General features: G+C 33.5%; 3 protein-coding genes and 1 long non-coding RNA gene across 5 annotated transcripts in view; 2 read left to right on the top strand and 2 right to left on the bottom strand.

Annotated features, from left to right (window-relative positions):
• Positions 1–16733: 16733 nt before the first annotated feature.
• On the bottom strand, positions 16734–17246 carry LOC120129299 (putative receptor-like protein kinase At3g47110). The gene has a single exon (XM_039146835.1). The coding sequence runs from the start codon at positions 17244–17246 to the stop codon at positions 16734–16736; it is 513 nt and encodes a 170-aa protein (XP_039002766.1).
• Positions 17247–19545: 2299 nt separating this feature from the next.
• LOC120129344 lies at positions 19546–24777 on the top strand. Of its 2 annotated transcripts, none has more exons than XR_005516725.1 (4): positions 19546–19799; positions 19876–20096; positions 20196–20274; positions 24533–24777. It is a non-coding gene; the product is annotated as an uncharacterized LOC120129344 (long non-coding RNA). The 2 variants fall into 2 exon arrangements; XR_005516726.1 differs by having other exon boundaries at positions 24500–24777.
• An 8484-nt stretch (positions 24778–33261) lies between these two features.
• LOC120129373 (light-mediated development protein DET1-like) lies at positions 33262–37195 on the bottom strand. The gene is made up of 11 exons (XM_039146892.1): positions 36866–37195; positions 36331–36761; positions 35966–36194; positions 35476–35622; positions 35206–35274; positions 35032–35088; positions 34547–34627; positions 34303–34467; positions 34013–34108; positions 33723–33822; positions 33262–33543 (listed from the first exon to the last, which is right to left on the bottom strand). Exons 1-11 carry the CDS (start codon positions 36971–36973, stop codon positions 33401–33403), a joined length of 1626 nt encoding a protein of 541 aa, XP_039002823.1. The 5' UTR covers positions 36974–37195; the 3' UTR covers positions 33262–33400.
• Positions 37196–69121: 31926 nt separating this feature from the next.
• LOC120129291 (pentatricopeptide repeat-containing protein At1g63330-like) overlaps positions 69122–72089 on the top strand; it is a 10475-nt gene continuing 7507 nt past the window's right edge. The window contains exon 1 of the mRNA XM_039146828.1: positions 69122–71697. Within this exon, the coding sequence (XP_039002759.1) occupies positions 69138–71678 (2541 nt within the window). The 5' untranslated portion in view covers positions 69122–69137 and the 3' untranslated portion in view covers positions 71679–71697. The remainder of the gene's footprint in view (positions 71698–72089) is intronic.

Raw genomic sequence — 72089 nt, 5'->3', positions numbered from 1 at the left:
TGGCATTCAAGCAATCTTAGAAACCAAAAACAAACAATACGAATCAGAAGTTTTCTTGGAGGCATTTTTTTAAAGGTTTCTAGCATATTTTTCCCAGGAGGTTCGAACTAAAAAAAATAAGAGAGAGATTTACCTTAGTGGTATGTCGCCGGAGTTGGTGTTCAAGTGTTGGTAGTCGGTCGGGAAACCTTGCATACGGGTTATAAAAAAGGGATCGTGGGTTTTTTAATAAAAAGGGTTAGAATAGCACCAAGTATTTAATTGTGTTTGAGCTAGGATTAGGGACTTACCTGGTCAAGGATGGCGGCGATGGAGGTTCTGGCTTAGGTCATATTCGATCGTGGAATAGAGGATGAAGGAGAGCGGCTGAAGTTTCTACGTGAAGTTAGATTAGGTTTGTATCTATTTAGTTTAGGTTATATATTACAACTTTAGGGTAAATTAAGTTTTAGTCCTCTAAATTTCAGCGCCTTAGATGAGTTATTTTCAGTGTAGACCCTGTAAAGGTTTTCGAATGCATTTTGGTCCCTGATTTGATATTGTTTTCATTTCTGATTTCGCCATCAAGTTCTATGCGACGCCCAACTGTATCTTCCTGCTTCATCAAAATCAATAAGATGACGCAACCACATACAATGCACCTGGTTGTGAGATTTGTCGGGCATCAATATTCCTCTAATAATTCGTAGTATATATGCCCGAGCACATGTGTAAGCACCATTTTTTTACCCTTTTCCCCCACGTGAAGTTGCCACTATCATCCTCCATTATCTTACCCCACCCATATCCATACTGCAACACCAATTCCATATTTCAATACAAATCCCCATCATCCCGTGGTTCTTGCAATAATAGGGGCACAACCACCCCACTTTGTAAAAGTTTGGTTATAAAGCAAAATCAAAATGTATTAAATCGGGGGCTCTTTCTATTAAGAGAAGGGAGAGAAAAATTTGTAAAAGGCTCGACCCCATTCAGAAAGCAATAAAAATCAAAAGCATTTGAAGGTATTCTGGTCTTATTTTTCCAGCAACTCATTTCTAATTTTTCAAAGCATACAAAAAAATAGAGAAAGAGAATGAGAATTTACTAACGTTACCATCGTTTCCAGTCTTGTAAATCGCCGTTGAGAAGGTAACTTCTCGCTTTTGGGCTTGCATATAGCTTGTTTTTCTTAAATATTCGTTTACGGTTCAAAAAAAGAGAGAATGATATGGGTTTTGGTTTGGGAAGAAGATGAAGGGGTTTAACTTTCTTATGGTTTTAATAAAAAATCAAATATTGAGGAGGGTAGTGTGATGAGAATAAAAAATGGAATCATTTTTTGGGTTTAGATCTGGAAATAGATTTTGCTTTAAAGATTGAAATGTAAGAGAAGAAAATGGAAAAGAAAGTGAGAGAAGAAAGGAGGAGCACGATTGAAAAAGAACACAAAAGGGGAGAATGAGATTTCACGCGTGAATAATAATATTTGTGCTTTGGGGGTTTTTTTTTGGTCAAATCAGCATATGCATCCTTGAAGTTTCATGTATTGTCTTCTATGATTTCCTGTTTGCTTTCTTCCAATTTGGTCATCCGATTTGTCTTTCTTTTAGCTTTAATTCAAAATTCATGTCTTTGTGTTGCTATTTTACATTTTTATTTTCATTAAGTAGTTAGGAATAAATTTATGAGTTATTTTAGTTTAGGCCCCCTATATTTGCCGTGTTTTTCCTATTTTGGTCATTGGACATTTCTTTTTTGTTTGTTTTTATTTTAATATGTTTTTTATGTTTACTCCATTTTAATCACTATTATTCTTTGTTTATTTTAACTTGAATATGTTTTTTATATTTCATAAATTAGACATTGTTTGTTTATTTTTATACTTTTTAATTTCTTGTAATTTATAATTTAGTGCTTTATTTCTTTAATTTAGTCCCTATTAAATATATTTAGATTTTAGGTTTAATCTTTAAACTTAGTTTTTTAGAGTTAGTCCTCAGATTTAGATCTTTTACATTTTAGTCCCGAATTTCTTTAATTTCAATTAGAGTTTTAATATTGACATAATTAAATAGGTTAAATAGAGCTTCCATTTTAGCTTGAATTTCAAACTAGTCTTTTAATCTAGGGGATAATTCAAGTTGGCCCTCGCGTAAGCACTCGAGGGACCAACTCGGTTATTCGATTCAATAAATTAAATAAAATTAAATAGGATTAATATTAGAACCTACGTTCTTAGGTTTGAGCCTATAAGTTCTTTAATTTTCATAATTTGACACCGTAGGTTATAAAAAACCTTAATTTATTTTTAGTATAATTAGGATTAAATAAAATTTTGTTTGATTGCATTGTTTTTTAAAACATAAGGCATTGTTCATTTATTAAGAAGTTAATAGTATACCCTCCGCGATCGCGCTCAGGGGGTGACTGCTGGTAATTCCCTTAATAAGTCGACATCCTTTTCAAAACCACATCATGTTTTTTCTAAAAACGAGGCAATGTTCGGTTATTAGACACAATAGTTGATCTCTCGCATTTATGCTCGGGGGCGAATGCTATCGGTCTCAATAAACGAATATCATTTTCAAACTTTGCATCCATAATGATTTTCAAATTAAATAAAGACCGAACTCAAAATTTCCAATTTTACATATAGGGTAATCAACTAGGTACCAATTTTTGGGCGCTTGTGGGGGTGCTAATCATTCCCCACGCGTAACTGACTCCCGAACCTGATTTCTGGATTTTTGCAGACCCCAAAACTCGATATTTTATTAAAATAAAATATTTTATTAAAATAAAATATTTTATTAAAATCACCCGATTTTTATGGTGTTCCAATCTCACCTTAAATGATTGGTGGCGACTCCTCACATTTCGAAATGATCTTCATAGAGAAAACCCCGAGTCGATATCGATTTTCCCTGCCTGGATGAAAAACAGTGTCGACAGCTTGGCGACTCCGCTGGGGAATTTTGTTTTTAAAACAAATTGAGAGTCGAGCCAGGAGTTGGTTACTATGTATTTACTGTTTTGGAAATTACGAGTTCGATCTTATTTAATTTACTGTTCATTATGTTATTTCAAAAAAGAAAAAAACTGATTTCAATCTGGTTAATGCTTACATTTTTGTGAATATTTATGATTGTTGCATATCATAGCTCTAAACCCGAGCTCAAACCTGGTTTACCTAAGTAGGGAGAAACATCACACCTCACGATGAGCATTGGGCATCCTTGTGTGGGTCTGATAAAGTATCTCTGGAAAGCACCCTAAGTTGCCTATCTGGATATTGGATCCGAGGTACGCTTTTAGTGGTGTGATCCCCTGAGTTGAACCTGATTCGCAAGTCTGTAACGGGCCAGAATCGGGGGGCAACCTTAGCAGGTTGTAAAGATGACTTGAGAATCTTTGCTAGAACCCAACCTCATATAGAGAATTTAGTAAGCCTACCCCGCTAGAGGCATGTGGATACCTAGGAGAACTAGAACGAATGCGATTAGGATTATTAATTTTCTTTGTATGTCTTTTTTTCAGTCTCAACTTTGAGTCACATTTATTTATTTTTGCTAAGATTACATTTCTGGACTAATCATTTCAACTAACTGGATTATTTCTTCTTTGTTTCTGCTAACATTGGTTTCTTTTTTGCTCTTACTGTATTTTTGCATGGACATGACATATCATTCAAAGGTATTGATCCCTAAATGACTGGTCATGTAGAAGGTTCTTGAAAAAAAATACCACAACAATGCCTTTCTCTGGGATCGACAGGATTTCGAAGACGCTCCACGTTAGATCGAGTAGCTAGAGGGAGTCTACCTACCAAGGAGATGGACCAGATTTTCACTTCCCCAGTGTACCGAGACATTGTCATTTTTTTAAGAATTATTCTAGGAACAGTTATTTAGGGATAAATGTCTTTTGCATATATTCATTTTGCATGACATTTGCATTCATCAATGCATTGTCGAACCATGCATTAAAGCGTTCATTCATTAAAATAATGTAATAAGATAAGGTTTTCGATCGTAGTGATATGGGTTTACACTAGTAGCGAGAACGCTTATCATCTGCATGCGAAAGAAAATGCTTGAAGAAATAGAGGATAAGTTAGCCAAAATTGAGAGAGAACAGAAAGAGATGCAAGAAGAAATGAGAAACAATTTGACATAAATGGAAGCTAGTATCACAAATTCTCATCTCGATCTACTGAATAAGGTGGAAGAAATGTTTAGAGGACATTTAACTGTTAGAAAGACCACTATGGAAGACCCCATACATCCTCCGGGTTTCACACATGTTCACATTCCATAGCACACCTCTGCGCGTCAAAAAATCAGATCACCAGTCTACTTCACAGTCGAGAACCCACAATATCAAGTCGGAGCTTCATTCCCCATTGATTTTCCTACTACGTCTGGGCTGAAGCCAGGGGAACGTTGTACTAATATGGAGGTCCCTAACCTAAATGAATTAGTTGAAAGGGAAAAGATTGTCCAAAGAGTGAAAAATATAGAAGAGATGGTAAATTCCAAGGAGATGGCCAATGAATTCTATGGGAGTGACACAAGGGATCTAAGCTTGGTTCCTGGCCTAATATTGCCCCCGATGTTCAAAGCACCAGACTTCGAAAAATACAACGGGACCACTTGCCCATCGGCCCACCTCACCATGTTCTGCAGGAGAATGACAGGTTATACTGAAAATGAGAAGCTTCTAATACATTGCTTCCAGGATAGTCTGACTGAATTAGCGGTCAAATGGTATAATCAATTGACCCGATCCCAGAATAAATCATGGAGGGACTTGGCACGAGCATTTTTGGAGCTGTATCGTCACGTCACTGACCTGGTACCTGATAGGTGGATGTTGCAAAACATGGAAAAGCGACACAGCAAAACCTTCAGGCAGTATGCCCAAAGATGGCGCGATGTGGCATCACAAGTACAACCCCCCATTACTGGAGAATGAGGCTACAATTATCTTTGTGAATACCTTGAAGGCTCCATATCTGGGGCATCTGGTAGGAAATGCTACCAAGAACTTTGCCGACCTAGTTATTTCCGGGGAATTAATCGAGAATGCCATTAGGAATGACAAGATAGGAGGCTCTGATAGCACCAACATTAAGAAAGGAGTCGATGTCAATACGATGAGTTCTTATTCAGCTAATCGTGGGGCCAAACCTTATAAAATGACCCGAGAGAAGACCCCTATTAGTGAAATTACGGTGACATATAAAGAGCTGTTCCCAGTACTAGTTGAGAAGAATATCGTGACTCCAGTTAGGTCTAAACCGAAAGAGCCTCCATTTCCTGAGGGGCATGATGCTAATGCAGTATGTAGCTACCACATAGGAAGCTCGGGGTATACTACTGAGAATTACAGGGCATTGAAGTGCAAGGTTCAACACTTAATCCATTCAGGGGCATAGACGTTCGAAGGATGATAGGGCATTCTGATGCAAACTGGAAAAAAATCATTACAGCCACTACGAACTTTTGATGCACTCCCATCTTGTCTTGTTTGAATTTATTTTCTTTATCTTTTCGTTAAAAAGTTTGTAAGTCACTTGACAATCGAACATTTTAAGTAAAATGCTACCTTCTGAGGTTATGAGCAAAGAATAATTTTCAAACTCAAAATTCTTTAATATCCACTGGATTAAAAGCTCTTTTAAGAATCAGAGTTATAGATCTTTGATAAATTGACAATGTTGAAAACTGATAAAACAAGGATCCTTGACCTTACCACAGATGATACACTTGAACCCCATACTCTTCTCTTACAGGGACCACTATAGCCTTCTCCTCTCATGAGGAAATGACTAAAGGCTTGACATTCAGATATGAATAGGAGCAGACAACATGGGGTATCTCTTGTGTGTGACATTGCAAAACTGCCTAGACTACACTTCTATTGAAGACGTTCAGTGATGATCATAATCTTCACAAATGGAATGGTGGAGTAGATGAATTTAGTTTAGGTCAGTTGTTTGGGAACTGATCTCTAAATATGGAATTTCCTGACTATCAAGGATACCTAGACTATAATAGGTTCTTCTCGACGAGCTTAAGAAATTCTAAATCTGAATGCTCGAAAGACTAATAAATTATTACTATAGATTATACAATAAAGCTGAGTTATTCCGCTAAAACAATTGGTTATAGAGGCAACTCAAAAGCCCTGGCTTTATGAATATATTGCATTCAAACCATGACATTGATCGGATACTTGGCAGTTCGGTGTTTGCTTCACTGTGATTGTCAGGTCAAAGACTTTGTGACGATATGAACCCTTCAACTAGCTCAATGAGGGCAATTATAAGGTATATACAATAAAGCTTAATTCAGCTAGCCAAACAATGACAAATTAAATCAAATTGATCTAATAATGAGTTTCGATGAAAATGGACTAAGGGAATTGGGGAACACTTATTATAGTCAACCTCACACAAGCACACATAAATTTTATGTTTAGACTAATGTCCATGCACTACCTTTGTTAAAGGAAGTCTATGAAGCTTGAACAAATGAAAGATTTCAGAGAATTGAAACAAAAGTGTTCAAGAAAGTCTAGTGATTGATTATGTTGGTTGTGTTATTTTGTCTGCATCTGATTAAAATGTCAAGCCAAAGAAGAGGGGCATGTCGTAAGGTTCACGGGGACCGAAAAAGAAATAACATTTCGATGACTGAAACCTTAGAAACTTTAAGGAGCTAACCTGAAACCAACCCATCAATTTTGACACTTGTCAAAGAGGTATAACTTTGAAAGATTAAAAGAGCTGTTGATTCTCTTGATATTTACCGAACTCATGTTCTGTGATTTGTTTCAATTGTGAGCCTAAAAGAATGACATTTTTCTTAAATGAACTTTCCATATTTTAAAAATAAAAAGAAAGAAAACATTTTCAAACAGAAGAATCTCTTTGGAGAGTTTAGCCTAGGAATTGACAGAGGTCCCTCAGACCTAGAAGCTCAGAATCAGAAATTAGGGCAAAGAATTTGAATGTTAGGAGGCCAGGAAAGCATATGTTTGCAAAAAAATACAATGGTACACCTTGGTGTGAGAGAAGAATGAAGACGAACAGATCAAGAAGAGAAGAACATTTTCACTGCTATTAATCAAGAAGAACATGCATTAGACATACATGAATTTGCATCTTTGCATCAAACATCCATCATCAGGATAATTACATCTAGATACATTTTACAGATCTTTCAAGAGAAGATGCGATTAAAAGACAACAAGACGTCCTCAACAAGATGGAACAATCATCTTCATATTCAATATTTTCAAATAAATTGTCTCGCTTGAGACAATGCCATTTAATACAGAGGATTTATCTCATTTGAGATTATTTTTCTTAAAACATATTTTGTCTCACTTGAGACAATTTTACCCGAAAGAATACATTTCATTTGACTCAAGATTGTTTTTCTTAAAACAATATTTATCTCGCTTGAGACAGTTTTTACTTGAAACAAGAAGATTTATTTCACTCAAGACCGTTTTTCTTAAAACAAGATTTATCTCACTTGAGACAGATTTTACTCAAAAAAGAAGAAGATTTATTTCACTCATGATTGTTTTTCTTAAAACAAGATTTGTCTTGCTTGAGACAGTTTTTACTAAAAAAAGACATTTCATTTCACTCAAGATTATTTTTAAATAAGATTTTATCTCGTATTGAGATAGTTTCCCCTGAAACAGAAGATTTTATCTCGCTTGAGATAGTTTCACTCGAAACATAAGATTTTGTCTCGCTTGTGATAGTTTCCCTCGAAACAGGAGATTTTGTCTCGCTTGAGATAGTTTCCCTCGAAACAAAAGATTTTATCTCGCTTGAGATAGTTTCTCTCGAAACATAAGATTTCATCTTGCTTGAGATAGTTTCCCTCGAAACATAAGATTTTGTCTCGCTTGAGATAGTTTCCCTCGAAATAGAAGATTTTATCTCGCTTGAGGTTGTTTCTCTCGAAACAAAAGATTTCATCTCGCTTGAGATAGTTTCCCTTGAAACATAATATTTTATCTCTCTTGAGATAGTTTCACTCGAAACAGAAGATTTTATCTCGCTTGAGATAGTTTCACTCAAAACAGAAGATTTTATCTCACTTGAGATAGTTTCTCTCAAAATAAAAGAATGCTTGAGATAGTTTCTCTCGAAACAAAAGATTTTATATCGCTTGAGATAGTTTCCCTCGAAACAAAAGATTTTATCTCGCTTGAGGTAGTTTCCCTTGAAACATAAGATTTTATCTCGCTTGAGATAGTTTAACTCAAAACAAAAGATTTTATCTCACTTGAGATAGTTTCCCTTGAAACAGAAGATTTTATCTCGCTTGAGGTAGTTTCCCTTGAAACAGAAGATTTTATATCACTTAAGATAGTTTAACTCGAAACAAAAGATTTTATCTCACTTGAGATAGTTTCCCTTGAAACAGAAGATTTTATCTCGCTTGAGATAGTTTCCCTCGAAACAAAAGATTTTATCTCATCTATAAGTCTTCCGAACAGGATGATAAGACCTTCTAGCAATCCATAAGACCTTCGGGCATGATGTTTTCAACATTTCCGATACTCAATTCATCACATATGAAGTTGAATCAGCAACACCTCACTCGAGGGACCAACATTGCCAGTAGAGAATTCATAATGAAGAGCTTGTTCAACCTTGTACTCGATTCACAACACTTTGAATCAGCAACTCCTCGCTAGAAGAATCATCATTTCCAGTGGAAAGACCACGATGAGAAGAACCCGCGACCTCAAGAACTGAAGATGAAGACTCAACCGAGAGAATGAAACAAGATGACATCATTTGCAGCAAAGACTCGACGACTTCATAGAAGGAGAAGAATTGACATTCCTAGTGAAGAGTTCGCAGTGTGACAAAAAGAGGCCAATATTAAAAATCGTGCTTTATTATCTTTGCTTCATTTTTGTTTCACAACAATGAGCAAAGAGGGGCAGCTGTAAGCACCATTTTTTACCCCTTTCCCCCACGTGAAGTTTCCATCATCCTCCACTATCTTACCCCACCTATATCCATACTGCAACACCAATTCCATATTTCAATACCAACCCCATCATCTCGTGGTTCCCGCAATAATAGGGGCACAACCACCCCACTTTGTAAAAGTTTGGTTATAAAGCAGAATCAAAATGTATTAAATCGGGGGGCTCTTCCTATTAAGAGAGGGGGAGAGAAAAATTTGTAAAGGGCTCGACCCCATTCAGAAAGTAATAGAAATCAAAAGCATTTGAAGGTATTATGGTCTTATTTTATTTCTAGCAACTCATTTCTAATTTTTCAAAGCATACAAAAAAATAGAGAATGAGAATTTACTAACGTTACCATCGTTTTCGGTCTTGTAAATCGCCGTTGAGAAGGTAACTTCTCACTTTTGGGCTTGCATGTAGCTTGTTTTTCTTAAATATTCGTTTACGGTTCAAAAAGAGAGAGAATGATATGGGTTTTGGTTTGGGAAGAAGATGAAGGGGTTTAACTTTGTTATGGTTTTAATAAAAAAATCAAATATTGAGGAGGGTAGTGTGATTAGAATAAAAAATGGATTCATTTTTTGGGTTTAAATCTGGAAATAGATTTTGCTTTAAAGATTGAAATGTAAGAGAAGAAAATGGAAAAGAAAGGGAGAGAAGAAATGAGGAGCACGATTGAAAAAGAACACAGAAGGGGAGATGAGATTTCACGCGTGAACAATTATATTTGTGCTTTGGGGATTTTTTGGTCAAATCAGCATATGCATGCTTGAAGTTTCATGTATTGTCTTCTATGATTCTCTGTTTTGCTTTCTTCCAATTTGGTCATCCGATTTGTCTTTCTGTTAGCTTTAATTCGAAATACATGTCTTTGTGTTGCTATTTTACATTTTTATTTTCATTAAGTAGTTGGGAATAAATTTATGAGTTATTTTAGTTTAGGCCCCCTATATTTGTCATGTTTTTCTGTTTTGGTCATTGAACCTTTCTTTTTTGTTTGTTTTTATTTTAATATGTTTTTTATGTTTACTACATTTTAATCACTATTATTCTTTGTTTATTTTAACTTGAATATGTTTTATTTATATTTCATAAATTAGACATTGTTTGTTTATTTTTATACTTTTTAATTTCTTGTAATTTATAATTTAGTGCTTTATTTCTTTAATTTAGTCCCTATTAAATATTAGATTTAGGTTAATCTTTAAACTTAGTTTTTTAGAGTTAGTCCTCAGATTTAGATCTTTTACATTTTAGTCCCGAATTTCTTTAATTTCAATTAGAGTTTTAATATTGACATAATTAAATAGGTTAAATAGAGCCTCCATTTTAGCTTGGATTTCAAACTAGTCTTTTAATCTAGGGGATAATTCGAGTTGGCCCTCGCGTAAGCGCTCGAGGGACCAACTCGGTTATTCGATTCAATAAATTAAATAAAATTAAATAAGATTAATATTAGAACCTACGTTCTTAGGTTTGAGCCCATAGGTTCTTTAATTTTCATAATTTGACACCGTAGGTTATAAAAAGCCTTAATTTATTTTTAGTATAATTAGGATTAAATGAAATTCTGTTTGATTACATTGTTTTTTAAAACTTAAGGCACTGTTCACTTATTAAGGAGTTAATAGTATATCATCCGCGATCGCGCTCAGGGGTGACTGTTGGTAATTCCCTAAATAAGTTGACATCCTTTTCAAAACCACATCATGTTTTTTCTAAAAACGAGGCAATGTTCGATTATTAAACACAATAGTTGATTTCCCGCATTTACGCTCGGGGTGAATGTTATCGGTCTCAATAAACGAATATCCTTTTCAAACTTTGCATCCATAATGATTTTCAAATTAAATAAAGACCGAACTCAAAATTTCCAATTTTACATATAGGGTAACAACTAGGTACCAATTTTTGGGCGCTTGTGGGGATGCTAATCCTTCCCCACGCGTAACTGACTCCCGAACCTGATTTCTGGATTTTTGCAGACCCGGTCAACAGAAACCCATATAAGGATCCCCTGAAACGCACCATTTGCCTTGTTAGCAAAAATCTCTTAGCTCCATATCAGCCGAATAGATGTTACTTTGAGAAATATTGAAAAACCTGTGTTACATCGAAAATATTAAAAAAATAGGGTGTTATTTAAGTCAAAAATCCCGATACATACCGGTCAACATTAAACAACCCAATTTGAAAGAAAGACTTGGCTAATGCTACCACCCGATCACTGACAAAGACTTGGATACCTCCACTTGACAAAATGGGTCCCCGTATACTTTTTCAAGGAAAGGGTTATATATTAAAAGTCTATTTAATTAGATTTTTTACAAATATTTTTATTAATTCTATTTGTTTATATCTGTTCAATATATTTATTTCTTCATTAAACAAAATTTTTACATATAATTCCAAGGCCAATCAATTTATGTAAACGTGGGTAGACTTAGAAGTCGGGTCTTCTTTGATGTGGCAAATCACTCTAATTATATCGTGCATAGGGGGGGGGGGGAGGTAGGCCTGGGACTATATAGGTCATGACCCGTTTCATATTATGAGAAAAAAATAATAATTTTATCAAATTTACTTTTAATTAAAATTAAATTAATTAAAGTTTTATTTAAGTTCAAATTTAACTATAATTTAATCTCTTCAAAATCTTAAATTAAGAGTTATTTTTATAACTTATATAATGTGATGTAATCTTTTTCTTATTTATTTATATTCATTATGTGCTTTTTCAAATTTAAATAATTCTTTTTAAAACTTGAAGGCAATTGAATAACTTAACTGAAATTTAAAATTTTTGATGTTCTTATGCAAGATTTTTTTTTTAATTTTCACTTTATTTTTATTTTGTTCTTTAGTTACTTATAAATTTGTAGTGTTATTAGTCGTTTGTTTAGTAAGATTATAATAAAAATATAAGAGGTACTCTTTGTATCTTATTTTATTGAATCAAAATTATTCGATATTTCTTTTGTCTCGATCATAGATAAATTTGGTTATGTGAATAAGAGACTTCATCTTAATCGATGGAAATATTATATTTCGAACTTTGTATTTTTTACATAAATCTTAAAGTACTTTCAGAACATGTAATTATACTTGTTTTAGTTAATAAATTTTTAAATTGAAAGATTATATATACAAGTAATAGTAGATGAATTTTTTATTATATTTTATTGTCACAATATTATATTTCGACTTTGTATTTTTTACATAAATCTTAAAGTACTTTCAGAACAGTAATTATACTTGTTTTAGTTAATAAATTTTTAAATTGAAAGATTATATATACAAGTAATAGTAGATGAATTTTTTATTATATTTTATTGTCACAATCAGTAGCATTTTTCTGAACTCGTCACTGGTTATTCACTTGTTTTCCACGATGACTTTAGATTTTTTTAGAAGGAAGAAATATGAATTTATCATAAATTGAATTTGAAATTATTATTTACATTTAAAACTGAATTTTTGTAGATAAAATTTAAGTTTATTTATATTAGTTTTTATTAATTTATTTTCCTATATCAATTTTTGAAGGTTTAAAATATCATTCAACTTTTTAATTTGTTACTTTTTTATTTTTATAAAAGGGGTACCTATTGTTTTTTTAACTAGTTTAATAAATATATTGATCAAATATTACACATTTAGCATCTGAATTTGTTATTATAAATTTGATCAATCAATTGAAAATCGTATGAGAAGAGTGAATTGATTTTTTTTTTTAAATTATTAAAACTCATTAAAAATAAAACTTAAAATGACGGAAAGAGTAATACTGATACAACCCATAATTATACAATTATACAGTGATTATTCAAACTTGTTTTAAATTAAAATATCTAAATAATATAAAATGATAATAAATTTTAAAAAATCGCATAAAGTAAAATTTAAATGATGTAAAATCTGGTACGGACTAAACAACCTCGGTCTTTATTATCTTTAGAGATTATGAGCTCAACCGTGTCATTTATAGGGATGTTTATTATTATTTTGATATGACATAATATTTTTTATTGTTTAATGTAAAATAATTTAAAATGTAAAATCAAACCTAGACGATAGTCGATAGTGATGAGAAGAGACGATAATTATTTTAAATAATTTTAAATTTAATAATTCTAAAATATTATTTTATTATTTATTTTAAATTATTTTTATATTTAATAATACATAAGAATACCATGTGAATAATAATAATAATAAAATAATTTATAGGGACCAAAACAGAAACAATAAAAATAGGTAACTTAATAAATTGATATTCTGACCTTTGCTGAAATTCCTCAAGAAATCGAAATTCATAAAACTAAAATCCAAGATATTTCTTTTGGTATGCATTAAAATCCTAACGTGTTTCGATCAAGAATTTAAATTACGGTTGTGATCACATTTTTAGATTGTGTTACGTTTTTCGCGATTGCGGCAATAGAAAATTGTATTGTGATCATTGTGAGTATCGTGGTTCTAAAATAACGATTCCGAACAATATCTTTACCACTATGTAACAACTGCAACGAAATAATGGACTGCTATTTATATCCCTAGTTCAAGCTAACAAACATCATGAAAAATATATACCTTGTAAGTTATTAGACCCTAAATATAATCCTTTGAGTGGCAAATTTTCAATGCTTCTCGAAATGATCCACTTAAATTTATTAATAAACAATATGTAGATGCTCGTTTTATCCGGAGCATCGTCAAGGATAAATCCCAACTAAACCATTACCTACCCAAATTCCCAACCGAATCCTCATAGGAAATTAACATGCAAGAAGACAGAAGGATTAGGTGAAGAAAAAAAGGGAAAAAAACAAAAGGATTAGGTGAAGAAAAAATAAATTGAAAATGGGGTCGGTTTTAATGGAATTAACCATTAGGTATTCATTCGGTTAAAACGGTGGTTGACCGAACCGAAATACCCTTAACTAAATTAATCGAATTTTTTTTAACCGTTAATCGAACCGAACTTTTTTTTGAAAGTATTAACCGAACCGAATAAATTTCGATTAATTTTCGAATTAACCAAAAAATTTTAAAATTTTAAAATTTACTATTTTTTAATTTAAAAAAAAACAAGTTGCAATTAATTTAAATAATATCTAATTAATTTGATTCAAACATTTTGCATTTAATTTTGAGATTATTTTAAATAATTAATATTGATTTGGGTTTTAAATGAGTTTTAAATAGATTGGGCATCTTAATATGATTATATTTAAAGGTTAATTCGATTAATTAACCGATTTTGAATCGAATTAACCGTTAACCGAATTTTAAAAAAATCATTAACTGTTAATTAATTCGGTGACCGACCGAATTAACCGAAATAATTCGGTTCGATCGGTTAATTCGATTAAAACTGAATTTTGAACACCCGATTAACCACTAGAGATTAGCACAAGGAGGAAACAGTTTTTAGGGGGTCCTCTGCTACTAGATGGAACGGAAATAATAGTGTAAAAAAGAAACCGCTCCTTCCATATTCGAAAGAAGGAATAAAAGTTATAAGAGGAGGCCTGATTCTGATTTTTCGGGAAAGCAATAGCAACCAAAGAACAATTCTTTTGGTATGTTCTGTCTTTCTTTCGATTTTTAGTATTCTCTATGGGTGTTCTTATTTCTAAACAAGTAAAAGATACAGAGAAGTTGAGCTGTAAAGTTTTTAATGGCTAGAAATCAAATGTTTGTTTTTAAGAATTCCATTTTTAATCCGAAGGGTTTTATAAAAACGCTTTCCAAACATTTTGAAAAGGGTTGGCATTCGAGCAATCTTAGAAACCAAAAACAAACAATACGAATCAGAAGTTTTCTTGGAGGCATTTTTTTAAAGGTTTCTAGCATATTTTTCCCAGGAGGTTCGAACTAAAAAAAATAAGAGAGAGATTTACCTTAGTGGTATGTCGCCGGAGTTGGTGTTCAAGTGTTGGTAGTCGGTCGGGAAACCTTGCATACGGGTTATAAAAAAGGGATCGTGGGTTTTTTAATAAAAAGGGTTAGAATAGCACCAAGTATTTAGTTGTGTTTGAGCTAGGATTAGGGACTTACCTGGTCAAGGATGGCGGCGATGGAGGTTCTGGCTTAGGTTATATTCGATCGTGGAATAGAGGATGAAGGAGAGCGGCTGAAGTTTCTACGTGAAGTTAGATTAGGTTTGTATCTATTTAGTTTAGGTTATATATTACAACTTTAGGGTAAATTAAGTTTTAGTCCTCTAAATTTCAGCACCTTAGATGAGTTATTTTCAGTGTAGACCCTGTAAAGGTTTTCGAATGCATTTTGGTCCCTGATTTGATATTGTTTTCATTTCTGATTTCGCCATCAAGTTCTATGCGTTTTACACTTCAGTCATTAGACTCATTTACTTCAAGTTTTATTTATTCGCACATTTGGCATCCCATTCTTGAAATTTGTATTTTAATCTCACGTGTGATTGGGGTTTACTCTGGTTCCAGTACTTGTCGTTTGGTTAAGTTGCATTTTAATCCCGCAAGTGTTTTTATTTCATTTGTTTGTCATTTGGCATGGTGGTCCATTTTAAATACGTGTATATACAAAAACATATATGCATGGGTTTGTTTGTGGCTAAATTATTTAAATACGTATTATATGTATGTATTAATGCATTTGTTTTCAAAATCCTATGAACAATGAATAGTGGGTATATATGAGCATTAGTATGTTAACATATATATTTTGTGCATAATTTTGGATGTATGTTTACATGTATATATGTACTATGTTTTTTTATTTACTTATTTAGTATTGGTAGTATGTATATAATGTATTCTTGTTTTTCAAATATCTTAATTATTTTAATTGGTATAAAACCATGTAGATTTATTGCTAACTTATAATTTTAATTGTATGTAGTTTTATCTTCTAAAATAGAATACCTTCATAAGCATGTCTAAAATAATAAGTAGGATTCATGTATACTGATTTATCGTATATGTATATGTATTCTTGCATGAGATGTATGACATAATAAATTACTTGGCATCATTGTTTGCATAATATGTATGCTACTCTCATGTGCATAACTCAACCTAATTACATAATCGGATTAAGGATAATACCCTTTTAATTTAAAATTGTTTTGAGTAGCTTGTCTTAACTTATTAGGGAGCTGCTTTCGATGATTTTAAATTAAAAGTGTATCCCATCAGTAACACCTAAAAAATTGTTTCCCCACTTAAAATTTGAGAACGAAAGAAAAAGAAATGTTCGGTTATTTAAATTTTTCGAGAAAATATTGTTATAACTTATCTAAGATCTGATCTCTATATTTTTAAATAATTGAATATCCTTCATCTTTCTAAAAAGGCTTGGTAATTTTAATTTAATAAAATTCACATTTTTATTGTTTTATGAGATCAAAAATCAAATTAAATTTGAATTTGTAAATTTCATTGCAAATACATTAATTAATCGACTAGGTACCGATTTAGGACGTTTTGGGGTGCTAATCCTTCCCCACATGTAATCGACTCTCGAACTCATTTTCTGGTAACACATACCTCAATTTGTTGTTTTAATTAAAATTAATTTTTATTTAAAATGACAATATTTTTGGGTGCCTAATCACTTCCTAATTAAATATTAGTGACGACTCTTCGAACCGTATTTTTCTATCGTAAAAAAAATTTCAAATTTTTCGAAACGATAGGTTTTTTTAAATTACATTCTCTTTTAATTAAAATTTAATCATATAGTGATAATTAAAAATGGTGACATAGATCATCGGGTAAACTTCCGAAAAGACTCTTGTCGTCAAGAGAAATCTCTTTCAAGGAGGAAATCTTGAAGATGAAAAATGGAATTCGACCAAACAGTTGATTTGATCCCAGATCCAAGATCTCCAGATCCGACATGTTGACAAGTGTTTGAAGGATTTCCCCGTTAAGATCGTTGTAGCTTAATCGAAGGAGCCTCAAACGATGCAACTGCCCCAATTCTATAGGTAGGTGGCCGTAGAAATTGTTGCTGCTCAAGTCGAGAGAGCGCAGAAATGAAAGATGCCCAAGGTGTGGAGGGATAGTACCCTTAAGATCCATGTTTGAAAGGTTCAAAGCAGTAACTCTTTCATGGATGACACCACAAGAAACACCGACCCATTTGCAAACCGAGCTGGACGACGTCCAATTATTTGTCAACGCATTTCGAGGATCCTCGATGCGATCTTTGAATTGCAGAAGTGCAAATCCGTCGGTGGTGAGATTCTTAGTGCTCATAGCTAAGCAAACTATGAAGCAATGCAACCACAAAACAAGAAGAAGATGAAAGCAAGTGGTGATGTTCATGATTTTGAGATGAAATAAGTCGATTGAAAAAAAGGCGAGTGGAATTTTTGAAAGTGTTGATGATGAAGAAAATCCCAGATAGCATGCTTAAATAGGTTTAAAAGTCTTTTCACAATTCTCTGATTTAGAATTTACTGCAATTACAACTTTAATGGACTTTTTATTTTCAGATTGACATTTATCGTTAATTTTCACCAATTTAACGATGCAAAATACATTTTAAACAAAATAATTTTATTATATTCTATTTTCCCATTATCATAATGTCCATAATTTTAATTTTGACTAATTTTAATTTAATTAATTAATTCCTTATGTTGTTTATGTTATTGATAAGATAATATCATATTAAGTAAATAATTAAAGGAAAAGAAGTTGCTTATATATAGGATATGAATGAGATTCTGGTGTTATTTGTCGACATGTCTATTGGAGTTACGACCGGTTGTCTCTTACCTTTCCAATGGTTCTTGAATCACATCAATTCGATATTGGGAACTCAATATATGTTCATTTTAGTGAAGACAACACATACATAATTTCCTGTACGAGATTAATACGAGTTTTTATAAATATTACAAATTTTTAATATTTTTATTGATTATTTATAATATAATTTAATATAGGATGATATATTATATTTTAGGGTTATATTTATTATTTTATTAAGAATTAAGGTAGAATTAAAACAATTATATTTAGTTTATTGTTATTAGGAATTAGGATAGTATTGTTATTTGTAACACTTAGGGGTTAAATTTTAGAATTTATAAAGTTTTGAATTATTGTGATATTTTGTAAAAAAAAATTGAAGAATTTTAATTGTAAATTGTCCTTCTTTAATGTTGGGACATTCTAGAGTTCACGTGAAAGTCCATTAATGATTTTTTAAGTTTATTTTATAATAATAATTAAGGTAAAGTATAATAATGGTCACTGAACTTTTCTAAAGTTTTCATTTAAGTCTCTCAACTTTTAAAACTTGCAATATAATCCCTTAATATTTAGTCTATTTTCAATATGGTCCCTCAACATTTAGGTCGTTTACAATATGGTCCCTGACGTAACTGTTGGGGGACCATATTACAAATAGACTAAATGTTGAGAGACTATATTACAAATTTTAAAAATTGAGAGACCTAAATGAAAGTTGTAGAAAAGTTCAGTGAACTTTTCTCCTGTATAAAGATTAAATCCAAATTAAACTTCCATGTCTATGCATGTCACCGAGTTGGATTTTTCTCCTGTATAAAGATTAAATCAAAGCTACCTCCACCACATAAATGATATAATATATCAATTCAAATCTCAATATTTATAAGAGTAAAGTATAGTAATGGTCATTGAACTTTTTTAAAGCTTTCATTTAGGTCCCCAACTTTTAAAACTTGACATACAATCCCCCAACATTTAGTCTGTTTGCAATATGGTCCCCCAACAGTTACGTCGGGGACCATATTGCAAACGGAATAAATGTTGAGGGGTCATATTGAAAATGAACTAAATATTAAGGGATTATATTGCAAGTTTTAAAAGTTAGGGGACCTAAATGAAAGTTTTAGAAAAGTTAAGTGACCATTACTATACTTTACCCTAATAATTATTATACTCAAAATAAAGGAAAACCACAAACATGAGATATTTTATGAGAAACCGTGTTTTAAAAATGATAATTTAAACAATGAGTATAGGAAGCTTAAATCAAGTCATTCATTATTTTTTTCTCTTAATTAAATAACCCCACCTACGAAACCACCACCACTACTCAGAAATCATGGAGAAGTTTGAAAACTCCATCTATCAGAGAAAGGTCTCTCTCTTAGTCTTCGTCTTCATAATTTTTTTTCTCTAGGCTCCATCAGAGAAGCAAAAGAGTTAAGCAAGAGCAAGCTGAGATTATTATATGTGTGCAAAGAAAGAGAAATAGGTAAAGATCTCTTTACTGATTAATTATACTAACAAAGCAGCTTTGAAGCAACATAATGAGGAAGTGGGCGATCCCTTCTTCTTTGATTCTTATTTGCCTTCTCAGTCTCATCTCAGATCAAGGTAGAAAAGTACAGGCAAATGCCGAGGAAGGAGTCGTAGATCCTCCAAAAGTCGAGGAAAAGATCGACGTTGTGCCTACCGGTTACAAACTGATTCTGATGTCGTTAAAAGGGAAACTGAGTCGATTTCTTCTAGATCGCTTCGCAATAATGCGGAGAAATTTGAGTTCCAAGCTGACATTATTATCAATTCTCTTTATAGCAACAAGGATATTTTCCTCCGGGAGTTGATCTCAAATGTTGTTGATGCGTTGGACAAGATTAGGTTCCTTTCACTCACAAACAAAGAAGTTATGGGTGAAGGTGACACTTCCAAGTTGGAGATCCAGATTAAGTTGGACAAAGAGAAGAAAATAAAAGAATGACAGGCGCACATGGTTTTGAGATTGTTAATAAAGTGAGAATGAGAAAATTTCAAGTAAGCCATCCAAGTTTGGTAAGAGCTTAAACTATTTTTCTAACTTCCAAATTATTATGATTATGTCATAATTGTTTCAAAATATATTTGGAAGGTCACGTGGTTTTGGATAGGAAGATGGTCAAATCACAATTTCAGTCCTCCATTTTTGGGAAATTATGTTGGGAATCGAGTTCGTATATGTGATGTTGCGGATATGTGAGAGAAAAATTGGAAGCTCGACCAAATACCTCTCGTTCCATCCGTATGCGTAAGTCGTAATAAGTCGTTCGCATGCATCCGAATCCGAAGTCTGTTTCGTCAAATACAAACCCGGTAGACTGGTTTTTTTCATTGATTTATCACTCGATTCGATCCGTTTTTCGGAATTAAGCTCTATTTTTTAATGAAATTTATATTGTTATGTATTTGAAGAATCATTGGAAGTTGAATTAAAGATCGAGGGCATTCGAATGGAATTTATATGGTCGATAAGTATGACACGGAAATCGATGTAATACGTTACTACCTCTTTATGCTTTATGGAACATGTTGATAATGGATAAATGCATGAATGTATATGATTGGATTATTATGCATGTTTGATTATGGATGGATTCGAACCGAATACGGTTTAAGTGATAAATTAGTTAAGACTCGATAGAATTACAAGTTCTATGATTGAGTGATAAAGGAATCAGTCCTTAACATGTGAATTATAATTTATCTTATTAAAGGTACTTGGATGATAAATTATATGAATACTTCGATTAGGTAAAATTACGAAAATACCCTGATGTTGTAAAAAAACAAGAATTGACCCTGGAAGTTGGATAAGAAGTTGTAAATACATATTGATCTAATGAAACTACTGATGTATATGGAAAATACTAGTTTTTCATAGGAAATCTGAATAATCGATTTCTAAACCCAAGATGGCTTGTACAAGATACTAGAAGTTTGATAAGGAATATTTTAAAGTTTAAAGATTATCCGAAAAAGAGATAAACCCTAAAATCTCTTAATTATAATTATCTTTGTTAAGAATTTTAATACCGAAATTAAATGGTTAAGAAATTACCCTTGAGAGGAAAAAATAGCCCGAATTGACCCTAAATGGAAAAGTACTCAAGAAGTCATGCTTAATCGATGAATTGCTAGTTTCATCGTTAAGATATACGTTTATACAGAAAATTTCTGATAATCCGAAAATCTCCTAGTTATGAGTAAACACTTGAAGAATAAATTATCGAGGGTGCTCTTTTTTCAGAATTGTTTGAAAGGACTGAAATAGATTATAAGTTCGAATTAAGTGATAAGATCGGACGGAATGAAAAGATTGAAATATCATGGATCTGTAAAATAACCAAAATACCCCTGGAATGGAGATGACTCTAGAATATCATCAAGCCCAAGAATGAATGGATATCCTCAAGCTCTGAAATAAATGGAAAAAAAACATTGAGTACCAAAATGACCAAAATGCCCTTATGGTCTAGACTAAATAAATGTATTGGGTTAATTAAGGAATTCAAATAAACATAGGGTTGTATTACTCTTAAAAGTAATGGAACTCAATTTAAGTGAGTAGATCAACTCTAATGTTATGTCAGTACCTGAATGGCATTGATATCACTTGAATGCGTGTTCGTTTTCTCAAGTTTGGATCGATGATAATTCTGGAAGTACTTGGCTCAGCTCAACTCTAGAGCATCTTCGGTACTAAGAAGTGGATATTCGTGAGACAAATCAACCACGAATACATGAATGGCTTTATTATATGATTCTGAAAGGAAGTACAATATGTATCTAAAATTCAGAAACGTCTGAATTACTCTGGAAAACTATGAAGTAACCGGGATAACATTAATTGCTAAATTAACCAAGCAACCTTAATGACGGAGAATTTAGTAAGTAATTAGATGAGTCTGGAATTAAAATAAAATTGTATGATGTACGGTCCCTATGGTTATGAACTAAGAATCAAATACGTCATCAAATCTTGATATTGTTGTAATGTGGAAAGAAAATAAAGATTATAAGGATGCATGTTCGATTCCTTAAGGTATATATTTAGCGATGATTCTGAAGATGAATTATGGACAAGAATTGTTGGTATTATAGAGTGAATATCAGGAAGGGTAATGAATTGATCAGTATACAGGCATCGGTTCTGAGAGTTGTTCAGCTCAAGTTATTTTGATAATCTGATCGATCGGCATAAATTGTAAGTGTCTTGAATTTTCGTTTCTACAGTTTCATCTCAAATCACTTCGGTAATGTCTGAACACGTAAGTAATGCCCTTGAAAGGAAAATATTCCGAATACTCCATTTGTTTCAATTGGGCTGAAATCATATGAATTCAAAGTATATCCCTAAATATCCCTGATTGTTTGGGTAATGGAATCACTCTCATTAAATCTAAATCTAGAATTCATTCGGTATAAAGGTTCCTGAACACTTTCATGATGCTCCTGAATCATAGTGGGATTCTAAAGTATCGATTTTAATGTCTGATTTGAACGACTAGCAATTGACTCATTTTCAATAGGACATCGTTCATGGAATCTGATCAAAAGACATCAGTTTCATGTTATATATGTTGATAACTGCAAAATGCTTCTGATAAATATTAGGATTTCTCTAGTATGTTCCTTATTTTTTTATAAATTATTTTGTTGTTTTAACATGAGGTACACTGAAATCTATTGTTACTGTTTTATGGATGCACCAACTTAATGGTGATGGCTTATGGATTTGTATCACGGTATAAATTGTATCTTGGAGATACATATTTGTAAAGTACAGCTTTGATCAAGTTAGAATATTTTTATGGACCTAATATGACTCTTAGGTATGCTCTGCGACCCTGAGATCATTCTCGGGTAGGCCCTGCGGCCCTAAGATGTGTTCTTAGGTAGGCCTCATGGCCCCGAACTTTCTTGGGTAGGCTCTCAGGCCCTAAGATGTTCCCTTAGGTTAACTCTTTGTAAGATGGTTTTAAAATACGAGTTTAAAAAGCTCCACTACAGTATGATGTATGGGATTTTACTGAACTATCATTTGATTAGTGTACATATTATGATTTTATCGTACTGATGGAACATATTAGATATCCTAATCGACCTCATGAAAACGTGATACCATGAAAGGTTTCTTATGAACTGAGATTCATGGCTTCTAATCGATGAACTACTAATGGAACCCCAAATTATTCCGCAATTGGTATACGTTTGATTCAATAAGGAAATTATGGCTTCCCATTTATCTGCATGTCATGTAGCATCATCTGGTAGTTCTGTATTACTGAGCTTTCCGAAGCTCACTCTATTACTCACCATTGCAGGTTAAAAGAATTATACCGGTACCACTATCAACATCAGTAAGGGAGTTCTTCCGACGTGGTTGCAGAGTATGGTACATGTGATTAGGGGGTATGTAATTGTATTTTTTTTATATACGAGTCTGAAAATATGTTTTATTTCTGAATGCTGATAAACCAATTATGAGTTACATGTTTTAATAAAAGTTTTAAATTTTCCGCTATTTTTACAGTGAGTTGCTCTGGTAACCCTAATGTGACACTCCAGATCGGGTCGGGCTACCCGCATCGGTCTTAGGGGGTTACATTATTTCTATTTTTATTATTATTTTCAAGCATTATGCATATTACAACAAGGACTCAATCACCCTATATAAAGGGGGCTCATCCCACAATTGTAAACAAATCTTTTCTTAAATACAATACATTGAGAGTTTATCTTTGAAAGTGTTGATTACTTGTGTCTTAGAAGCTTCTTTTCATTAAGTTCTTTTCAAGTTATTTGTGAGAGATATATTCACACTCCAATTTGCCTATTCATTGCGATTAGGAGGGCTGGTTAGAGCCATTTATCGAGTTTGTCTTGTCATTGCGACTAAGAGGGTTCGATAAGACAATTATACATCTATCCCCATTTTCACAATTCCATTATCTTCCCCTTCCATTCAAATATTGTCGCTTTTATACGAGTAACATTCATTCATCAGCTGCTGCATCCCTTTTAAGTTGCTTATATATAAGATATGATCGTCTTACATTTTTTTCTTGGCAGATAATTTCATATAAAATTTGAATAAAATCTATCTTAATTATATGTTTCGCTAAAAACCACTCTAATACTAAACGAAAAAAAAGAAGACAAACAATCAACAACAACAAAACTAGACTACCAAACAGACAAGGCAAGCAATGATACTCTAAAACAATCTACCAAACAACTAACTTACACAACCACACAAACAATCCCAAAAAGCTGAACATACATACTAAGTAGTCTACGGAAACAACCAACCCCTACGTTGATAAACTGGAGGTAAGCAGTTTAGATTTAATTATATTTTATAATATATAAATAAATACTTTTAAACTCACAGTAAAACAACGTCTCTTTTTATCCTAATCTTAAATCTCAAACCCAAAATCATAAACTCTAAATTATAATCCTAAAAATATTATTTTATTGTGAGTTAAAGAATATTTATTTACGAGTCATAAATTTTATTCATTGACTTTAAATTAATATAAAATTTATTAATTTTTTATCCTAATCTAATAACTATCAATTAAGTAGAGAAATAGAAAATGAATACCCATAACTATTATTAAAATATCAACTAACCGATACATACCGGTCAACATTAAACAACCCAATTTGAAACAAAGACTTGGCTAATGCTACTAAGGTTGTAAAATCAGGTAATCAGACATGTTTCAGTCGGATCTTGGCAGGTGGGGTAAAATAAGGTACATGTCAATTCAGGTTGATTTGACATCAGATCCAGATCGGGTTCAGGTCAGGTCATTTTCAGTTTGGATCGATGTCAGTTCAGGTCAAAACAGTTCAGGTCTGAAGCAGATAAAGACCAGGTTAATTCAGGTTCGGGTGGACTTCAGTCAGATCTCGTTCTGATCGGGTCACATCATTGACAGATAAAATTTAGGTCATATGTTTACCGGATACGGATTGAGTTCATGTCGGGTCGTTTTTATTTTTGGATTAATTATTTTTTCATCTTTCCTGATTATTGAATTGCAAGTTGTAATTGTATATAATTTCGAGTAAATTAAGAGAAAAATAAATATACATGGATCAATTTTGTAAAAAATATAAATTTAAGGAAAAAATTGAAGAAATGTAAAATTACAAATAAAATTTTAAAATATAAATTAAACAACACACATAGGTAAGGGACTAAATCAAAATAAATTTAAAATGTGACGTTTAAATTAATATAAAAATGACTAAATTAAACACATTTAAAAAGTTATGGTCAGTTACAAAAATATAAATAACAACTAACAATGGGCCAAATGAAGATGCAAATATAAATTTAAGGACTAAATTGAATACATATAAAAGTGAAAGACTTAAAATTGAAATAAATTAAAAAACAAAAAAAAGGATTAAATCAAAATAAATGCAAAATGTGAAGAAATAATGAAAAATATAGTAAATTGCATTCATTTAAAAAATTGAAAAAATATAATATATATATAATATAAGTTTATATATAAACTATATTTATATTATAAACTATATAATTATTATAAGTTATATATAAAAATTATGTTTATATAAAAAATATATAAATTATATAAGTAAACTATATATGTATAAACTATAAAAAGTATATAGTTTATAAACTATAATTTATATTAATATAGTATATATATATATATATATATTATTCAAAGTGAATGATGGGAGAAAACTTTTTAAAATAAAGATTTTTTGTGGGAATTTTTTTATTTTATTTGGAAATTTAGAGGAAAATTGGGAAATTTTGAGAATATAGAGAAATTGAGAATTTAGAGGGAAATTGAGAAATTTAGAGGGAATGGAAAATTTTGGAGGGAAATTAAGAATTCAGATTTTATTTGGAAAGATATTTTGGGCTAATTAGGCTCATGCTCCTCCAACAATCATCATTTTTCCATTTGTATTTGATTTTTGATTTCTTTCATTTAGTCATGGTTTAATTGTAAATATCTTCTTGAATTTTTAATTCGATGCAATTTAATTATGTATACATTCTAATTACTTTTAATTTTCTATATATATATATATGTATGTATGTATGTATATAAACTATATATGTATAAACTATATAAAATATATAGTTTATAAATTATAAATTATAAATTATATTAATATAGTATATATATGTATGTATAACTAATATAAGTAATCTATAGATTATATATATATATATATATATTATAGAAACACTAAGCATAAACTATATAAAGTAAATTATTTATATAGTTTATAGAAATACTATGCATAAACTATATAAAGTAATAAAATATATAGTTTTATAAAAACCTTAAACCCTAAATCATGAACCCTAAATCCTAAACTTTAAACCATAAACCCTAAACTCTAATATAAATGGACTAGCACAAATGCATATATATTTGTAATAAAAGAGTGGGCTTATGTATTGCGCCTATGTAAACTAATGTATATGAACTAGCACTATTGCAAATGAACTTATTTTTGGGTTTTATTATTACTTATTCATAACAACAAAATAAATGGGCTATTAATGTGAATTAACCTAACATGCAATTAAAATACTAATTATGCAAATGAAATTAATATGACATGTACTACTATTTATGAACCATATAATATGCAATGTGACATACTAATTATTTAACACATAATTAATCATATTTTATATAATTTACATTTAAATAAATTTATTAATTTTATTAAATAATTTTATATAACATGTATGTATAAACCCCCACACATATATATAAACTATATAAAGTAAATTACTTATATAGTTTATAGAAACACTGCATAAATTATATAAAGTAATAAAATATATAGTTTATAAACTTTAAACCATAAACACTAAACCATAAACCCTAATGTAAATGGACTAGCACTAATGCATATATATTTATAATAAAAGAGTGAGCTTATATATTGGACATATGTAAACTAATGTATTGCCAAAATTATTTATATTAATAATGTAAAACGTTAATATATATTACATAATAAATACTTTCATTATTAATATTATTTTTTCTTTATATAAATTAAACTATATAATTTTCCTTTTCATTATTAATTATGTTTTATCTAATTTACATTTAAATAATTTTATTTTTTTATTAAATAATTTTATATAATAGGTCTATTTATTAATTTAATTATCATAATAAATATTTTATTATAACATTTAAAAAGTCATATTAATTTTTTAATTTCATCATAAACTAAAAAACTCATAATTTTATTAAAATTTTATAATTTCGTCCATGGTAATATATAAGTAAGGTAAATATCAGATCAAGTCATTAACAAGTCGGATCATTTACAGGTCAGGTTGAAAACAGGTCGGGTAAAATCAGTTATTTACTAGGTCAATCTCGGGTTCGGGTTCATATCAGTCGGATGCAGTTCGGGTTCGGGTATCATATTTTCGGTTCAATTCGGGTTCAGTTCGTTCTCAGGTCGGATTCAGATCCACAATTTCCAAGTCCAACTCGGGTTCAGGTCAACACCAGTTCCGACACGAGTCGATTTCGGATCGCCACAGCACAAGTCAAAAATAATTTTGACTCGAGTCTATTTCAGTCAGTTTTACAGATCAGATCTAACTTTTTACACCCCTAAATGCTACCACCCGATCACTGACAAAGACATAGATATTTTAAAAAATCGATCCCTGTAGACTTTTTCAAGGAAAGGGTTATATATTAAAAGTCTATTTAATTTGATTTTTTAAAATATTTTAAAATAATTATATTTGTTTACATCTGTTCAATATTTATTTCTTCATTAAACAAATTTTTTACATATAATTCCAAGGCCAATCAATTTATGTAAACGTGGGTAGACTTAGAAGTCGGGTCTTCTTTGATGTGGCAAATCACTCTAATTATATCGTGTATAGGGGGGGAGGTAGGCCTGGGACTATTTAGGTCATGAGAAAAAATAATAATTTTATCAAATTTACTTTTAATTATATTTTTATTTAATTAAAATTAAATTAATTAAAGTTTTATTTAATTTCAAAATTAACTACAATTTAATCTCTTCAAAATCTTAAATTAAGAGTTATTTTTATAACTTATATAATGTGATGCAATCTTTTTCTTATTTATTTATATTCATTATGTGCTTTTTCAAATTTAAATAATTCTTTTTAAAACTTAAAGGCAATTGAATAACTTAACTGAAATTTAAAATTTTTGATGTTCTTATGCAAGATTTTTTTTTAATTTTCACTTTATTTTTATTTTGTTCTTTAATTACTTATAAATTTGTAGTGTTATTAGTCGTTTGTTTAGTAAGATTATAATAAAATATAAGAGGTACTCTTTGTATCTTATTTTATTGAATCAAAATTATTCGATATTTCTTTTGTCTCGATCATAGATGAATTTGGTTATGTGAATAAGAGACTTCATCTTAATCGATGGAAATATTATATTTCGAACTTTGTATTTTTTACATAAATCTTAAAGTACTTTCAGAACATGTAATTATACTTGTTTTAGTCATTAAATTTTTAAATTGAAAGATTATATATACAAGTAATAGTAGATGAATTTTTTATTATATTTTATTGCCACAGTCAATAACATATTTTTGGACTTGTCACTGGTTATTCACTTGCTTTTCCACAATAACTTTAATTTTTTTTAATGGAAGAAATATGGATTTATCATAAATTGAATTTGAAATTATTATTTACATTTAAAACTGAAATTTTGTAGATATAATTTAAGTTTATTTATATTAATTTTTATTAATTTATTTTCCTATATCAATTTTTGAAGGTTTAAAATATCATTCAACATTTTAATTTTTACTTTTTTATTTTTATAAATGGGGTACCTATAGTTTCTTTAACCAGTTTAATAAATATATTGATCAAATATTACTCATTTAGCATCTGAATTTGTTATTATAAATTCGATCAATCAATTGAAAATCGTACGAGAAGAGCGAATTTTTTTTTAAATTATTAAAACTCATTAAAAATAAAACTTTTTGACGTAGTCGATTTACAAAGGATTAATATATATATATTTACAAAAAAAAATTAGGTTAAGGGTGACTCCTCCAATCCAGGGTCATGACATATGTAAGAATCAATTAAGATTCATATAGGAATTTACAGATTGTCCACTAAGAGTAACAGTGGTAGGATTCGATCTTGACATTACAAACTCAAATTCTTGAATCCTAACCACTCGTACTAACACTTGTTGACTGCACATGATTAATATATATTCGTTAGAAAGAGTAAATAGAATATTTAATTTTAAACGTTATCCAATTCTATAATAACAAATACGTAAAAGCCAGTCAACCATGAAATTGTCTAAACGCCTTGCTTGCTTAGATAGTGCAAGAGGATATTTGATGTGGAAGGGGGCTTTGTTTTAACGTTGATAATAAGGTTTACCTTTTAATTGTAAGAATAATTTAAAAAGAAATTTCAAAAATTTTAAAGAATTTTCCATAAATGTCTAAAATCTTGAAATATTTTGAAAATTCTAAGAAACAAATAAATCATAGAAGTATTTTATATTAGTTAAAAATAAAATTGAAAAAAAAACTAATATACGAATCTTCTTAAAATGACGGAAAGAGAAATACTGATACAACCCATAATTATACAATTATACAGTGATTATTCAAACTTGTTTTAAATTAAAATATTTAAATAATATAAAGTGATAATAAATTTTAAAAAATCACATAAAGTAAAATTTAAATGATGTAAAATCTGGTATGAACTAAGCAACATCGGTCGTTATTATCTTTAGAGATTCTGAACTCAAACACATCATCCATAGGGATGTTTATTATTATTATTTTGATATGACATAATATTTTTTATTGTTTAATGTAAAAACAATTTAAAATATAAAATCAAACCTAGACGATAGTCGATAGTGATGAGAAGAGACGATAATCATTTTAAATTTAATAATTGTAAAATATTATTTATTTTAAATTATTTTTATAACATAAGAATACCATGTGAATAATAATAAAAAAATATTTTATAGGGACCAAAACAGAAACAATAAAAATAGGTAACTTAATAAATTGATATTCTGACTTTTGCTGAAATTCCTCAAGAAATCGAAATTCATAAAACTAAAATCCAAGATATTTCTTTTGGCATACATTAAAATCCTAACGTGTTTCGATCAAGAATTTAAATTACGGTTGTGATCATATTTTTAGATTGTGTTGCGTTTATCGCGATTGCGGTAATAGAGAATTCTATTGTGGTCATTATGAGTATCGTGGTTCTAGAATAACGATTTCAAACGATATATTTACCGCTATATAACAACTGCAATCGAAATAATAGATTGCTACTTATATCCCTAGTTCAAGCTAACAAACATCATGAAAAATATATACCTTGCAAGTTATTAGACCCTAAATATAATCCTTAGTGTCAAATTTTCAATGCTTTCTCGAAATGATCCACTTAAATTTATTAATAAACAATACTTAGTAGAATCCAACTTCAAGATCTCCAGAATGGACATGATGACAAGTGTTTGAGGGATTGTGCCTGTAAAACTATTATTAATCATATAACATTTTGACCCTATGTATATAAATCAAACGACCTCAGTGGTTAAAAGGACAATTTTTATCTTTAGAAGTTTCAAGTTCGCACTAACAACTGTAAGGTATGTGAGCGTTTATTTTCAAATAGTTGAAAATCTTTATAACAAATACTACCACTTGTAATCACCTAAATTAATAAAGAAACCGAATCAAGTTATCTCAATTATTAAAGGGTTAAGCATTGGGGACTGTAGGTCGACACATTTCCATGTGGGTTAGGCACGCTGCCGAATCTGCAAATTCTTGTTCTTCAATCTAATAGATTCCATGGAGACATACAAGATTTTAATGCACTCTTTGATAATTTCAAAGCAATGAGAGATATTCAGGAAAGCAAAACTGGTCCAAATTATATGGGAGATAGCCATTAGATCTCTCAACAAACAAGCTCCAAGAGAGAATCCCGAAGCAGTTAACCCAGTTGACGTTTCTTGGAGCATTGAGTCTTTCTCGGAACAATCTACAGGGGCCTATATACCACTAGCAAGTCATTTCCATACTTTCTCGAATGAATCCTTCGACGGTTGGATATCTATTGTCAAAGAAATGCGGCAACAATCACCTCCATCAACAGCTGTTGATATAGGGTTCCTTCCAAGAACTAACAATCACCTCGTTGGCTAGTGAAGATGATATAGGGTTCCTTCCAAGAACTTTATCATAAAAGTTTCCATGTTTGGACCTTTGTTTGAACATTTTTTTATCATGAAGTTCAAAAAAGTTTTATTTGGATTGTTTTCATTATCGATTAATTGAATTTTGGTCATTTATGTCATCAATGATTATGTTTTAATCACTGAGCCTTTAATTCAAGTTAGTTTGATGATGTAACACTTTAGTCGAAAGATACTTTTGATTTGACCTCTAAATTTTAGATGAGATACTAATTTGATTATGAACTTTTAAATAAAGTATCATTTTAACCTAGGATGTAAGAGTGAGTATTTGATCGAGTCGAATCAAGTAAAAAAATTATGAGTTATTTTAATTAACGAGATCTATTTTATAACTCAAACTTTATTTAATTTTTTTTCAAGTTGAGTTTATGAAATTTGAGTTGTGTCTATAGAATTCAAGATCCACCGTTTATGGTCGTCCTCGTGTCATTTGAAGGAGTCGGGAGGTTTGGCGTTCGGGACATGGGCAAATTTAATGTAGTTCTTTTATCAAAATAGGGCTGGAGGCTGTTTCATACTTCGAATTCCTTGGTGGGAAGGTTTCTTAAGGCGAAATATTATTCAAATGGGGATTTCTTATCATCTCGGTTAGGTTTAACGCCATCGTATATCTGGAGGGGTACATAGTGCGAAGGGCCTCTTGATGTCTGGCCTACGATGGAAGGTGGGCAATGGAAACTCAATTTCCATATGAAACGATTTCTGGTTGCCCACCCGAATTGTTTCTGCGAGGACAGATTCAGCAGAAATTGGAGGCTGACTTGATCGATGTGGAAACAAAGAGGTGGAAGAAAGAGCTCATTCGAAGATTATTCAGTGCGGTAAAGACGAAGATTATGCTTGGTATTAATTTATCCAGTTTCGAGTAGGCTAATTGTAGAGTATGGGGAGGAGAGAAATCGGGGATCTATACTGTGAGAAACGGATACCGATTGTTGCTCCCTCGTGTCGATGTGGATCCAATGGAGATGGAGGTGTTTCGTCACGTTTGGGATTGCTCATGTCAATGGAAAATAAAAATTCAGGTATGGAAATTTTTGCGAAATTTCTTCCCCACCCCTCAAAATCTCTGCAACAGACGTATTCTAAACAATCCGTTATATGCTCAATGTCACAATATTGTTGAATCGGGGATGCATGTTTTTCGTGATTGCACTTTAGCCCAATTGGTGTGGGTTAATTTGGGGTTTCAATGGCCTGATCAGGTGTATGAAGTAGAGTTTTTTGAATAGTTAAAGTGGATTTTGAATTATATAGACAAATCAAAGGATGGATATCTCCACCTTTTACATTTGGTTTTTTTCTGGGTAAAGTACATAAATAGTCTCCAACTATAGGATATTGTTTTATTAAATCTCTCAATTGTTTAAAATTATAAAATGATCCCCGACGATAGGATATTGTTTTGTTAAGTTCACGGATTATTAAAAGTTATAAAATAGTCCCCGACTATTCATTATGTTTTAAACTCGCCTTTATCCATTAAAAAATTAAGGGTCGTTTGAACTGAACATTAACACGCTAACTGAGATATGATAGTCGCTTGAGATTATGAGATTAAATTTTATCATATCTCAATCAGTGGATTAACATTCAACTCAGATTGCCGTTAATTTTTTAACAAAAAATGACTAGTTTGAAACATAATGAATAATCAGATAACTATTTTATAACTTCTAATAGTCGATGGACTCAACAAAACAACTCCTTATAGTTGAAGATAATTTTGTAACTTTTAATAGTTAAAGAACTCAACAAAACAATATCCTATAACCAAGGACTATTTTTATACTATATATATTATAATTAACAAGTTTCACAATTTAGAGGCCTTTTTCAAATATATATACTAAAACTTTATGCATAAAATAACGGGGAAAAGTTATAATAAATGCGTAATGAAATGGGAAATTTTCGAAGGCAAACTCTACTTTGCATGATAAACAAAAACTTTTATGCATATACCACGTAGGTATGGACGATAGGAAAGGTTTATCTTCCAAATAAATTTAAAAAATATGTGTTAAGCATACATATTTATCATTTCCGAATAGAAAATAATATAAATTATAAAAATTACTAGCTCTACCATCAGACGGTTTAAAGCAGCATGTATTTTTACAGTTTGGGTTGGGTTACAATACTCAATGAGTGAGCATCAAGTCATCAACTAGCAACTACCTAAGTATCAAGCATACATAATAACAACAATAATATCAACTACAAAACCAGCTCAGGACATTTCAAAAGAAAAAGGTGAGGATCGTGGCTATCAAAGCAGATACTTACAAATTATCTCCGGAAATGGATATTCACCGCCGATGGTGGCAAGAACAGAGATGGCTGGATGAAGGAGAGAGCCAAAGGCAAAAAGGGATGGAACAGGAAATGTGAATACTTTTTGCTCCGACCATCCGCGCTACCGAATTCCGGACCTAAACCGGAAAGGGTTAAACCGTTATTATTTTTCATGCTCTATGCACTTACAGTTTTTGATCGAGTAGGGTGAGAAAGGAGGACAAAGGAATAACCATAGACAGAAAGATCAATTATCGTGGTGTAAATGGAAAGCGAAATTCGATTAAGCCTTATATGAACAAAAAAAAAGTACTACCTGTCTTGATCTTAAATTTGTGAATGTTTGGTTGCCTCCTAGAAATGAACCTGATGGGATGATCCGTCAACTGTCTTGGCCGGTCAGTTGCAGATATCAGCTGCAAGAACATGCCAGAAAATGATTAGGCATTGGTAAACTGGATTCGAAGGGGCAAATAGACAATAAGGAGAGGGAAGGCATACATAGATCAAAGAGAAACTACGGCCTTAAATGCCTGACATAAAAGAACCTCGACATAAAAATGAGGTAAAAAGCATGGGAATGTATTAGCAGCCTGTGAATCACACCTTCTCATCGAAGCGGAAGAGCGACTGATCGAAGTAGGGAGAAGGGCTCATTGATTGACAATTTAAAGGCAGCGAGGATAGCATCTTCTTTACAAACTGCAGAAAAGATCAGGGACTTAGTCATACAAAACCAAAGATTGAAGACTTAAGATATCATGCCGGAAATGATTTCCAGCAACAACACTATTGTGCCTAGCATAACCTTAACCATCAGAAGAGAATTACAGAAAAGATACAAGAAAACTATAAAATAGTAGACTAGCAACAACTTCAGATTAAGAAATTCACACCTGCGAAGCACTGTTGGCTTTACTCTTCATACACATTAGTTGTTCAAGAGCATGAATATTATTTGAGTGAGAAGATATGAAATTCATATACATCGAGTTTGTTGATGTTGCATGGAAATGGCCACAGAAACGTTCAAAGAGAAGGTAAAGCTCGTCAGCTGCATTCTGAATGAAGTATAGATCATGTGATTGTTCAAGAATTCAATAAACGAGAAAAAAAAACAAAATAATGATGAAATAATACCTGGTAGAATGCTACAATTTCAGTTGTCTCCATATTATATACAGCAAAAAATGCAGGAAGTTGATCAGTGTTTCGTGATCCCTGGAATTTTCAAGTCAACAAATCATATTGTATTTGAATCAAATATTTATATATAAACCAACCAGTTTTCCAATTCAGAAAGTGTTGTTGAGGGTTTTATGATAAAGAACTATGAATTTTGAAAATCTTTCATCAGGCCACTAGAATATATTTCCTCAAATATTTCAGGCTTACTTTTACTGTTTATAAGGTCTATATTGTTCTGACTCATCATTTCTAACACCCATATCCAACACATAACTAAACGAGGGTATGAAGATAGGTTCCTCCAAAAACTTCAAGTACATGAAGATCTTGGGGAAAATGAACATATCAACATGCACCGTGTCAAATACATACCCATTTCCGACACTCACAACCAAGTCTGAGTAACATAAGTACAAGCAAAAGCAGGAAAACCTTACCCCCACATCAACACTGCCAAACTTGATAAGCAGGTGATGCCGGTCCAAGAATTGCACCTGTACAAGAGTTGTGCGTAATTTGTGACATAGAAAACAGAACAGACAAGTAAATCTTATCTGACTCGTAGAAAACAGCAAAACAAGTTTGTAGAACATAAGAAATTAAAATTCTACCTTCAAGATCACCAAATCAACATAGTCCTGGAAATGGAAATAGAACTTCTTCTTCAGGCATTGGACCCTCTAATATAGCAAACAAACATTACGATTAAATCTCTGAAATTAGAAGAGATAAAACTATATCTGAAACTTTTCATAAAGCTCATTAGAGCTACTGATAATATACAGAAATGTGAAAAAAAAGTAATTTCAAAAGAATAGAATTAAACACGAGCAAAACGAAATAAAAATTACTTTGGGAGTGCATAAAGCCGACTAACTAACCCGGGTTTGATCTGTTTCTTCACTCCATATTTCTCGGAATATGAATGAAAGTAAGCGTTGTTTGATACCACTCAAAAAAGAATTGTTTGAATTAGGCTGGTCATGATTTATACCATTATCTGCAAGGTCTCCACGATTGCCTGACAACTGATGCAGATAACTTTTGTCAGAAGTTGTGAAGTTTTATCATCATTGTCAGATTGTTAGTTCAGACACTCCTTGAAACTGATGAATGATAAAAACTATGGGCAGACGCCAGAGATGCAAGGTGATGAGAAAGCCATTTGTCTCGAAAATATTTATAAACACGAAAGCAAACACCACATCTACAGCCTAACAGGAAGCGCGTGAGTTGAAAAACACCAATAACTTAAATTTACTAGTAAGAAAGTAATAACAGTTAAAGTGGAATCACCTATGCCTAAGTTAATTCCTAAGATACTTGAAGTGGAAAACTCAAATATAGAACATAAAAGCAAAAGCATCTTGCCTGAGAACTAGAATTTATAAAAAGCTCATCATCTTCCCGACAATATGCACCAATAGCTCGCACATCAACAAGGTTCCCAGAATCCCTGATTTGAACAATGTGTATTGTTTGATAACGAAGCGACACAACCGCAAGCAGATCATCATACAAGAAGGCACCCATATTATGGGTAAAATTGACACAATCGTTGTGAAATACCTTTTCATCTAGTATAACCCCATCCTGCAACCTGATTGAATTACAAAACAAAAATTAAGAACAAAACCTCATAGCATTAACAAATGCAGTGTTCATCATACTGCTTAAATTGCCATTTATAGAAACAATTCTATAACTAATGCCAGTGTTCATCTTGATGGACAAACCTCAATAAGTGAATAGTGATTTTTTCAAACGATGGGACCCCAAGGATTGCTCCATCCGAGGCACGAGCATCTTGAATTTGAGCAGTGGAAGTGGCGAAAATTCCAAATTGATTACTCTCCATGTAGATAAAGAAGTCTTTACATATAAGCTCGTTGCAGGAAGCAAGTGATCGAACATATAACTGCGTGAAGAAACTCTCAAATTTCTTAGCTTGGGGAGGGAGTTCGTGGGTATTATCACAATCCTCTTCTTTGCACGAGTACGAAAGCCACGTCGGCCTATAAACAATCAAATCCTGACGATTCCTACTAAAACTCACAAAGTACTGACCATCATCCGTGAACTTAAAAAACGAATTGTCGGGGCATTCCAAATCGTATATCGTGAAACCAGGAACTAAATTCTCGTAAAATTTTCTAGCGCAATGAACCTGTTGTGATTGAGACAAATCATCGAACAAGTGGTAGGCAACAAAAAATAAGAAACGCATAATAAAATACCAAAAAATAAATAAAAGTTGGGTAACGTTTATACACTGGTTCCGGGTGCTGGGGTGCGAATTTGGCGCTCGAAAACACGAGAAGCGACATTGTTGGTGTTAAACGTCACCTTCGAATCAAAATTCTTTTTATTTATGATCATCGAATCAAAATTCTTGAAGAAAAACAAAATATTAGTTTTTTGGAAATTTGTGATGATTTCTAGTTTGGTTTGGTTCTTATCGAGAAAATATGGTACAGTAAAATAAAGATATAGAAAAATGGAATAAATTGGTGGCGAATGGGCGTTGAGGGGAGCAATGGGGGAGAAGGCGACGACGTGGGCTGGAAGAGTTGAGAGGCTGAGAGAGCGTTGAGTGGAAAGTGTGGGACTTTGGTTTTTAAAAAAAGCTACAACAAAACAACGGATGAGATATTTGTATTTTCTTTACGGATAAAGTCCTCTGAATTTGTCAATTTTTTAAGGCTTAATTATAAAATAAGTGCTCAAACTATACCAATTTTTTCAGATAGGTGTTCAAACCTTTTTTTGAATCATTCATATGTGTAACATTACAAACGTTATCACTTTATGTGTCTGGACCATAACGATCGTTAAATTTCACCGTTAAACTCCATCGTTAAGTTAAACGTGTCACGTTATGGTAATTTTAAATAAAAAATAATATTATATATTTAAAAAAACTAAAAAAAATTGGAAAACTTTTAAAAAATCTCAAAACTTTGAAAACTCTAATTTCAATCCCTAAACTCACACCGACCATCACCATTTGACGTCAATCAGACCTCCATCAGAACTTACACCCTATGACAAGTCAAACTCGGCCATAAATGGCGCGTATTCGACGAAGGAAAATACAAAATCACGACTCAAAATCACACCTCCGGTGAACTCAAACCCTTAAATTCACGACACCTAGGTGATCCAATGACGTGCACTACAGTAAGGGAGACAAAAACCGACCTGAGAGATGGTAAGGGGGCATCGCTAACGACGACTGTGGCCAATAAAATGGAGGTTAGGATTAGGGTATGAATTTGGTTTTTTAGGGATTTAGGGTTTTTTGTAATTTTAGAAAAATTAAGGGTTTTTTATAAATATAATAATTTAAAAAAAAATTACCAGAACGTGGCACATGTCAATTAATGGAATTTTTTAACGATTGCTACGTCCCAAGCACTTAAAACAATAACGTTAGTAACGTTAGGCACTTAGATGATTCAAAAAAGTTTGGGCACCTATTTAGAAAAAATCAGTATAGTTTGTACACTTATTTATAATTAAACCCTTTTTAATGGATAAACTACATGTTTTGAACCCCAACTTTTATTCTGTTGTGGTCACCCAACTATTTTTTTTCAAAATCATGCTTAATGTTACGTTTTTTTTCAATGATGATGTAACATTATCTTACACTGACATGTTAGCATCACCGTTAACTTTTAACGAGATATGACCAAAATTAAACGTTAGATATGATTTTTAAAATAATAGTTAAGTGATCAAAACAAAATAAAAGTAGTTGAAGTACTAAACATGCAATTTATTTTTAATTTAATATTTAGTTTCTTATAATTAAGTCAACTGGTATTTTGATTGCAGTACACTGTCATAATATTTTATTGTTGAAATAATTTAAGATCAAATATATTTATTCAAATTATATGTTGGAAGAGTACTGAAATTAGTCGGGAGTGAGGAATCCGAGCAGAGATCAGTGAACCAAAAAGTGTAACGACCAGGTTACGGATGTCTTCCCGGCTTCACTGTGAGTATCGGACTTTGATTGTCGACTCCCGGTACGCTTACATTGATGATATTGTCCCTAAAGATCTTATCCCCTATGGAGAGGTCCAAGGGAGGCACACATCTTCATGTGACAATACAATACTTTCAATGTAAGTGTGCTCAGGGTGACGATAAAATCCGAATATGTTCGACGATGCGAGGCCATTCAGATCTATTGCGGGCCATAATAAAAATGGAGCTGTATAAATTTTACCTCTTGACCAACTTCCATCCTAACTTTCTTAGCTTGAAAACCATATGGATCTATTGCAGGTCATAACATGAAGTATAAAGGTCACTACCCATGAATGAATCGATTGAAGGATGAAACGTAACGGTATATGTCGAAAGGCACATGTAATTTACCTTGATTAACGGCAATGATTTCCTTATTCGTGATGATTTTCATGGTCTCTTCCGTCATATTTCTTATATCGCAACCGAGAAGAAGAGGAGCCTGCGATAACATTTACGTCTCGACCAGAAGCAGAAGTCGAAATGGTTGATCAGCAATACATACATACATATATGTATAGCAACATGCATATTAGATTAGAACAATACATACACACATACATACATATATGTATAGCAACATACTTATATTAACATATTCATATCCAAGCTTGGAGAGCCCGGTCAAAACGGGAGCAAATGCTGTCGAAAGAAACCGATGATACTCGGATTCGAGTTAGTGTCAGATACATTTGTGATAACATGAATCAAAAAACAAAATAAATTTAAAGGAAATTGAATAAATGGTGCCTATATATACCAGTTTCTCTTATCATTTTTTCATCACCAAAGTGGTTCCAGCTGTTCCAACTGCATTCAAAAAGGGAAAATCTCAGAAAAAACATAAAGTTCAATCAAATCACGGTTACTGTCATGTCTGATATCAGTATGGACCAGACATTTTTACCATCTTTGAAGAACTTTCCAAATACATAAATATCTTCGAAAACCCAAGGTTTTTTTGGAAGAAAACTATGACGTTTTAAGTTTTAATACCCCATGGGAGGAGTCGCTCCAAGACCATTAGTCAGCATGTTTCTTCTGCTTGTTGCTACTGTCAGAGGCGCCAACGCCACCATCTCCGCCGTCATCGTTGCTAGCGCCACCACAGCACAGCGTCGCTTCCCCATCTCCGCCACAGTTTTTACAACAGTTTATGGTTAAAGCAAAAGAACTGTGGTTTCTATGGATTTGTAGAGGATGAAAGCGAGAACAGAAACGTGATGGGGTTTTGTGTTTTTTCTTTCATGGTTCATGCAATCTTTTTATATTACATAGATCGCCCTTTGTCTATTTATTATATTAATTAGTCGGACTAAGATTGCATGTAAAATAAATAATATGATTATCATTTGAGTAAATGCTGGTTAATTCAAATTTATTGGATATAATTGATAGATGATCTAAATCGATTTATTTGACACGTCATAATTTCAGTTATATCCTTTTATTTATAATGAGACACGAAATATGTTTATTAGTTAATATTGTTAAAATTAATTTTGGCAGTGTATTTAAATCTCCAACCTCTTAATTAATATCAAAATAAAATATTTGATATTTGGTATTTCATTTTAATAATTAAATAAATAAAAGTATATTAAAAGTTACTAAACTATGTTCAAAAAATTTATTTAAGTCATTTAACTTTTCAAAATTATAAAATAAATATTAAATTTATTAGAAAGGAATAAAATAATCATTAAAATTTATCAAATTATTATTTTATTGAGTAAAATTTCATACAAATGCTACCTTGCAAGTAACTAGAGTGTTCATTAAGTTCTTCAAACCCAGAAACAGTTTACATACAACCCACTGTTGGCCAAGACAACAGAGCAATACTTCTGATACAAAGCAACCAACACAGATCATTTACTCGGTGAAATGCAATTCGGTTTTCCGATCCTTACATTATACAATGTTATCCCGGTCTCTGTATCGTGCCCGTTTCGGCGGTACGTACTGCACATGAACATCTTCACATATATTCTGTATGAAGGAACTATTAACTGATACTGCCCTCAGAAATACGGAAGAAAATCGACAACATGGTATCTGCAATACAGATTTCATCACTGATATTCGAGAACAGAGATCACAAGCTGATGTCTACATGAAGGAAGATTGAAGCTTCGATTTCCAGACTTTCAGGTGCAACTCATTTCGTGGAATTGTTGCAGATAACCAAGCTTAACAAAGGAGCAGAGCAGTCCTTTATAGCATAGCAATAGGACCTCAAATCTCATGATCCAAATTTGCCTGCAATGTCATATCCATTAAGCGTTCGATTTTGTTCATAAAAAGACACCATAACAATTCTCACCAACATACAGGAGATAAATCTTGAAGTCACAAAAATTAGTCCAAGTGAAGTATATTATCAAGAATATACATTTGTTTGAGCTTAACAATGTAGAGAAAAAAATATTGAGCAATACATTTTGCCCAACTACAAGATTCCAGGTCCAGCTCAAGTCTAAATAGAACAAAAGACCGTAGCTAACAAGGGAGAAGAGGCAGTAAGTATGCCTATTTTGGAGAATAAGACGGTGACATTTTATACTGATACATACTATCAAAGCAACATCTCTCATGCAATGTAATCACGTAAACAAAGAGGAGTAGCACCTGTCCGACGCATCATACAATTAAGAGAGTTGGTTCCCATTAAACTTACAACCCGCAGCATAAAGAAGAAAATAACAGCAGTCAGCCACAAGCTTAAGTTCCACAAAGTTTACAAAGAGCCTCATATTTTCTTTCGGTTCATGGCTTAATGTCAAATGATGGTTCAAGAAATAATGACAAAGTTCAGCTATTATTCTGGCATCATCTCCATTTCAGCGGTATCCATGAAAAAATCTGAAGGAACAAATGACAAAAAGAATGAGATGTTAATTAATATACTTACCATCTGCAACATACAGCTTTCATAGCCTTGTCAACCCTGTTAGCAGGCTATGAGGTTCCACATCAAGTGTCAATCCCTTTTGGAGCATTTCTTCAGCAAACCTCACGGTCTCTTCTTTTATTTTGCTCTTCCCATACCCATTGATTAACATCTTGTAAGCCGTTAAATCAGGTGCAAAACCCTGGGTTACCATTGTATCAAAGACATCCTTCGCCTTACACATTTCACCAAGCGCACAATACATTCCGATCATTGTCCTGTAAGTAAATTCATTAGCCTTCACACCTTTTTGATCCATCACCTTCAATACTTCATGAGCTTTATCATTTGCTCCTTGTTTGATAATAGCATCCAACAGAATGTTAAAAGTTTCAATATCAGGAACAATATGTTCAACAACTATAAATGGCACAAGCACTTCCCACGTATGCAATGTCCTGCTATCTTCTCCCGGAGGGCATCATTGATGATATCACCTCCCAAGTGCGCTCATTTTGGTGGTCCGGAAAGCAGGAAAAAAGATGATGGACTATGGTCTCTTGGGAGAAGATCTGCAGAGCTAAAAGAGAAGATTGAGATATAGGGACCTCAAACTATTTAATTTTGTACTTTTGGGTACTCAAGTGTGGAGGATTCTTCAAGACCCTGAATCATTAGGAGGAAAGATTTTGAAAGCAAAGTATTTCCCCAACCATGATCTTCTTGACGTCAATCTAGGTGAAAAAGCTTCTCACGTGTGGACTAGCATCTTTAAAGTAAAGGAAGCGCTCAAAGAGGGATTTTCTAGAGAATTGATTTTGAAGGGCATGTGAGAATGTTCAGGTATGCATTGAGAGATTCCTCACCAATTCAATGGACATGTTCCTATCAAGACAACAAAGATGACGCTGTTAAATGCTCGGACTTCATGCTTCTAGGGATGCCAAGATGGGACGAAGGTAAAATTAGGAGAGTTCTTCCAGCTAAGGATGAAGACAAAGTTCTAAGAACCTTGATTGCCCCTTCTAATTATGACAAGCTCATTTGGAGCCACTACTCTTAAGGTTGTTTCTCGGCTAAATCAGGGTACAACTGGCTATTCCTCTGGAAAGAGATTCCTAGGGACAATGAAAGAATATGGAAGATTCTTACCAAGTTGCCCATTTTACCGAAAATTAAGATCTTTGGGGGGAGGGCTTGTCACGATGCCATTCTTACGGGAGAGAAGCTTAAGAAGACACATGTCTCTGAGGAAGCCTGTCCTTTTTGTAGGGATGTCTTAGAAATGTTGATTTACGCCCTGAAGGATTACCCACAATCAAAAAACACCTTGTGACTCTCAGGCTTGAAGGTTCACATCATTGAGTGACAGGGCGAGTCTTGTAAAGAATGGTTGAATTGGTCCGCCTTTCAATTGGATCACATTGGACTGGCCAGATTGGTAATGCTCCTGTAGAACTTATAGAACAGAAGGAACAAATTCATTCACGATTGTGACACATAGGATGACACAGAAGTGGTCATTGTAGCTTGGAACATTTGCTTTGAATTTTTTGAGATCAATGAGAGCTGGACACACATATCAACAGCCACTTTTCGCTTTCGGAAATGGACTAAACCTCCTAACTCTACCATCAAGATTAATGTGGAGGACCTGCTGCACATCCAGCAATGTCGTTGCCATTGGGGTTGTGGTAAGAGATAATATTAGTATGGTGGTTAGTTGGACGTGTAGGCAAATCTTATACTCATTAACCGCCGAATCTGCAGAAGTTGAAGCGTTTACTCAAGGGATCAAGTTCGCATTGGAAAATGGTTGGAACTTGGAACAACACAATTATTGAAGAAGATGCAATGTCCATCGTTAATAGGCTCGCCAATCATAGCAAAGATGTTTCCACTATCGGATTGCTCAATGAAGCGTGAGGGTTCCTAGCCTCAAATAACGGGCTTAAATTTTTTTATGTTAACCGAGAGGCAAACAAGGTGGCTCATAACCTCTCCCAATGAGCTTTGTCGAATCCCAATCTGTCCGTATTGGTTTTATTATGACGAGCCGAATTGTATTAGATCTTATGTAATCTATAACGTTGCCCCCGAGAATTCCTGATTAAACCTCCAATGTCTATCTTCCTCCAATCCTTACTTATCGCTCCGTCGACATTCAACTTTAAAAACCCCTCTGGAGAAGGAAACCGGCTCAAGTAACATGATAATTTTCGAGGTCGATTATTAGAAAGCTCAAGGGAATCTGCTAAAGATGGGTCACCAATTAAGGAATCGAGCAGCAACAAAGCCTCAGGAAATTTGGCTGAAAACCAGGAAGCCAAACGGAACCTAGCCAAGAAACAAAGACTTGAGAAATCAACTACCCCCTCCTAAAAAATAACAGAATTCCTTGGTTTCCAAATTGACCATATAATAACCGCCCGGGATGAAGGGCCAGAACCGTGATCGAGGAACAAGCGACTTTCATACTGACAGGAGACAATAGATATCGTTCGAAAGAGTCGAAGAGATATTCCAGAAGCGGAAAAAATACAACCAAATATTCCAGGCAACATTGCACGATAGGAACAAATGATAAACATGTTCTGGTGTAAACTTACATAATGGACAAGAAATATCAGTTACAACCGGAACTTCTCGCTTAAATAATTTCGTTCTCACAGCTATTTTCTTATGAATCACCTGCCACGTAAAAGATTCCACCCTTGGTGGGGCTAATGCGATCCACACGCAATTATTCCAAAAGGGGTCCTTTCCAGTCGAATTTAGAATTTCTCTCCTACAAGATTTGACAGAATAATGCCCATCCCCATTGCCTGTCCACCACAACCCATCATTGACGCCTTATTTGACACTCCAATTACTTAGTAACTCCATAATTTTTAACCAAAGATCCAATTCCCAATCACTAAGATTTATCCTAACTCGAATATCCCAAAACCAACCCATCGAGCCAATTTGCCCATCTCAGAAATTTTCCCATCTTTATTCGAAGAAAGAGCAAAGATTCTCGAAAACTGATCTTTTAAAGGGGCATCCCCGATCCACTTATCGTGCCAAAAAGCGATTGCCTTGCCATCCCCTACTCGTGCTCGAATTTTACTTCGAAAACAAGAACTAAACAAATCATCCTTCGCATGGTTATTCACAACATCTCTCAATATCCAAGAAACTTGTGGAAACGTAAAATTATCAAGAAATAAAGATGGGGAGTCGATATTATACCTGCAGTAAATCAAACTCTTCCATAACGAAACTGTATCCGTTCCAAACTTCCAAGCCCACTTCCCTAACAGAGCTCGATTTAGTAAATCAATATCGGGAATTCTCAACCCTCCATTTTCCTTTGCAAGGCATAGCGAGGACCATTTAATCCAATGAATCTGATTCCTCTCCAAGTTGCCACCCTATAGAAAAGAAGCCATGATGGAATTCAACTTCTTACACACAGAACGTGGCAATTTAAACATTGATAAGTAGTACATCGGCAAGGCTGCGATAACCGATTTTAGAAGAACTAATCTGCCTGCCATAGAGAGAGTAAACGCCTTCCAGCCAACAAGTTTCTCATAGAATTTCTGAATAATGGGATCCCAGAGACGGACCAAATTCCTTTTGAGTCCAAGGGGAAGACCAAGATATTCCGATGGGAAATGACCCACAAAAACACCCACTGCTAGAGACCAATTCTTGAGAGATTCCTCATCTACATTTATCTCAAACAATCTTTTTTTTTAACAATTCAAAATCAAACCAGACATCAAACCAAAGACACGTAACACTCTAATAACATTTCTAATATGTCCTTCCGAAGCCCCACAAAAAATAATAAGGTCGTCTGCGAATTGGAGATGAGAAAACAAGAAGGAATTGCCATCCTTACCTATTTGAAATCCTTAACAAACCCAAAGAGACTGCCTTTGCAAGCAACAGATTCAGCACCTCCCCTACCAAATTGAACAACAAAGGAGAGAGGGAGCAACCTTGTCGAAAACCCCTGGTCATTCCAAATTCCTCCGTAGCGACCCATTAACAAGTATAGAAATGGAAGCAAAGGATACACATTTAACAATCCACGATATCCAATGCTCAGACCATCTCCCTTAAGGTTCGGAAAAGAAGAGGTCATTAATGGAGTCATACGCCCTCTTAAAATCAACTTTCAACACAAAATCTCGACGCCCTTTTTTTCTCCAGTAATCAATTCATTCGTTATCCATGAACAAGCAATCAAGAATTTGCCCCCCCCCCCCGGGATAAAGGCAAATTGAACCGGACTTACAATATTATTTATACAGGACCTAAGCCTCAGAGAAAGAACTTTTGACAGCATTTTATAAGGTTTGCCCATAGGCTAATAGGCTTAAATTCCTCCAATTCAATCGAGTTTAATTTTTTCAGGATCAAAGTAATGAAAGTATGATTAATCCCATTTTCCCACTCCTTACCCAAGTAGAAATCCTTAAAAAATCTTAGAATCAGATCCTTTAAACTTGGCCAATATTTCTTTAAGAATCCTATATTTAACTCGTCTGGTCCATGTGCTTTGTTACTGTCCGAAGATGATATAACATCCCATATTTCCACCTCTAAGAGCGGCTTTTCTAGATATGTAACTTGTTCATTCGAAAGCTTCGAGAAAATAAGATCCATCCCTTCTATATCCAGAGCAGATGAACAATTATAAGTACAATTCAAAAAATCGTGAATACTCTTTTTAATAACCATGGGATCCGAGGCCTCTCTCCCACCAACTTTCAGTGATTTAATGGTATTTATCCTTCTCCTTATCAAAGCACAAGAATGGAATACCTTGAGTTACGGTCTCGTCTTTAATCCATTTGGATCTAGAATTCTGGAACTAAATACTCCCTTCATTGCGATATATAGTCCACAATTCCTTTTTGTAAGCAATCAAAACTTTCCGATCATCGGAAGAGAGACCCCCCGGTTGAAATGTAGTCTCCATAGAATTAATCTTCTCCTCTAGGTTTTGGATTAATTATGGTAGTCTTTTAGAAATATTCCTCGGCCAATTCTTCATTTCGGATTTAGTTCCTCTGATAATACTCAGTATGCATCCTCTTTTGTTCTCCAACTTCAAAGTTTTTATCGTGGACTCTACCATGTTGACGAAATCCTCATCCTCCAGCAGATAATTATACAGCCGAAAAGGTTTCGATCCCCAATTCACTTCCTATGAAGCCAATTCAATAGCATTATGGTCCGATAAAGTTTTCGGGAAAAGCAACTGAGCAATATCTGGATAAACTGTCACACACCTGCTGTCAACCAGAAAACGATCTAGTCTTACCGAAGAAGGATTTTCTCTATTAGACTGGTGAATGAAGCTTCTAAGAATATTTATCTTGTTCCAATTCTGGTTGACTCCAATTTTTTCTTCTGTTGATAAATATACATTGAAATCTCCACCTATACACACATGAATTCTCAGTTGGTCAACAAAAACCAGTAATTCCTTGAAGAAAACTTCTTTCTCTTCTTCAACAACATGACCATAAATATTGATGAACCCACATGAAATTTTTATCTCTAATCATGCCCACAATCGTCATGAATCTCGGATGATAGACTTGATCTGAAACTTCAAAAAAAGTTCTTATTCCAAAAAGAAATTAATCCCCTTAGGCGTTTGGTTCACGGAATGTAAGATTACCAGGGAATAAGATTACTAAGAATGTTGTATTTTGTGTTTGGTTAGCTTAGCAGGAATGTAAGATTATCGTGTTTGGTTAAAAGAATAAAAGATTATTAGAATGTATATTTGACCAAATTGTCCTTATTATATATTTGTATAATATTACAAGTTGGAAAATATTTATATTTTTTCTTTAAAAATTTAAATTCATAATATTTATATATTTTTTACAAAATTAAAAATATAAAAAAAGGTTTAATGAAAGGGTAAAATTTTATTTTAACCCCTGAACTTTATATTAAATTTTAATTATAGATTTTTTTTTTTGTAAATCTAAAATAGTTTAAGAATAAATTTTTAATTTAACCTTCGTAGAATTTATATTATTCAATGACAGAATAAATATATTTTTGAAAAAAAAATAAAAATTTAAGGGCATTTTAATTCAAAACACTGGTAATCCAACAATACCTAAGGAAATAGAGGTAATAACATTTCCGATAATATACACCAAAAATTCACTATCGGTAATCTTACATTACTGAGAATGAGATTTCTAGGCTAACCAAACGGGAGAATGTGGATTCCATTACTATGAGAATCCCACATTCCACCATCCAAACACCCCTTACAGTATCAGAAGCTGACGAAAAATAGTGACCTTGTAATCTTTCCCCATTCAATCTTCTCAGTAAAGCCCGTTTGAAGATCTCCATTTTGGGTTCCTGTAAGAAAACGAAAACTGGTTTCCTCTCCTTCACCAATCTCCTTACCACCCTGGATTTTTCATTTCTCCCCAGACCCTTTATATTCCAAGAAATAACCGAGACCCGTATCAGGCCTAGCTGAATTAATGTTATCTTCCTTTGGTAGAGAATAATCGGTGCTATCTTTATTGGGCCTATATTCGCATCATCAGGCCGAAATGAAGGATCTCGCACAAATTCTCTCAAACCCAAACCCGCAAGTTCTACATGCACTCCGATGCCCCAGGTAGTTGGGACCCTATCATTTTTTCTCAAATTATTAATCTCCCCCTCGAGCCTTCTTGTACACTTTCCCCTATACCAACACTTTGAATATTCAGACGATCATGCCCTTTCCCATTAATATTAACATTATCTTTCCTCATCCTTAATGGAAGGATCCTCGAGTCCCCCACAACATTAGTTTCTGATGAGCTTCTATGATTGCCACATGTCCTCCCCCTCCTCAAGCCACGACATCACCCTGTCCTGTGACTCAAGGTATGACAGTTGATTTTCCTTCTCCCCCAGAAGACTCCGATCACCATCGTCCGAACTTTCCGACGACTTTGAATACCATAAATCTCCAAATTCATCCTCAGCTATCTGGTCAAATTTGCACGAAGAGTCGGTTAATGACAACCCATTCTTAATTTTTATTACAAACGATCGCCCTTTAGTATGAATGGACGATGATAACGGAATATCAAACGGGCTATCCACCCTCATAATCAATTTTGCGACTGCCAGATCTTTCTTCTTCCTCGTCTTTTCCTGGATACACACTAGCTTTCCCCAAGATTAGCCAAACTGGAAAAGAACGAATCTTGCCAACAATTCAAGGGAACCCCAATGAGTTTCACACTACAAAAAGCCATGGGTATTCATTCTCCAGAACTAAAAAGTCCAGCCAATCAAACCAGAACAGTAGTTCATCCCTTTTGTTTAAACATGCGTCATTTAGCAACTCCTCTGACTGGAAAGTAATAATACATGCGTTCCATGCATAACCCCACTTCGCCTCCTTCATGTCTATCCCATTGCTGTAAAGAGATTTCTGAATAAGCTTTAACTCAAAACAAGCTTTAACAATGCCCGTCAATGAACGCTTGATCCAGTCTGATTCCTTCAAGGGGAAAAACATTATCGATTCCTTATTTTCCAACCCTTCCCTCATTTCACTTGCCCCCAAGAACTGTCTCTCTCCAAGAACACTATCATTTTTCTTGTTACTGACCAAGGCCTCCTTATACGATCTATCATCTCTCAAGCTTCCTAAGAATGAAGCACGCCTTTTGGCCTTCTTGCTTCCTCTTCTATCATCCAAGATTGCCCTATTCGTTACCTTTTCAAAAGTAGCTTAATCTTTTCGAGGTTTCTTATATTTTGTTTCCCTTACTGAAATCACCTTTCCATTGAGAAGATCCCCCTCGCAGGCGAATCGAACGAAAGCAAAGGTAGTGTTTGAGTACCTGGGTTTGTTGTTAACTTTTGGGATGATAGATAACATAAAATATATATATTATTAACATAAAATATATGTTGTAAACTTAAAGTTTTACATTGCACAAAACAAAGGCAATGAGATAAGGGGGTGAATTCACGAGATAATGTTCTCGAACTTTTTTATTCACGAGATAATGCACATCCCAGATTAATTGCTGAAATGGGGTGAATTCTACCGCGACCTTGGAGGTCGCCATGACATCCGGGCGACCTTGGAGGTCGCCATGGCATCCGGGCGACCTTGGAGGTCGCCATGGCATCCGAGCGACCTGTGTGGTGTTTTGCAGGTGTAGGTCGCCATGCAATCAAATAGTATTGGAGCATGCATGGGGGAGTTGTGGGATGCATGTGGGAGCTGTGCATGGGACGTGGGAACTGTGCATGGGCCATGCACGTCGAACGGTGTAGGTCGCCATGGAGTCACGGCGTGGTAGGTAGGTCGCCATGGAGTCTCGGCGACCAAGCTCTGGGAGATTCCTGTAGCTGCATGCGTTGCATCATAGCTGGGAGATTCCTGCATCCGTAGCTGCATGTGTTGCATCCATAGTTGCGTTATTGCAGCGTTAATTTAGCTGCCAAATGCAGCAAATATTATTGTTCAATTGCAGCCTTTCAATGCTCAATAGTTATACGATGCAATGCTAATATTATTTGCTTCAACAGTAAAATTTAATGACTCTGTCCAACGCTCAGTTGCTTTATATAAAGGATATCGGGTTTAGGGTAGAAGCACAAGCAGAACCAGAAGCATAAGCACATATAAACTTTGCCGAGAGAAAGAAAAGGAAGAAGAAGAAAGAAGATAAAGGCTCAAACATAGTTCGTGAGGTAATTTTTTTATTGTTTAATTTAGTTTATTATATGAATTATTAGTTTGTTAGTTTCGGGTTTAGGGTAAAACTAAAATCTAGTTAATTAGTTTGTTAGTATAAATTATTAGTTTGTTAGTTTAAGTTATATTATATTAGTTTTTAGTTTAAGTTATATTATATATATAAAAATTAGTTAATTAGTTTCTTAGTTTAAGTTATTAAATATAAAAAATATTAATTAATTTGTTAGTGTCTTTAAACGTATATTAGGTTGTTCGTTGAAGTTGAAGTTATATTATAAAAAAATTAATTAGTGCTTAATTAGTTTGTTATTTTAACTAAGTTATATTACAATAAAGAAATAGTTTATTAGTTAAGGTATTATAATATATTAGATTATATAAAATTAATTTGTGGGAGCTATTGTTGTTTAAATAAATATTTTGTTTACACATACATGACATTATTTCACAACATTTGCCCACGTACAGATTGATTCGAGAAAGAAACAAGGCAGAAAAGAAAGTAAAGGAAGAAGGCATAAAAACGTGAGTAATTTATTATTTTTGTTGTCCATTTTTTGTTGTTGTGTATGTGTAAATTAGTTAGTTAGTAAGTTTATATTAGATTATATAAACTAATTTGTGCGAGAATTTCCGTTTTAAAAAATATTGTGTTTAAAAATATTTAGTGTTGTTTTAAAAATATTTTGTTTAATTTACATTGTATGTGTATATTAGTAAGGAGTAAAAATTAATTGAATGAATAATCCGGACAACGCATTATCTCGCGAAATAATTATTTCGAGAACATTATCTCGACAGTTTTGCCTAACAATTTTTTGATATTTTTAAAAAATAAAAATATTATCAAACTAATCATTATTATTAGTAATAATTGCTAAATGATTAGTATCAAATCTAATCATTAAATATTTATAATAAATAATTATTAGTGATTATGACTAAATCATTTATTATTAAATCATTAAATATCAAATCATTAGATTAATAGTAATTATCAAATCATTATTAGGTTTATTAGTAAGCAATCAATCAAGTTAAATAATAAATTTTATTTGATCATTATATAATAGTATATTATATTATATTTAATAATTTATGAAATTATCTTATCTAATTTTTTAATCTAAATTAATTTATTTTTTATTTGTAGAGAAAATGAGCAACAACTTTTTCACGATTGTCCATTATAATGGACAGATTATGGAAAATAAGGTCGGAGTAGTTTTTCAGTCTGAAAAACCAATAAATATGATGTTCAAAAAAGACATCACATTTATAGAAATGAAGCATAAGATAGAAAGAAAAATTCGAGCTGCAGTTGATGGTTTGAGGTATATGTTTATGATATGCTCTAACCCAGTCAGATATGCTGCAGTTCCACTTGAAGAGATGATGATATTAGAACCATGGTTGGATTACATGAGTCAACCAATATAGCAGTTATTGAATTATTTGTTGATGTGCGTAACATATGTGATGTTCCTGGGTCATCAAGAGGTGTGGCTCAAAATCCACCTGAAATGGCTTTATATAGTCAGTTTGAGGAGCCGACATACAGGTTCCCGAACAGTTTTATGGCACTATTGGAAAGTGTAAATGAAGTCGGGAGACATCTACAGCAGCAGAGTATGAGACGAGAAACATACCGGAATTGGTTGTTGATATTGACGCTGAAAATCGATGGGGAGAAATTCATGATGATTCAAGCGAAGATGAAGAAACTGAAGAACCCGTTTTGGGCGGCGACAAAAATATTTTTGGTGGAGGTGCAATTGATGAAGTTCCGACACCGTATGAAGCTACTCCTCACATGTACGAGATAGACTATGATGCAATGAGGGCACCTGAATTCCCAGACATGCCACATTTACCTCCGTACCAAATGACTGAATCATTCGATAATTCTGGTGAATTTTCAGTTGGGGTGCAATTCAGAGGAAAAAATGAAGCTACGCTGGCGATTAAAGAGTACTGCATCAAATGCCATGTTGATGTCCATGTTGCAGAGTCCAACCAGAAAACCCTATACGCAAAGTGTGTAAAATATGGCCCAGAGTGCAAGTGGAAGATCATAGTGTCGAAAAATCAAAGGCACGATGTTTGGGTCATCACGAGGTACAATGGTTCGCACACATGTTTGCGAAACTCCATCGAACAAGACCACCGACTATTGGACTCCGATGTAATATGTGAATACGTGAAGGCGATGGTTGAAAAGGATCCAAGGATATCTTGTTCAGTGTTAGCTGCATCTATTCGAAGCCAATTTGGATATCAAGTAAAATATGGCAAGGTGTGGAATGCGAAAATGAAGGCAATGAAGTTGACGTATGGAGATTGGGATACATCGTACAATGAGCTACCACATTTGCTACAAGCAATGAAGCGATTTATCCCAGGAACTATAGTGAAGTCTCAAACCATGCCCGCATATGACGAAGAAGGTCAACTTCTGCCAAGGAAGAAAATATTTCATAGACTATTTTGGGCATTCAAGGTATGTATTGAAGGATTTCCATTTTGCAAACGTATGATCCAAGTAGATGGTACGTGGTTGTATGGTCAATATAGGCATGTACTTTTGATGGCAGTTGCTCAAGATGGTGAGCGAAATATCTTCCCAATTGCATTCGCCATTGTTGAGGGAGAGACAACAGAGGCTTGGGATTTCTTTCTGACCAATCTACGTCAATATGTCGTTCGTGAAGATGGAGTTTGCTTGATATCCGATAGAGGAACGGGTATTTTGGCGGCAATTGAACGACCAGGAAGTCGTTGGATACCTCCGTATGCATATCCGACATTTTGTATCCGTCATATTGGCAAGAATAGTATTGACCAGTTTCATAACGCACATATTAGCGAGATAGTCAGCATGTGTAAGTTTTATTTTTAATATTTGTGCATTTTTACGTGGTTTTTTTAATTGCGGTTTAACACAATATATTATGGAACAGGATACGAACTACGTCGACCAAATTTTGACAAGAGATTGGAGAATTTGAAGGTATTTTACGATGATCAGCGTGTTTGGAAGTGGGCTTCAAAAATACCACGGGAAAAATGGTCGCAAGCATACGATGAAGGTCGGAGATACGGACATATGACCACAAACCTTGTTGAGGCCATTAATTCGGTACTAAAAGGTACACGCCATCTCCCAATAGCGAGTGTGGTGAAAGAGACGTACTTTAGACTGGGTAAAGTTTGGTCGGACAAAGGCAAGGAAATTGAGAGTCTCATAAATAGAGGTAAAACTTGGGCTCCTACAGTGGTGGAATCAATGGAAGCAAATGAGCGATTGGCAACATCAATGGTTGTTCATAATTTCGACCGAGTTGGTCATACTTTTGTCGTGTCGTGTATACGTCGTAACGTCGGAGGAGAAGACCAAACATTTAGAGTTGATTTACGACACAAATGGTGTGATTGTGGTCGTTTTCAGGCATGGAAATATCCATGTGCTCATGCAGTCGCTGCATGTATGTATGCTGGTGTAAGCGCATACACTTATGTTGATGAATGCTTCCACCTACGTAGGATATTAAATGTCTACAGCTATGTGTTCAGACAGATCCCGAATGAATCATATTGGCCCAAAAAGGATCATGATGAATGGCTACCAAATCCAATGCTTCGCAGAAGTCTAAAGGGTCGACCTAAGTCCACTCGAATTCATACCAGTATGGATTTCCATGCTATAGAGAGAGGTCAAGCAAAGAGATGCGGATTATGTAGGGGTGAAGGCCATTCAAAAAACAATTGTCCTAATTTACCAAGATATAGGCCTCATCATTAGTAATCATATATGTATTTCTATGTATTTATTAATCATTATAAAAATTATTTAATAATGATTTAAATATTTAATGATTTGATGATTTAGTAATGATTTGATAATAATCATTATAGTAATGATTTGATAATAATCATTATAATAATGATTTAGTAATAATCATTATAAAAATGATTTAATAATGATTTAAATATTTAATGATTTGATGATTTAGTAATGATTTGATAATAATCATTATAGTAATGATTTGATAATAATCATTATAATAATGATTTAGTAATAATCATTATAAAAATGATTTAATAATGATTTAAATATTTAATGATTTGATGATTTAGTAATGATTTGATAATAATCATTATAGTAATGATTTGATAATAATCATTATAATAATGATTTAGTAATAATCATTATAAAAATGATTTAATAATGATTTAAATATTTAATGATTTGATGATTTAGTAATGATTTGATAATAATCATTATAGTAATGATTTGATAATAATCATTATAATAATGATTTAGTAATAATCATTATAAAAATGATTTAATAATGATTTAAATATTTAATGATTTGATGATTTAGTAATGATTTGATAATAATCATTATAATAATGATTTTATAATAATTATTTAGTTATTATTTAGTAATTATTTATAATAATGATTTAATACTAATGATTTAATAATTATTACTAATAATTATAGAATACTAACAAATGAGTGTACAAGTGTGGATTAATGAGTTTAAATTTATACATAATCGAATTTATTAATGATTTTTAAATATTTAATGATTTGATACTAATGATTTACTAATTATTATTAATAAGGATTTATTGTTAATATTTAATTATTTGATACTAATAATTTAAAATAGTTGATTTACTAAATATTTAATTATTTGATACTAGTAATGATTTGATACTAAAAATCATTGTTAAGGTTAAAAAAACTAGTCTAATTTAAATAAATAATTTGTAATAAATAGCAAACGAGTTTACAATTGTTGTCGATGCCGGGGTGTTGTTGAATGATAATGTCGGGGCGGACGTCTGATACGTTGTGGCCGTTGTGGCTCAGGAGTATTGTACCCATCCCCCTCATTCACTGGGGGTATTTGAACTGTCATGTGTTCAAAGTCATACGTCGACGAAAACGTAGGAGAATAGATGGGTGCCTCAGGCTGCACAAACTCTGGTATGTATGCCGGGACAGTAGAATCATCAACTGCGTGATGTAACAATTGTGGTGCGCTATTATCCACATCGGTCATTTCCGCTTCAGGTTGTAGAGATGAACTCCCACTCCCACTCGGTAGAGAGTATTCAACTTTACCAAATCTTTTCTTAAACCTCAAAAATTGTCGTCTCTCTACTATTGTTGTGAGAAACGGCTTTCCATTATCCAAAAAATAAGCAAGGTAAGCCGAAGTCTCAAAATTAAAGTCGTCGTCTTGAATGGCGTCAAGAGTTGGCATGAATGAAGCCCTATTATTCCAAGCATTAATGTAGGTTGCATGCTTCTCAACCCAATTAACGCTTTCTTTACGACGACCATCAAATCTGTGCAGGTCATTATGCGTCTCAACCCAATTCACTGGACGACGACCATCTAAGTTTTGGAGGAGGTCATGATCCTATGGACTCCGCGGAATAGGTTGGTGGAAGTGGAATTGCCTGAGCACTCTATCCCCAAATTAGATCTCAACAAAAGCAAAATTGATCAATGGTGTAACAGCACACCAATATTGAAACCCATCTAAAATATCGTGCGGTATCAACGCAAATAATTCTTCATTCATGTATGGTCTCCAATTAAACTGTAAAATTACAAAAAAATAAAATTAATTTAAATCAAATAATATAGTTAATTTAAATAATAATTAAAAAATACAGATTATGCATACCTCCTTTTTGGCCTTAATATCGATCTTCAACCTGAACTCTTTAATGTTGTTGTGCACCAACCCTGTGCCTTCAATTTTATGCCTCCATCTGTATATCAATCAAAACAAAAATAGAGACATTTTGTTCAATAATTTTAATCAAAATAAATATTTTTTAATTAATATTTTATATTAAAATAGAGGATTCATATTACCTTCCGGCAAGTGGAAAGTCAACCACAGTCCGACTAATCGGTGTCAAAAATGGAAGTCTATGCCAAGCCCATGATTGTAGCAGCAACAGACATCCACCGATTTCTACTGTATTATTATCATTCACGACTAATGACGCCTTGCACATCTCACGATACAAGAACGCCAATATCGTCGAACCCCAGCTATATTGCCTACAATTCTCAAAATTTGTTAAAAAAAGAAGATACTGAGTGTGAACATAACTACCGGATTTATCAGGCATCAAAATTCCCCCAATCAATTGTAATATATGCTCGTGTTGCATATAATTTCGTGCTCCGTACTATTTGATTGAAGTTGAAATTCATTCTTTAACCATGACAACCTCACCCGCCACCCTTTACACTCTGGTGGTACGGGCGCTTTCCCAAGAAACAAGTTGCAAAGTTGTTCCACCTTATTAAACTCATGTGACATTACCACCGGCATCCCATTAGTTTGGACCCCGAGTTGCATTGCCACATCCTCCAAAGTTATCGTGCATTCGCCACACGGCAAATGAAACGTGTGCGTTTCTGGTCTCCAACGTTCAATCAACGCACTGATCAAACCTGGGACCAACTTGTAATCTCGCACAAATGTTATATACCAAAATCCAGCCTCTTGCAAATTTTCTTCTATCAGTAGGTGTGGCTTGGGCACTTTATGTAGTCGAAGACGAAAGACTCGCTGCTCGTCCTCCTACAATTAAATATTTCAAAAAAATTATCACAATCATAAAATAATATTCAAATATTTATTAATTATAACTCATTAAACAAATATTTTATTCACAATTATTCGTAAATGACTTGAAATATGTTCATTGTCAAGCCTCAACAGTGGAATTTGGTCAGCCATTGGAATGAATCTGTAAAAAAAATTAAACAACATATTTAAAAAATCATTTAATATAATCTAATATAAACTAACTAACTAATTTACAACACTAAACTTTAATATAATAACTTATAATATAATAAACTAATAAACTAAACTTTTTAAAATATAAGTTAAACGCTAAACCCTTAAACAACTAATAAAATATTCTTTTATATAACTAAAACTAACTAATAAACTATTTTTTCATTATAATATACTACTAATAAACTTACTAACTAATTTTTTATATAATATATATTCAACAAACAAATATAACTTAACTATTTAACTAACACAAACTAATTAAATAATTTTTTTTATATAACTAACTATTAACAAAACAAACTAATTAATTATTTTTAACTATAACTATCAAACATATACTAATTAAATAATTTTTAATTTATGTATACTATAACTTAAACTAACAATCATATAACCCTAAACTAACAAACTAATTAACTACTTTTTGTTTTACCCTAAACCCTAAACTAACAAATTAAACATTTATAATAATAAACTAATTTAAATATAAAAAAAATTACCTTATCTCCCTTTCTTCTTCTTACTTTCCTTTCTCCCTTTCTTTCTCGGCTGCAATCTCTTCTCCCTTTCTTCGGCTGCAATCTCGGCGACCAAGCTCTGGCTGCAATCTCTTCTCTCTTTCTTTCTTTCTTTTATGTTCTCACGATAATGCACACCCCATATATAACCGGCTGCCTCAATTATTTCACCAATAATTGTGCAATTGCAGCTATGATAGCAGCTGATTTCACGCAGCAATGGTTCAATTATTGTACCAATAATTCACGGCTCAAATGGTTCACATGCATGCATCAATAGCTGTAGGCATGCAGCGGGGAGCAGGAGGGGAGCACGTGAAGGAATTTTAGTTGTGGCTGCATGTGCATGCATGGTCTCGTGAGCTAGGACTACATGGCGACCTACTTGGTCGCCGGGACTACATGGCGACCTACAAGGTCGCCGGGACTACATGGCGACCTACAAGGTCTCCCAGACTGCATGGCGACCTCTCCATTGGCTCGTATGGCTCGTATATGGCTTGTATGGCTCGTATTCGTATGTCACCCCCGTATGTCGCAGGATTGCATGGCGTCCTACAAGATCGCCTGGATTGCATGGCGACCTATGGCCATCACTGTAGAATTCACCCCATTTCAGCAATTAATCTGGAATGTGCATTATCTCCTGAATAAAAAAGTTCGAGAACATTATCTCGTGAATTCACCAGGGAGCAGGGTTTGAAATAGACTGTATGAATATTAGTCTAAACTTAAAGTCTTATTATTTTTTATAACTTAATTTAAATTTGCATATTAAATTAAATTAAACATCTTAACATTAAAAATATATATTTTATTTTATCTTAACTTAAAAAAATATTTTATTATTGTTTTAACTTAAATATATATTTTTTTATTAAATTAAAAATATAAGTTATTCTTACCTTAACTTAAATATTTATATTTTATTCTTATAATATTTTAAATAAAAATAAAAATAAAATATATTTTAAATAAAAATAATATATATATATATATTTAAATTTAAATAAAAATAAAAATAAAATATACATTTTTAAATTGCAAATTAAATCCTCTATGGTGGCGTGTGACATTGTGAACACCAATTTTCGTCCAAACATAACAGCAACCTCAAACGCTCCATATTAGCCCTATGATTTTCGGCACGCTCAACAACCACTCCAACAACCCAGGTCTCTCGCCAGTTCTCTCGGCACTAACACCAACAAACATAAACAACAACAAACTGAGAGTTTTACTGAGATTCAAACACTTTTTTCTACTATAAATAAAGCGTGTAAACACATTTGAAGGGGAAACAGATTCGAACATAAAAGAAAAAACACAAAGAGGAACACCAGAGAGATTTCAAGGGGTTTCCAATCAAAAGGGAAGAAGTTTTTTCTACCATCATCAAAACCATAGAAATCAGCTACCATTTTACACAACAAAGAGTTCTAGGAAAAAAGGAGAAGAAAGAACTTATCGTTTTGCTCGGAACGCTTCGGTTACTTCATAAGAGAAAAGGGAACTCCTTCCACCGTCGAAGGTAACCCCATTTCTTCTATTAATCCACGCTTAGAGTCGAACCATTTGAAATTTGTTTAGTTTTCTATAAAAAAAATGAAAAAAGAAGTGAGAAGAGAGGAGAGTTGCGGCGTGAGGGAGAAGAATGGATGACCAAGTGAGTTTAATTTAAGTTTTATTTTTTTAATAAAATATTGTTACATAATTTTTTTTGAGCTCGTGGTTTTGCTGTGGATTTAGAGTTAGGGCCATGGTTTTATGGCATTTGGGTCATTTACATCTTTAGTGTTTGTGTTGTTTAGTCTTTCTGATTTGGTCTCTCGTTTATTTTTTAATTTGTATTCAGTCCTTTCCAGTTGCTGTTAATACCAATTTAATCTATTAATTTCAGTTTGTTCCAATTTAATCATCTAAGTTTTTTTTATTTTACTTTATTATTATTTTTTATTTTTTTATAAAATTATTTTTTCTTCATATTATTTTTTATTTTATTGTTTTTAAAATTTAACCTTTTTTATTTTATTATTTTATTAATTATTTTTTATTCTTCATTTTTTCGTTTTTTTTTTATTTTTCATTATATTTTTATTTATTTTATTTTTTCTTTCTTTGATTTATTCTTTTTTTATTTTTCTTATTTTTCAATTTATTTAAAATTTCTTTTCTTTTTTTCATTTTTTCTTTTGATTTATTATTTTATAATTTTATTTTTTTCTTTGATTATTTTAATATTTATTTATTATTATTATTATTTTGTCTAACATTTTAGACCTTTTTTTGAGAAATTCCATCTAATCAGAGGTAAGTAATTTGAATCGGTTTTTTTAAATTTTCATTTTAATTTTCGTTATTAAGACAACCGATAAATTAATTGGTACCGAAAGGGCGGTTCAAGGGTGCTAATCCTTCCTTGATCGTAACCGACTCCCGAACCCGACACGTTTCTGGTACAACGCAGATCAGGTAAGATGGTGTCCGACCCACCTAAATTCATTTTAAAGTGGTCGGTGGTGACTCTAACCCAATTCAATCCAAGTCGAAGCCTAATTCCGGGCCCACCCGAAAGACGATCCCGACAGCTTGGCGACTCCGCTGGGGACAAGTAAGTGAGTCCGGTCGAAATTAATTTTCGGTTGTCTTTTTGAGTGAAAATTGTAAATTTTAATTTTAATTTTAATTTATTTATCTGATTCCAATTATTTACCTTTGATTATTTTTCAAATAAATAGTTGTACTGACGTTTTTTTAATGATTTCAGATTTTTCAAAATTGTCATCTCTAGCTCTATACCCGAGCTCCGAACCCTTTTAAGTGGGGGCGAAAGCGACGTCTTCGTGTGAATTTATTCACCGTATGGGCCTAGCAAGTAACCTTCGGGATTCATATACCTTATGTCTTCGTGTGAATTTATTCTCCGTATGGGCATAAGAGAATGTTTCCTCCCGAGTTTAACTTAGTCCACATAAACTTGTAATGAGCTTAGGACTAAGGGTTTGGCAAGCCCAAGGGGGCACCAGCAAGGAGAACTCGGGTACCAGCAAGGAGAACTTGAGTACCTTTTTTAGAACCTAAACCGGGAGAATACAAGGAATTAGAGCCCACCCCAAATCCCTATTTCAAACCCTAGGCTACTTTTTTTCTGCTTTACTTTCTTTCAAAGCATGCGAACTAGACAAATATGCGGTTAGGATTTGTTTGAAATTAGCATGCGGATAAGATCATGTCCGGGTAGGAATAATAAGCATGTGGGGTAGATATCATGTGGGGTAGGACTTTTATTTTCATGATTATTTTTTACTATTTTCACCTCACTAACTCTTTTCATTTTTTCTTTTCTTTTCTTTTATTTTCATCACTTGCATCATTTAAAAGAGGTGTTGATCCACCAAAAACGTGTTTGTTAAACATGAATAATCTGCATTAATAGACAAAGGGGTTGTAATACAAGAGATGAAAATGTAGAGGACAGTTTATAAGGTGACTATGTGTCGCATTCAAATCCAGAAGACGTAGTGCCCACAATTGAAGAGTGTATCACTCTGCTGCATTATAAAGGGCTCAGAATGAATCAGGTCTACATCAAGCACAATGAAAGTCTATCTTTGAAGAACTGACTGCAGAGGTTGCAGGGGCAAGATAAAGGTTACTGATCTTGGGAGTCTCTTCAAAGACAACAATGTCAAAACGATAGCTGAAATTGGAGACCCTTGCTGATGAATTAAAGAAACGGACAAATGAACTTCACATAGTTCTTATCAATTGAGGGCTCCAATGATGTATTCGTTGGGAACAGGTTCAACAAAAGATAAATGCCAGAGATGCAACCATTCGAGACTTCTTGGGCCAGTACAACTCATCATTTGCACGGTTTATCCAGAGAAGCCGGAACGGTTCGACAGGTTATTCAACCGGTGACAGATGAAAACAGAAGATTAGTCAACATGTCAGAAGCTGTCAAGATATTTTTGTCTCTTAAAAGATAAAACACTTTTGTCCCCAATAAAGATTATTCAAAATAATAGGCATATTTTTTGGATCAATGCATCGGACATTTCATGCATCATGCATTTAGACATTTTGCATTTTGTTATTTTCTTTGCATTCACATTAACTAACGGAAACATGTCTCATCGGAAAGTAACAAATACTTGAGGTACCACCTCAAGCTCAGGACACACCCCATCCACATAACACCCGCCTGAAAAAGAAGTAGATGAAAACAAGAATGGAGAAAATCGATGAGAAAGCAAAATTGTAGAAAGAACTTGAAGACAAGATAAACCTGTGTAGTCTGAGTACTCTGAATACAATCATGAAAAACCAAGAGTCTTTGGTTGATCAGATCGTTGCCAAGTTAGTTGGCCTACAACTGACTAGTGCGTCTGGGACAGGTTCACCGGAAGGGGTAACTATACCACCTACCCCACAAGTGGTTGTCTCACCTGAAATCTTACTGGAACTTCGAGGGGACTCATCTGTTGCAAAAATGAAGCCCTCGTCCTTTGTATTTAACCCTGGGAATAATCTGGGTTACTACCATATATCAGATTCAGACGAAGAAGACAAATCAAAGAAGATGGAAGAGAAAATCAAGCAATTGGAGGACCAAATGAAGGTAGTTAAAGGGGACCATGACTACCCTGGAGTCGATGCTGCGGAGCTTAGTCTGGTCCCGGATTTGGTTCTTCCTCCAAAATTTAAGTCCCCAGAATTCGAGAAGTTTGACAGGAACAATTGCCCATCCACTCACATTACCATGTTCTGCCGAAAGATGACAGGATATGGAGGAAACGACCAACTCCTGATCCACTGCTTCTAAGAGAGTCTGTTGGGCTCAGTCATTCGGTGGTACAACCAACTAAGCCGATCAAATGTCAAGACCTGGAAGGACCTGGCCAAGTCATTTCTTGAACAATACAACCATGTCAATGACATAAGGCCAGATCGAGTTATGCTACAAAGCATGGAAAAGAAACATAATGATAGTTTCAGGCAATACGTACAAAAATGGAGAGATTTGGCTGTACAAGTGCATCCACCTTTGGATGAAAAGGAAACCGAAAAATTTTCGTACAGACCCTAAAGACTCCATACTTCAAACACCTAGTTGCGATCACATCAGGAAGCTTTTCAGACTTGGTTATGGCCGGAGAAATGGTCGAGTCGGCCATAAAGAAGGGTAAAATTAAGGATGAGGAGACCAGTAGAAACCTCCTATGCGAGAGCGGGATCGAGAGATTAAAAACATCAAACACGTCAATAAAGGTGTTAAAATCTCCGACCCAAAATCAAATGCAGCTGTACTGTCAGGTACTTCTAAACAAGATTCCAGAGAACCCAAAAAGGAAATGGAACATTTTAACCCTATTCCGATGACATACAAAGAACTCTATCAACAACTTCTTGACACCCACGTAGTGTCACCATATCCGGTGGAACCTATGAAGCCCCCATACCCCAAGTGGTGTGATGAGAGTGCTCATTGTGAACATCACGACGGTGTCCCAGGGCACACTATTGAGAACTGTTACGCATTCAAGAGAGTCGTACAGAAGATGTGTAACCAAAACTGGATCGACTTCAACAACTTGGGGCATCTAAGTGAAGAAGACCATTTCATCATCTGAGGCATTCTGTTTGAAATTGTTTTTTTTTTCATTTTTTCTCAAGTTTTTGTAATGACTTTTTAAAGAAATTTATGTTACTTTAAAGATGTTAAGCAATGAATCACATTTGCAAACTTGCAATTCTTTGAATATCATTTGAATTAAGAAACTCTATAAATGGTTCAAAGTTACAGATCTTTGACGGAGTAACATGATTTAAAACAAGGATTTTGGCCTTACCCAGAATATACCCTCAAACATCGTACCCTGCTCTTACAATTAACCAACATAACATTGTCCTTTCATAAGGTGCGAACAACATGGGGAATCATTTGCATATGACATTATTATACTTTTTATTTAAGATGTTCAGTGATGATCATGATCTTTACAGATGGAATAGTCGAGTAAGTGAATCTAGTTTAGGTCAGTTGCTTGAAAATTGAACTCTAAAGATGAAAATTTTGACTTCCAACAAACGCCTAGACTATAACAGGTTCTTCTTGACAATCTTAAGAAATTAAATCCGTAAAGCTGAGCTATTCCACTAAGGCAATTGGTTACAGAGGAAACTCGAAAGCCCTGGCTTTATGAATAGATTGCATTCAAACCATGACATTGCTCGGACACTTGGCAATTCGGTGTTTGCTCCACTGTTTTTATCAGGCCAAAGACTTTGTGATGAGATGAACCCTTCAATTAAACCTGATAAAAGTGATTATAATGTTAAGATGTCCCTCTAAAGCAATTGGTTAAACTCCCCGGCTTTATGGATTCAGCTAGTCAGACAATGGTAAATTAAAACAAATTTATCTAAGCAAGAAATTTTTGGTATGATGGACTAAGGGAGTTAAGGAATACCTGTTATAGTCAACTACACACGAGCACTCAAGAATTTCACTTTTAGACCGATATTTTTGCACTACCTTTGTTAGAAGAGTATACAAAACTTGAACAAATAGAAGATTTCAGAGGACCGAAATAAAAAAGTCTAGTAATTGATCATGCTAGTTGCGTCATTTTGTTCGCACCCAATTGAAATGCCAAAGCATGTTGCGATATTTTAAAAAAAAATGACATTTTGAGTTACCAAAACCTTAGAAAAGAGACTAACCTAAAGTCAACTCATCCATTTGAACATTTGTCAAAGAGCTGTAACTCTGAAAGCATTATAAGAGCTCTTGATTCCTTTGATATTCTTTGAACTCACATTTACAATTTGATTCAATTGCGAACAATATTTTACAACATTTTTATCATTTTCCCTCCTAAAACAAGAAAAATGAGAAAAAACATTTTCAAACAGAACAGTCTCAGATATGAAGGGTCTGTAAAGCCCAAGCTTGAAAAAAGGATGGGGCACGATCGATTCTAGGGACCAGATTGGCAGACGAAACACGGGACTCCAGTCCAAGAGATAAAACATAATTCATTCATGTTGCATGCATCTTAGACATACCTAGGTGCATCACATTCATCATTTTAGCATACAATATTTTGTAGCTTTTAGAGTCAAGTTTCGACTTCAGGATGAAGGATACTCGATTCGCAAGCGCCTTTAGAGAACGATGGTGGTTGCTTAACTCAACAGTGAGAAGCTACACCTCAACCGACTTGACATATCTACAGATCTCAGAACCAATTTTAGATAGGTTCGAGAACCAATATAGATCAAATCCAGTTCAACTCAACTCAATAATGAGCAGCATGTTTCCAGTTAATGTCTTCAAGCTAGATTTCAATTCCACAACGGAAGATATCCGGCTGTCAAAAATTTATTAGTGGGCTTTCCGTAAAAGATGAGTCATTCAAAGATCGTCTCATTTGGTTCAGACTTGCTCAAAGGAACCACCTGAAGAACTATGACCGGCTTAGACCTGTGAAGGTAAGGCATTTTTTTAAAGACAACATTTGCATCGTAACTCAAGGCTAGAAGGGTTATCTGCCAACAAAGACCTTCGAGTTCGACTCACGCACATTATTTCAGCATCGAGAAGGGCACATCTATTTCAGCTTCGAGGGCTAACTCTAGAAGGGTTATCTGTAACCAAAGACCTTCGAGTTCAACTACGCTCAGCTCCAAGGCACATCATTTGCAGCATAGCTTAAGTCGAGAAGGGCTATCTGCTAAAGACTCTCGAGTTCAATTACACTCATCTTCTGGGGCACATCATTTACAGCATAACTCAAGGCTAGAAGGGTTATCTGTCACCAAAAGACCTTCGAGTTCGACTACGCTCAGCTCCAAGGCATATTATTTGCAGCATAACTTAAGTCAAGAAGGGTTATCTACCAACTAAAGACCTTTGAGTTCGACTACGCTCAGCTCCAAGGCATATCATTTACAGCATAGCTTAAGTCGAGAAGGGCTATCTGCCAAAGACCCTCAAGTTTGATTATATTCAGCTTCAAGGGCACACCATTTACAACATAACTCAAGACTAGAAGGGTTATCTGTGACCAAAAAGATCTTCGATTTCGACTACGCTCAGCTTCAAGGCATATCATTTGCAGCATAACTTAAGTCGAGAAGGGTTATCTGCCAACCAAAGACCTTCGAGTTCGACTACGCTCAGCTCTAAGGCACATCATTTGCAACATAACTTAAATCGAGAAGGGTTATCTGCTAAAGACCCTCGAGTTCGATTACACTCAGCTTCGAGGTAAATCATTTACAGTATAACTCAAGGCTAGAAGGGTTATCTGTGACCAAAAGACCTTCGAGTTCGACTACGTTCAGCTCCAAGGCACATCATTTGCAGCATAGCTTAAGTCGATAAGGGCTATCTGCCAAAGACCCTCAAGTTCGATTACACTCAGCTTCGAGGGCACATCATTTACAGCATAACTCAAGGCTAGAAGGGTTATCTGTGACCAAAGACCTTCGAGTTCGACTACGCTTAGCTCCAAGGCACATCATTTGCAGCATAGTTTAAGTCGAGAAGGGCTATCTTCCAACCGAAGACCTTCGAGTTCGATTACACTCAGCTTCGAGGGCACATCATTTACAACATAACTCAAGGCTAGAAGGGTTATATGCCACCAAAAGACCTTCGAGTTCGACTATGCTCAGCTCCAAGGCACATCATTTGCAACATAGCTTAAGTCGAGAATGGCTATCTGCCAAAGACCTTCGAGTTCGATTACACTCAGCTCAGAGGCAAATCAAATTTACAGAATAGCTCAAGGGAAGAAGGCTATTTGCCAATAAAATTGTCGAGTTCAATTTCATTCAGCTCGATGACATCTCAATCACAGTAGTGTCCGGTTGCAATCAAGGTTTACAAGTCAAGAAGAAGACTCGGGTTAACCGTGCCTCAGTGACAAAAAACTGTTTTCCGGCAGCATATCTTAAGTCGAGAAAAGCCACCTGTCAACGAGGACCTTTCGAGTTCGATTTCATTCAGCTCGAAGGCCTATCAACCACACGATGAAGTCAAAGAATTATTTTCCAGTTGATTTTTTTAAACCAAGGTCTTTAAATAGAGAAGAAGGCCAAAGGGCAACGAGAAGCCACATTCCAATTCAAATTCCGGACTACGACTTCAGTTTCATTTCAAGATGGACTTGATTTCACAACGGAGGAGTCATCTGCAACTCAACTCGACAGAGAGTTATTCTTAATTGAAATATCAGACTCCACCGAACGCAAATTTGTGTCATTTTATCTTTGTCCTATTTTTCGTTCTACAAAAAATGACAAAGAGGGGCAGCTGTGAACACCAATTTTCGTCCAAACATAACAACAACCTTAAACGCTCCAGATCAGCCCCGTGATTTTCAGCACGCTCAACAACCACTCCAACAACCCGGGTCTCTCGCCAGTTTTCTCGGCACCAACACCAACAAACATACAACAACAAACCTAGAGTTTTACTGAGATTCAAGCACTTTTTTTTACTATAAATAAAGCGTGTAAACACATTTGGAGGGGCAACAGATTCAAACATAAAAGAAAAAACACAAAGAGGAACACCAGAGATATTTCAAGGGGTTTTCAATCAAAAAGGAAGAAGCTTTTTCTACCATCATCAAAACCAGAGAAATCAGCTACCATTTTACACAACAAAGAGTTCTAGGAAAAAAGGAGAAGAAAGAACTTACCGTTTTGCTCGGAACGCTTCGGTTGCTTCATCAGAGAAAAGGGAACTCCTTTCACTGTCAAAGGTAACCCCGTTTCTTCTATTAATCCACACTTAGAGTCGAGCCATTTGAAATTTGTTTAGTTTTCTGTAAAAAAAAATGAAAAAAAGAAGTGAGAAGAGAGGAGAGTTGCGGCGTGAGAGAGAAGAATGGATGGCCAAGTGAGTTTAATTTAAGTTTTACTTTTTTAATAAAAAATTGTTACATGATTTTTTTTTGAGCCCGTGGTTTTTTGTAGATTTAGAGTTAGGGCCATGGTTTTATGGCATTTGGGTCATTTACATCTTTAGTGCTTGTGTTGTTTAGTCTTTTTGATTTGGTCTCTCGTTTATTTTTTAATTTGTATTAAGTCCTTTCCAGTTGTTGTTAATACCAATTTAATCCATTAATTTCAGTTTGTTCCAATTTGATCATCTAAGTTTTTTATTTTACTTTATTATTTTTTTTTTATTTTTTATAAAATTATTTTTTCTTCATATTATTTTTTATTTTATTATTTTTAAAATTTAACCTTTTTTTCTTTTTCTTTTTATTTCATTAATTTTTTTAATTATTTTTTATTCTTCCTTTTTTCGTTGTCTTTGATTTATTTTTTTATTTTCATTATATTTTTATTTATTTTATTTTTTCTTTCTTTGATTTATTCTTTTTTTATTTTTCAATTTATTTAAATTTTCTTTTTTTTCATTTTTTCTTTTGATTTATTATTTTATTTATTTTTTTCTTTGATTAATTTAATATTTATGTATTATTATTATTATTTTGTCTATTAGAGAAATTCAAACTAATCAGAGGTAAGTAATTTGAATCGGGTTTTTAAAATTTTAATTTTAATTTTCGTTATTAAGACAACCGATAAATTAATTGGTACCGAAAGGGCGGTTCAAGGGTGCTAATCCTTCCTTGACCGTAACCGACTCCCGAACCCAACACGTTTCTGGTACAATGCAGATCAGGTAAGATGGTGTCCGACCCACCTAAATTCGTTTTAAAGTGGTCGGTGGCGACTCTAACCCAAATCAATCCAAGTCGAAGCCCAATTCCGGGCCTACCCGAAAGATGATCCTGACAGACATGATCTGATTCGAAAATTAAATTTATTTTAATTTATTAAAATTAAGACTAAATTGATAGAATATGTAAGTAGCATTGATCAAATATGTAATTATATTAGTTTTATTAACCGACGTGTAAGCAATTTCTTTAAATGTTAACGACAAATGATCTGATTGAATACATTTAAATAGTTAAGTAATATAATTTGACAAAAATTCAAAAATGATGATAAAAATGAAAAGAAACTACATAACTGGTCACTATGTAGTTTACCTACTATGTATTTACCTAAATATATATGTATAATCAATTCTATTGTATCTAAAATCAACAACCAACTAAAATTATTAAAATTGAATAAATCTTAAAATTTAAATTAATTTGATTTAACCAAGTATTTATTCACTCCTAATTTTTGCTTTGTAGTAATGCATTGCATTGTTTGATAAAACCAACAAGTAAAAATCATGGTTAGATATATGATTTTTTAACGAGGTCCGATTCTCTTTCCAAAGAATAATTATAAATCCATAAGTTAAATAATTTAACCTAAATTTGAATATGATAGAGGTGAAATAACCCTACTAAATAAAACAAATTTCATAACGAGTAATTTGACATTTTGATCCTTATACGTATTGTCGTCTCAAAATAAGAAATTGGGAACCAAGGTAATGAAGGCAGGTTTAGGTTTACATACGATGAAGAGAATATCCTCCTCATTTCCTGCTTTGATTCTACCTTTCTCTGGTAATTCTCTTCCTTCTTCCTTTTCTAAACTGCCCATTACTTGTTTCATTTCCGGTTATTCTGCTGCTTCTGATAAATATGTCAATATGGGTATGTCAAAAACCACCCATCTCGAAATATTGGTCGTAAATAAGTGTAAATCAGGATCCCTTGAACTTGATGAAGCTCTGGGTTTTTTCAATTCCATGATTTCGATTAGACCCTTGCCCTCAATTTTGGCTTTCAACCATCTGCTTGGAGCACTCTCCAAGATGAAACACTATGCACTCGTTATTTCTATGTGTAAACAGATGGTGGGCTGTAGTGAGTTGCAACCTGATATTTTTGCAATGACCATTTGGATCCGTTGTTTGTGCAATTTGAAGAAAGTGGACTTGGGTTTCTCTGCGTTTGCCATGATTATAAAACGTGGTCTTCATCCTAACCCTTATACCACGAATGCTCTGCTTCTTGGGCTGATTGATGAGGGTAAGATTGCTGAGGCAAGGGGGTTGTTTTGGAAAATATTGAACAACGATTACCCGTGTGATCAATACACTTATAGTATTATTATCAGGGGGCTTTGCAACTCGGGGAATATTCGTTTTGCAGTTGTTTTACTGATGAAGATGAATGTAAATAGAAGCTTTGAACCTAATGTAATATGCTATAATACAATTATTGATGGATTTTGTAAAGAGGAACAAATTGATAAGGCTTTCATTATCTTTCAAGATATGTTAGATCGGAGTATTGAGCCAAATGTTGTTACTTTTAGTTCTTTAGTTAATGGGTTTTGCAGCGCCGGCCGTTGGGATGAAGCAAAACGATTATTAGCTGCCATGGTTAACAAGGGGATTTCTCCTAATGCGTATATCCTAAGTGCTCTTATTGCTCCTCTTTGCAAGGATGGGAAGATCCAAGAAGCAATATCTCTATTCGATTTAATGACCCAAAAAGGCATAAAGCCAAGTGTTGTCACTTATAATTTGCTAATCCGTGCGTTATGCAAGTTTGGTGAGTGGAGACTGACCACAAATTTTTTTGAAAATATGATTGGATCTGAAATTTCACCCGATGCTATAACTTTTAATTCCATGATAGACAGTTTGTGCAAGGAGGGGAAGTTATCAAAGGCTGTTGAAATTCTGGAACTAATGACTCGTAAAGGTGTAAAGCCAGATGCCATCACCTACAATTCTTTGATTCATGGATTTTGTCATTCTGTGCGATGGGAAGAAGCAACAAGCTTGCTCAATAGGATGATGAATGAAGGTGTCCATCCTGATGTTGTGATTTTCAATTCTTTAATCAATGCTTTTTGCAAGGAAAACAGGACCGAAGAAGCCATTACCATGTTGGAGTTGATGAGTCAGAGGAATGTAAAACCCGACATTGTAACCTACAATTGTTTAATACATGGATTTTGCAATTCAGGTAAATGGACTGAAGCAACAAGCTTGCTCGATAGAATGATGAATGAAGGTGTCCATCCTAATGTTGTGACTTTCAGTTCTTTAATCAATGCTTTTTGCAAGGAAAAGAGGACCAAAGAAGCCATTACCATGTTGGAATTGATGAGTCAGACGAATGTAAAACCCAACATTATCACCTACAATTGTTTGATACATGGATTCTGCAATTCAGGTAAATGGACAGAAGCAACAAGCTTGCTCGATAGAATGATGAATGAAGGAGTTCATCCTGATGTTGTGACTTTCAATTCTTTAATCAATGCTTTTTGCAAGGAAAAGAGGACTGAAGAAGCCATTACCATGTTGGAACTGATGAGTCAGAGGAATGTAAAACCTGACATAGTCACCTACAGTTGTTTGATACATGGATTCTGCAATTCAGGTAAATGGACAGAAGCAACAAACTTGCTCGAGAGAATGATGAATGACAGAATCCATCCTAATGTAGTAACTTTCAATTCTTTAATCGATGCTTTATGCAAGGAAAAGAGAACAGAAGAAGCCATTACCTTATTGGAAGTAATGAGTCAAAGAAATGTAAAACCTGACATAGTCACCTACGGTTGTTTAATACATGGATTGTGCAAATCAGGCCAATGTGAAGAAGCCACAATCTTGCTCAGTAAGATGGTCGCTCAACATATTGTTCCTGATATTGAAACTTTTAACATTTTGTTGGATGCTATTATCAAACATGGAACAAACGACAAAGCTCGTGAAGTACTGAAGGTAATGGATCAACATGGTGTGAAGCCTAATGGATTTACTTACAGGGCAATGATCAGAATGTATACTGCGCTTGGTGAAATGAACAAGGGAAAGGATGTCTTTGATTCAATAGCAACCCAAGGTTCTGCACCTGATTTAACGGCTTTCAAGATGCTGATCAATGGGTTTGCAAGGAGCAAAGGAAAAGAGGAGATTGCGAGGCTTGCTGAAGAAATGCTCCAAAAGGGATTGACACTTAATGTGGAAACTCATAGCATGCTAAGAGAGTTGACAAGCCTATGAAAGCTGTATGTTGCAGATGGTAAGTATATTAATTAACATCTCATTCTTTTTGTTATTTTGTTTCAGTTTTTTCATTGTTACTGCTGAAATGGAGATGATGCCGGGATATTAGATGAACTTTGTCATTTTTTATTGAACCATCATTTGACGTTATTTTGTGAACCAAAAGAGAAATGAGGCTTTTTGTGAACGTTTTGGAACTTAACCTTTTGTGTGATTGCTATAATTTTTTTCCTTTTGCTGCAGTTGTAATTTGAATCAGCACTAAAGTCGTGGTTGTGGCCATTGGAGGCTTACTTGAACGTAATGTTTCATTGTAAATATGGCTCTATTGCTCAGAATCTGACTGTTGTTACAGTTGCATTGACTTCTCTGTATTGTTTATATGATTGTATTTTGATGTGTAAGCAA

The sequence above is a fragment of the Hibiscus syriacus genome, unplaced genomic scaffold (assembly GCF_006381635.1).
Source record: "Hibiscus syriacus cultivar Baekdansim isolate YM2019G1 unplaced genomic scaffold, ASM638163v2 tig00110485_pilon, whole genome shotgun sequence".
NCBI lineage: Eukaryota > Viridiplantae > Streptophyta > Magnoliopsida > Malvales > Malvaceae > Hibiscus > Hibiscus syriacus.
The sequence above is the reverse complement of the archived record's forward strand: the minus strand, read 5'-3'. Positions and strand labels throughout refer to the sequence as shown.

Excerpts from the sequence above, each read along its gene's own strand:
- LOC120129299 (XM_039146835.1), bottom strand. The coding sequence starts at position 17,246 with ATGAGCACTAAGAATCTCACCACCGACGGATTTGCACTTCTGCAATTC.
- LOC120129373 (XM_039146892.1), bottom strand. The coding sequence starts at position 36,973 with ATGATCATAAATAAAAAGAATTTTGATTCGAAGGTGACGTTTAACACC. Across the intron at positions 35,623-35,965 it reads TTATAAATTCTAGTTCTCAG|TTGTCAGGCAATCGTGGAGA; the intron begins GCAAGATGCTTT and ends TATCTGCATCAG. Across the intron at positions 34,109-34,302 it reads AAGCCAACAGTGCTTCGCAG|TTTGTAAAGAAGATGCTATC; the intron begins GTGTGAATTTCT and ends TCTTTTCTGCAG.